General features: G+C 38.1%; 2 protein-coding genes across 3 annotated transcripts in view; one reads left to right on the top strand and one right to left on the bottom strand.

The window, feature by feature from the left end:
- LOC124875476 (G-protein coupled receptor 26-like) overlaps positions 1 to 346 on the bottom strand; it is an 11,409-nt gene extending 11,063 nt beyond the window's left edge. The window contains exon 1 of the mRNA XM_047377673.1: positions 1 to 346. This exon is cut by the window's left edge and continues 461 nt beyond it. Within this exon, the coding sequence (XP_047233629.1) occupies positions 1 to 207 (207 nt within the window). The 5' untranslated portion in view covers positions 208 to 346.
- Positions 347 to 32,006: 31,660 nt separating this feature from the next.
- On the top strand, positions 32,007 to 60,015 carry si:zfos-911d5.4. Of its 2 annotated transcripts, XM_047376449.1 has the most exons (7): positions 32,007 to 32,219; positions 33,782 to 33,912; positions 34,468 to 34,568; positions 36,609 to 36,757; positions 39,185 to 39,413; positions 39,602 to 39,822; positions 57,438 to 60,015. In XM_047376449.1, exons 2-7 carry the CDS (start codon positions 33,794 to 33,796, stop codon positions 57,603 to 57,605), a joined length of 987 nt encoding a protein of 328 aa, XP_047232405.1. In that variant the 5' UTR covers positions 32,007 to 32,219; positions 33,782 to 33,793; the 3' UTR covers positions 57,606 to 60,015. The 2 variants fall into 2 exon arrangements, with proteins under 2 accessions (XP_047232405.1, XP_047232406.1); XM_047376450.1 differs by lacking the exon at positions 33,782 to 33,912 and having other exon boundaries at positions 32,008 to 32,219.
- Positions 60,016 to 63,101: the final 3,086 nt, after the last annotated feature.

Consider the following 63,101-nt stretch of genomic DNA (forward strand, 5'->3'; position numbering starts at 1 on the left):
GCTGAGGAGTCCCACAAGAGTGAGCGGCATGTTGGCCACGGTCAGCAACAAGTTGCAGAAGGTTAAGTTGAGGTTGAAAAGACCGGGCACCTGTCTGCGGATCTCCGGATTGTAAAGAAAGCAGATCAGCACCAGGACGTTGGACAGCAGCGACACTATAATGATAACAACTACCAACACGGAGAGAATTACCTCCGCAGTGTCCATCCTGTGAACCCCCAAAACTCAGTTCTCCACACTTTTAGCGCACATATCCAAATCCTGTTCGCAGCCGAAGAACTGTATTAAAAAATATGTTTAAGAAAATCCTTGTGTCCATGCATTCTCAGATCTCTCCAGCCTTGGAGATGCCTCTTTTTTTCCTCTCTACTAGCCTACATTGTATTGGAGTCGCAGATGATTAAAGTAAATCGCAGGATTAGAAAGTACAGGTACCCCTTTATACATCTGAGCTGCAGGAAACGTCTCATGCCAGAGCTGCTCTGTTCTAGTAGCTGCTGTGCCCTGCAGTGGGGGGTTTGTTATCCTGTGATGCCTCGCTCAGTGCCCTTCGTGCACACAGCACACAGCACCGTGTGTGGACCGCTTTATTTCTCTATATCTGATCTCCGACGAAAAATAGAAAATGTACAAAACCACCTTACATTACGATTAAACACATTTTGTAAGAAATAAAAGAAAAGAAGCAAAATTCAATAAACAACTTGTTAATTAAATATAAATGCAAACATTTGATAAATAAATAATTAAATAAATCTGTAATTATTTAATTTCTAATCATTTCTAAAACACACAATCAACTAAATATGGAAATCGCTAAGGCTTGGATTAATTTTATTTAAAAGCATATCAAATCTTTCTAGTATTTGCAGTAAAAAGCAGATATTTACATCGTCTAAAAGACACATCTTTGTTTCTCACTGATATGAAATCAGACTAAACCTGTTTTATGTAAGCTGCAACTCGCAAGATTATTTATTTCTGCCAAATAACACAATAATGAAAGAAATTTGTTTTATGTTTATGTTTTATTTTATGTTTTTGGAGGCATGCCCTGTGGTCTGATGAAACTCAAATTGAACTATTTGACCATAGTGACCATTGTTGCATTTGGTGGGTAAAGGTGGAAGCTAGAATTTAAAAACCATGCCAACTGTGAAGTAGGGGGTGGTGAATCATTTTGTTGTGTTTTCTTGTTGCAGGAGGGAGTGGTGCACTTCACAACATAGATGGCATCATAAGGCAAGAACAGAAGAAGAAATAATCAAGCAACTCAAGAAATCAGCCAGGATGTTAATTGGACAACATTACATCATGAGTCATTTGATTGGATTAAGACTGTAAAATCACATTTAAGTCCCAGTCTCTGAGCCAAATGTGTGGGTGCTCCAAGGGGACTACAAACCTGACTCAGTTACACCAGTTCTGTAAGCAGTAATGGGGAAAAATTACAGCAAATTATTGATAGAAGCCTGGGCAAGAATACACAAAATGTTTGACCCAAGTCACAAAGTTTAAAAAGCAGTATACATCATGTATGCATCATACAAGAAGAATTTTAGTCTGGTTTAATTAAGACTGTGAAAATGTTTATGCGTCTTTTTGTACAGTGTATATAAAAATCGAGTTCAACTGTTTATGTATTTATAGTGTTGTATTGTAATTCAGTGTACGGTAAGTGTGTTTGATCTGCCGATAATTATTTACACAGGAAGTTGAAAGCATTGGGCCACCAAGAATCCTGTGCCAAACAAATGCAGAGAACAGAATATGTAAAGTTTGCGCTTTCAGAGTAACTTTGCAAAGACCTCAAATATATCAGAGGTTTAATTGATTTTATTGACTTTTACAGTGCCTTATATTTCTATTGAATAGAAACTCCTAGATAGTTAGGATGTTCCATTTTTTTTACACAGTAAGATCATTGTTGGGGGACTGGCTTCAACATGTAAATTTACATGCAAATAATCTGTGTTAATAACCGTCTCATTCATGTATGATGACAGTTTAAAGGTTCATAAAATTGTTCTCACATAAACCTCTATGATGTTTTGAGACTGGAGTTGTTTTTGGATGGTAGAAGAGTGCTTTTATTTATACTAAATAAAGATGGCGAGTGAGTTACAGTGCCCTGCCACAGTATACATGCCCCTTGTTTTGTCAAGTTGCAAACACAAATATCAATCTTCAGTGTAGTTTAAATGGATTTTATGCAACATACTAATTCAAAGTAGTCCATAATTCTGAAGTGAAAAGGAACACCATCTAAAATGAAAAAAAATGTACAAATTCAAATCTGAAAAGTGTCCCATGTGTTTTGTTCAGCCCCACTAAATCAATAATTTGTTGAACAACATTTTGCTACAATTAAAGCTGCAATTCTTTATGGTTTGTCTCTACCACCTGTTCACATCCAGAGAGTGAAATTATTGTCCCCATTCTTTTTAGAATGGGGAATAGAAAGGTCTTGATGGGTTTGAAGTTGTATTAAACTTCTTCCATTTTCAGATGATGATTCAAGTTTTAGATATTGTTTTATGACCTAACTCTGCTTTAAACATCTCCACAGTTTTATCCCTGACCTGTTTGTATGTTCTTTGGTCTTCGTTAAATTTTGTTCACTAAAGTTCCTTATCAACATTGTTTATTGTAAAGGGTTTTCAAAATCATGCATCCATTTTCTTCCATTTCACAATTATGTGTAACACTGTATTGGTCAGTCACATAAGTTATGTTCAAGAGGTATGAATACTAGTGCTAAGAACACTAGTGCAAATTTACTGAAGGTAAGATCTTAATAGTTCATAACATTGTAATACGACCTCACCTCAGAAATTCTGAACTCTACCTTTGATAGTCACAGTGTCTGTGCATTTTCCCATTTGACCATATTCTCAGAGAATATTATAAAGCAATTACAATCAGCTCGTGTAAACTGTACAATGGCATTGTATAAGAAAATGTGTCTGAATTGTCTCAAATCCATTTAGAGAAAATCTTTTAAAAGCTACTGTCCTTTCACTCATTTAATTAGAACTCATACTGAATCAAACTGACTGTAAGACTCATGTATTTATGTTCAAGTGGCTTATACTGGTCTTATTCCTTTCCACTTGCACATCATCATCGTCACCTCTTTTCTCTTTAAATCCGCCTCATCAGGCTGATAGGAAGCAGCATCTTCCTTTTTCCTCAGAAGCTGGATGACGCTCCCACACTCTGCTGCCGCTCTGGACTCGAAACGTGGTGAATCGGTCCTCTGAAGCATAGGACTCATCAGAGTGTGATGCTGCTGCTGCTGAGGCACGTGAGCTATAAGGCGCTGGAGCTGGATGAGTCGCTGTGTGAGGCTGGGATAAGAGGCGCAGTGATGTGGGTGAAACAGAGTTATTGATACTGCAACACAAACACGTAGCATTTCATTAATGAGGATGTGACACCATAAAGTTTACTGTGTTTCCCTTCTGTTTTCTGCTGAGTGGTGAAAGGTGAAATGTCAAAAGAAATATCAGGAGATTTGTCTTGAATTGATGATTAATCTTCTTTTCCTTAAGGTCATCTGCGCATAATACAGGTTTCTGTTTGCTCTTATTGCAAACAGAGCAAAGCTGCAAGTTGTAGATAAAGTTGACTGCTTGGTTTTGAAATGCTTTTTCTTTTTTTAACTGTGTTGTGTCTGGCAAGTAGCGCTCAGAATTGTTGTCTGAGTGCCAAGAAAAAGCCCAATAGATTTACTTTCACAAGTGGAACATTACAACTAATGCTTTAAAGCTCCGCTTGATTTTTATAAAATAACCTTTATTAGAAACTGCTTTGAGATTATTTCAATTGTTATGAAGACAGAAATGAAAAGGAAAAATATAAGAAGCATGAAGGAGAGAGAGGTGGGGCAAAACAAAAAAGGGGAGAGAAGGATAAAAGAATGGAAGAAGTAAAGAAGAATGAAGAGTAAACAAGATAACACCCTGCTTGCTTCTACACCTGCAGAAATGTTCATATTAACTGCTTTTTTACCAAAGAGTGCACGGTACTCAAATGTGGCTCAATATACATTTGTATATCTGAAACACCTGAATCTAAATACCTGTGGGTCTGAGTGTGAGCGCGCTTGTGTATACAAGGTTTCTCCATAAAAATATGCAATAGCGAATGTGAGGAGCCACAGACCTGCCCCCCTGGACCTGGGACAGATACGGAGGAGATCCAAGCCACCAACATCCAAAGGCCCTCCAGAGCACAGGAACCCCAGGAGAACCACTGCCGGTACTACCGCAACCCCCCCAGAGAAGAACAGGGGAGAGTCCCAGGGGAACCACCCAGCAGCCACAGTGCAGAAGCCCCAGGGAGCTGCTGCAATGAGCCCACAGCCCCCGCCAGCAGCTGTCTACGCCTAAGCAGATCCAGCCATGGACCCAGAGACCCAAGACCCCGGGACATATCACTCCCCAAGCAGAGGCCAAACAGAGCCCAGAGGTCCAGCCCCAGCAAGCAGCCACCAAGAGTGAGCCAGCACATACCAAAGCACCCAGCCCCAGACACCGAGAACTACAAGTACACCAGTAGGCAGAGACACCGACCACCGGCAGGTAGTGTGGCGGGGAGGAAATAGGCCCCACATTTGATGGGGACCTAAACTGATCCAGGAGAGGGAGCAGTCCAAGACCCAACCTGACACAAAAAACAGGCACACACAGTCACAATCACACATTCCCACCCTCATGTGTACACATAAAAACACTCACACCCACGCACCCAACGTACAGACAAACAACAATGGATGTCGTACACTCACACTCCCCATACATACTCTATACCACCAGGTCCAGGTGCCCATACCCCATAGGGGCAACCAGCCCTTGGACCCAGGAGGTGGTCCCCTTCCCTCCGGGTGTGGAGACAGGCAGTCCACCAAAGCACCTAGCCCGGGCTGGGGTAGCCTGGGCTGGTGTCCAAACCTGAGCGACCCCGGCCCAGACCCCAAGGCCCCGCCATGACCACAGTCCCCAACGACCCCCATCCTTATCCGGAAAGGGGGCCATGTACAAAAGAGGGGTCTACCTGGTCCAAATTAGCCCACCCACCAGAGCCGCCACAGGATGAAATAGTCCCAACCCCCCAATGAATTCTGATCCTAACCCCATGCGCCCCCCACCCTCAATGAACCCCAACATGAATTCACAGGGCCACCCCCAACCAGGACACAGATATCAAACACATGCCCCCAAACCCAAAAGTCATAAATCCCCTGCCCACAGCACAGGGGCACACCCCCACAGGTGAGCTTCATCCCCAAAAAGCCGACGGGAGCCACACCCACACAGCGCAAGCTCCACACACAGCCCCGCCTCAAGAACCCCCGCTGCAACCAGCTCCCACCACACAGCGCGCCGCAATGGCATGGCAAGGGCCCCACACAATGCCACCCCAGCCCCCGCCCACAGGCGCAACAGGGCACACACCATCAAGCTCTGTGCCCACAACGCAACTCCCGACCCCAGACCAAGATGGGACAAACTCACCCAGCAAGAGGTCGCCGGCCAGCGGCAAGCACTCAGGGCCAGCGTCCCCCACCACGCCCCCGCAACCACGTAAACACACCACGTCACTGCCACTGCAACGATAGTCCAGGGAGAAACATTATCCAGCTCAGCTCTACCACCGCCGCTCGGCTGATCCAAATGCCGGTGACCCCACATCCAAGACGAGAACACAACCCACCCCACATGCTGCAACCTCTCCACGCCACCCTCTAGCCCGCCGCCTCGATCCCCCCCGGACACAACAGCCAACAGAGTAGCACACTGCCAAGCCTGCTCAACTATCCGGCCAGCACCAGCAGCCCCAGCCCATCAGGTCATGATAGGGGAACATGCACCAGGTGGGTAACTGGGCCGGGCAGGCCAACCGCTCCAGGGCAAGTACAATCCGCCAGCCGCCCCAGTGCAGGCACAAGACATGCTCCACAGCCCCACTCACCAGACCGCCAACCGCAGCCCGCCGTGGTTGGCCAGGGGCCAGAGCCACAGAAGGAGGCATTGGAAGCATATATATATATATATATATTTATATATATATATATGTATATATATATATATATAAAGTTTCAGAATCTTTCTCATTTAATGGTTTTCTTTACGTAAATTCTCACTGAAGGCTTTAAAACTGCGAATGAACACATTATGAATATGTGTTTTTTATTTCAGATTCCTTAAAGTAATTGTGCTTTGCTGGGATGACTGAAATGTTACCCTTTTACCATCTTTCAATGAGCCTCTGGGAAGTTCTTTCAAGACTCTTTGGAAAACCATTTCAAGTGACCACCTCATGAAGCTCATGGAGAGAATGCTAAGAGAGCAAAGCAGTAAACAAAACAAAGGGGGCTATTTTGAAGAATCCAAAATCTAAAAATGCTTAGACTTTTTTCACATTTTTTGTTTACTATATACAGGGGTTGGACAATGAAACTGAAACACCTGGTTTTAGACCACAATAATTTATTAGTATGGTGTAGGGCCTCCTTTTGCGGCCAATACAGCGTCAATTCGTCTTGGGAATGACATATACAAGTCCTGCACAGTGGTCAGAGGGATTTTAAGCCATTCTTCTTGCAGGATAGTGGCCTGGTCACTACGTGATACTGGTGGAGGAAAACGTTTCCTGACTCGCTCCTCCAAAACACCCCAAAGTGGCTCAATAATATTTAGATCTGGTGACTGTGCAGGCCATGGGAGATGTTCAACTTCACTTTCATGTTCATCAAACCAATCTTTCACCAGTCTTGCTGTGTGTATTGGTGCATTGTCATCCTGATACACGGCACCGCCTTCAGGATACAATGTTTGAACCATTGGATGCACATAGTCCTCAAGAATGGTTCGGTAGTCCTTGGCACAAGTATTGGGCCAAGGGAATGCCATGATATGGCAGCCCAAACCATCACTGATCCACCCCCATGCTTCACTCTGGGCATGCAACAGTCTGGGTGGTACGCTTCTTTGGGGCTTCTCCACACCGTAACTCTCCCGGATGTGGAGAAAACAGTAAAGGTGGACTCATCAGAGAACAATACATGTTTCACATTGTCCACAGCCCAAGATTTGCGCTCCTTGCACCACTGAAACCAATGTTTGGCATTGGCATGAGTGACCAAAGGTTTGGCTATAGCAGCCCGGCCGTGTATATTGACCCTGTGGAGCTCCTGACGGACAGTTCTGGTGGAAACAGGAGAATTGAGGTGCACATTTAATTCTGCTGTTATTTGGGCAGCTGTGGTTTTATTTTTTTTGGATACAATCCGGGTCAGCACCCTTTCAGACAGCTTCCTCTTGCGTCCACAGTTAAACCTGTTGGATGTGGTTCGTCCTTCTTGGTGGTATGCTGACATTACCCTGGATACCGTGGCTCTTGATACATCACAAAGACTTGCTGTCTTGGTCACAGATGCGCCAGCAAGACGTGCACCAATAATTTGTCCTCTTTTGAACTCTGGTATGTCACCCATAATGTTGTGTGCATTTCAATATTTTGAGCAAAACTGTGCTCTTTACCCTGCTAATTGAACCTTCACTCTCTGCTCTTACTGGTGCAATGTGCAATCAATGAAGACTGGCTACCAGGCTGGTCCAATTTAGCCATGAAACCTCCCACACTAAAATGACAGGTGTTTCAGTTTCATTGTCCAACCCCTGTAATTCCATGTGTGTTCCTTGATAGTTTTGTTGCCTGTGGTGAGAATCTACAATGTAAATTGTCATGAAAAAAATAAAAAAACAAAATATATATATATATATATTCTTGCTCGTTACCTCATAGCATAGACAATATATACCTGTTAGGTTTTTGAACACATTTTGATGAAATGAGACATCAGTGTTTTTCATCCGGGCAACAATGCTAATCATAAGCATTAAAATGTGATTTTCCATAGATGTTAACATAAAGCTTTTAGATCTGATGCTATGATGATATTGCTTTGACAATGACATCTTAGAATAAAACTGAAAGTACCTTTATTGTCCCTAAGAGGTAAGAGGTAATTGCAGCTTTATATCAGTATTAGCCAATGTTGTTATACACTGCTCAAAAAAATTAAGGGAACACTTAAACAACACAATATAACTCCAAGTAAATCAAACTTCTGTGAAATCAAATGTCCACTTAGGAAGCAACACTGATTGACAATCAATTTCACATGCTGCTGTGCAAATGGAATAGACAACAGGGGGAAATCTTTGACGATTAGCAAGACACACTCAATAAAGGAGTGGTTCTGCAGGTGGGGACCACAGACCACTTCTCAGTACCTATTCTTTCTGGTTGATGTTTTGGTCACTTTTGAATGTAGGTGGTACTTTCACACTCGTGGTAGCATGAGACGGACTCTACAACCCACACAAGTGGCTCAAGTAGTGGAGCTCATCCAGGATGGCACATCAATGCGAGCTGTGGCAAGAAGGTTTGCTGTGTCTGTCAGCGTAGTGTCCAGAGCCTGGAGGCGCTACCCGGAGACAGGCCAGTACACCAGGAGACGTGGAGGAGGGCGTAGGAGGGCAACAACCCAGCAGCAGGACCGCTACCTCCGCCTTTGTGCAAGGAGGAACAGGAGGAGCATTGCCAGAGCCCTGCAAAATTACCTCCAGCAGGCCACAAATGTGCATGTGTCTGCACAAACTGTTAAAAACAGACTCCATGAGTATGGTATGACGGCCCGACGTCCACAAATGGGGGTTGTGCTCACAGCCCAACACCATGCAGATCGCTTGGCATTTGCCTGAGAACACCAGGATTGGCAAATTTGCCATTGGTGCCCTGTGGTCTTCACAGATGAAAGCAGGTTCACACTGAGCACATGTGACAGACGTGACAGAGTCTGGAGACACCGTGGAGAGCCATGGTCCGTGGTCCTTCAGCATGACCGGTTTGGCAGTGGGTCAGTAATGGTGTGGGGTGGCATTTCTTGGGAGGGCCGCATCGCCCTCCATGTGCTCGCCAGAAGTAGTCTGACTGCCATTAGGTACCGTGATGAGATCCTCAGACCCCTTGTGAGACCATATGCTGGTGCGGTTGGCCCTGGGTTCCTCCTAATGCAGGACAATGCTAGACCTCATGTGGCTGGAGTGTGTCAGCAGTTCCTGCAAGATGAAGACATTGAAGCTATGGACTGGCCCGCCCGTTCCTCAGACCTGAATCCGATTGAGCACATCTGGGACATCATGTCTCGCTCCATCCACCAACATCACGTTGCACCACAGACTGTCCAGGAGTTGGCGGATGTTTTAATCCAGGTCTGGGAGGAGATCCCTCAGGAGACCATCTGCCGTCTCATCAGGAGCATGCCCAGGCGTTGTAGGAAGGTCATACAGGCACGTGGAGGCCACACACAATACTGAGCCTCATTTTGACTTGTTTTAAGGACATTACATCAAAGTTGGATCAGCCTGTAGTGTGTTTTTCCACTTTAATTTTGTGTGTGACTCCAAATCCAGGCCTCCATTGGTTAATAAATTTGATTTCCATTGATGATTTTTGTGTGATTTTGTTGTCAGGACATTCAACTTTGTACAGAACAAAGTATTCAATGAGAATATTTCATTCATTCAGATCTAGGATGTGTTACTTGAGTGTTCCCTTTATTTTTTTTAGCAGTGTAGAAAGCAGTAGAAATAAATTGTGTTTTAAATAAAAGCAGTTAGATCATAGTATGCATTTTCTTTTAAATCTTAGTGTAAATACAATGTACTGTGGGATTTTTATTCAAAGTTATCACAGTGTGAGTATCTCACAGCAGCCAAAGCCTTGTCTAGACGTTGGTTGTGAAGCTATTTGCTGTATAAATACAATCAACAAGCAATGGGTACATCAGTCTCTGAGGAAAGGCACAGTCAGGCACTATCATGATTGTCAAGCCTTATCAAAAACAGAGCCACCAGTTAATCTCAGGCACAAGTGCACCTATTTGTAGGTGTTTCATTAATTATTCTTTTCTTGATGAAATGTCAGCACCACAGACACTACCACCAGTGATCATTCTCTATAGCCTGAAGGATAATGAGTGATGGATTATGCAACCTGCATGGGTGAGAAAACACGGCTTGTGATGGATTGATTTGAGATTGTTTTTCAAAGATTTTTGCAAAACATTTTTTTTTTTTTTTTTTAACCATGTGAAATGTTAGTCTAAAAGCCACACAAACACTTATATCAGATCTTTACGAAATTGAATAGAAATGCATGCAAATACCATTTCATAGATAAGGATTTAGGTTTTTTTTCAAATACAAAATGTTGTCTCTGATGTCAGCTGAAAGGAACTTTATGTTATGTCTCCTCAGATGGTATTGACACATTGACTTCATGTAACCTGATTATGACTAGATGCAGTAATAGCTTTCTTAATCTGCAAATTGATGCCACAAAGACAATGATATAATGATGTTGAATATTTGTAAACTAAACACTATGATGTTCTCAGTTTGGCATTTTGGACCCAGTAGCATCATTTGGTTGATATGCAAACTCACATTAAAAAATGGCTCGCATGTATTGTTAGTTGGAGACAAAGAAAATTTAATTATGAAATTCAGGGGGAAAATTGAGTAATAATGGTATTATTGTAATAATGTACAATTAAATCATAATGTAAGACAATGATTTCTTTGCTCACCTTTTTATAACCTACAGTGATTTATAATACAACTAGAAATCTATGACAAAGACTGCAAACCAGTGTGGTCTTTTGGTATATTTACACACACTGCTAAAAAAGACTTGTGTTTAAATAATGTTATGAGGGTATTTAGCAAAAAAGAAGGGATGATCTGTCGTCTCACATGGTTTTTAGATTTTGTGATCAAGATTGTAATTCTGCTGAGGGGTCCAAACATTGGAAAGCATTGTGTGAGTCATCCACTTGACAGATGCAGACAAATACCAGAGCAGCAATTATATAACAAATACCAGAGCAGCAATTATAAAACTATGCAGTATTTTCCTTGACGTGTACTGCTGTTAAAGACTTAACATGACTGGACATGTTTTCAGTAATGGATATGGTTTTGATTATCTCTTTTTATTTTCTTTTTCATATATTTTTTATGTCTCTTATGTCACTTCAGGTTTGCTTTGTCCATTTTCAGTTATTTTGTGTTTCAGTATTATTTGTATTTCCAGTTACTTTGTGAGTAGTCAATTTCTGTTAAGTTACTGCTTCTCAGATGTCCCTGTTACCCTGTTTTTACCATTCTTGTTCATGAAGTCTCTTCTCTCATGCTCCATGTTTTCACCAAGTGTTTTCAGTTTCGATTCCTTTCAACACAGTGTTCGTGTTCCTGGGCATGGCACCTGGCAACCCGGCTGTCTGCATAATCCAGCAGTATTTCATTCTTCTCATTTGGGCTCAACTTCTCCTATCAGGTAGCATCACATTCCAACACTTCTAGATGCAGTGCTGGCAGCTTCCACAGCCTCAGTAGCCACATTCACCTACTTGCCTCCAGCTCCAATCATCTGTGCAGCAGTCCCCAGTTTGGCACCCTAGACATTTCCATCACATCTCTTTGCCAACCTTGAGCCAACATGTTGTAAGTCTGGCTGGAGCCACCCTATCACACCAGTAGGCTAAGCTGTGACTCCAGTCATCCTCTTTAAACATGTAGCAGCAACCATCATTCCCAGGGCTTCCATCATCTGGAAACCTGAAGAGTTCTTTAGAGCTGCAGCAATCTCTAGAGCGTCATTCTACATCTTCATTCACTGCAGAGCTACCCTCATCAGACTATCCATTTTTAGAGCATCCCTATTCACCATTCTTCACATATATTCATTGCTGATATCCCCTGTGCATTCCCCAGCATCAGCCTCATAGTTTCCAGTCCCATCAATACTTCCACGGCTTCCGGTGCCATCACCAGCACCAGAGCAACCTGTTGTCTTTTACCCTCTCAACCATTATTATTGTTTCCAGAGCATGTACCTATCTCAAATCCAGAGTCTGAAACTCTGTCAACTCCAGAGCCTGCACCTCCATTGTCTCCAAAGTCTGCACCTCTCAACTCCTCAGATCTTCATCACTGAGATGTGGTGACACCAAGCCATTCATTTGAATATCTTCATGTCCCATGGCTGTCCTCAAGAGCCTCTTGGCCAACTAAATTAGCTTCCACAACAGCTTGCCAGGACTCTATCTGGTCCCCCTCCATAATCCTCATTGGTTCCTGTGCCCTTCAGGTCTTATGTAAGACAAGTAAATATGTTATCTTAGCATACAGTATTACAATATCCACATTAGCTGCACTTACATCTTAACACACAACATCTTCATTAATTCTATATAGATATGGTAAAAGCATTGTTCTTGAAATCCTCACTTGTAAAGATGTTTGTTAAAATGTTTGTCTTTCCCACTAAAAACTTGCACATGGAAGAGGTGAAAATGCAGCGAACATTTTTGCACAAAATGCGTAATGTAATTACATTCAGTTGAGTAAATTATTTGTTTAAAATATTTTCTCTCACATCACCTTCATTTTTCCCAGTATACAAGCATTGTCAACTTTAATTTGATTTATACTAATTTATGACTTTATTTTATATGAACAACATGAAATGTGAACATTTAGAATGAATTATCCACCTAACTAACATTCTGTGCTAAATTTACTTCAGAAGTCAACAAATTAATACACAGAACACACTTGTGTGTAAATGAATCCCAGAATAAATGCAACTGTTGAAGGTCTCTAAGGTTTGTTAGAGAACATCTGTGAGCAAATAACATCATTAAGAGCAAGGAACACTGCAGAAAGGTCAAGTAGAAAGTTGTGAAGAGGTTTAAAATGCTTAGGATGTAAAACAATATACCAACAAATGACTGTTCAAACCACTATCTAAAATGTTAAATAGTATAGCAGACTTCAAGCCTAATCAAACATGACTGTCAACCTAAATTCACAGGTTGGGCAAAGTTTCTTTATCAGAGAGGCAGCCAAGAAACTCGTGTTAACTCTGGAGGACCTGCAGACTACTATGTTGCAAAAACAACTATTAGTCTTGCAATTTACAAATGTAGGCTTTATACAAGAGTGGAAACAAGGAAACTATTGCCGAGAGAAAGGCCATAATAAGTCCTGTACAAAGTTTTCAACAAGCCATGTATGAGAAACAGCAAAAGTGTAAAAAAGTGGACTTGCCAGATGAGACCTATATAGCACTTTTTGATCTACATGCAAAATTATGTGTGTGGAAGAAAACATATAACATACAACCAGAGCATTAATGGAATGATTTAGATCAAAGCATATTTATGTGTTAGAAAGGTCCACTCAAAGGTCATCCCTTAATTTCAATTAGGAATTGCAAGACTTGAAAAATGTTGGTCACAACAATTTAGAACAGCATTTTCCTACAGTTTTGAGTGTTGAACTGATATGCTAAGAAACATTGACAGATATTTCAGTATCTGGGTGTGAAAAGATAGTAGAGATATACCCCAAAAGACTCAAAGCTCATTCAAAAAAAGAAAACTGGGACTCTGTTACCTTATGTCTAACATGTAGCATCTACTTAATAAAATCGTGTTTTGTGTTTGAACATATTTGAAACATATAGTTTTAACGTACAATACAACAATGTAAAATGTACTAGAATAACGTATGTTAAAACATCTTCATTTTATTGGGTTAGATTGCAAATCATTTCTGCTTACACCTCCAAAACAGTAGGTGGGAGTAATGTGTAATGTATATTGTAGACTGATTTCTCAATAGCCACTTGAACTTTTATGGCTACCTGATCAGATTCCAAGAATCCAGTCTTAAGAAATGTTCACAGGTGTTTTCTTTAAATAGACATAATGCACAGACTGTTGGACACTGAAGTTTTAGCCTGTATGCTGTATTGTAGCATGCCGCTGCAGGGTAACAGTCTGTCACATGACTTGGGAAAGGGATTGTGGGTGGAGTTCAAGTTCATTGTTTTTTTTGTTTTTTTTTCCTTAACCATGTCCTGTCCGGCGAGTAGCGCTCAGAATTGTTGTCTGAGTGCCAAGAAAAAGCCCAACAGATTTACTTTCACAAGTGGAGCATTACAGCTAACACTTTAAAGCTCTGCTTGATATTTATAACAGAAACTTTATTAGAAACTGCTTTGGGATTATTTCAATTGTTACGGAGACAGAAATGAAAAGAAAAATAATAAGAAGCACGAAAGAGAGAGAGGTGGGGCAAAAAGGAAAAGGGAAGAGAAAGAGAAAAGACTGGAGGAAAGAAAGAAGGATGTAGAGAATACAAGATAACACCCTGCTTGCTACACCTGCAGTTCAAGTTCATTGTTAATCACTTGTTAGCTTGTTTAGCATTATTCTTTTAGTGTGTTAGTCTTTTGTTGTTTCCTATGTTTAGTTGGAGTGAACCTTGGAAATTATGTTAGAGTAACGAAAATACATCGTGTTCGCCCAAAATTATTACATTTAAGTCACTCGACAAAATTGTTTCTTGCTAAAATAATGCATTTTATTTACGTGGAAATTCTTTCCATAATTTTATTACGTTCTGTGAACAAGATATTTTTTGAGTGCTGTAATTCCTGCTTAAGGTAGCTCTATACACTGTCAATTCAGGAGTCTCATTAAAAATGCTTGTTGCAGTTTTCAGATTTTTATTTGTAAAAGAAAAATTAAAAACCGTGTATCAAGTTTCTGCCATGTCACTATTGTGTGCTTCCTTTTGACTGGGATTTACAGAGATACTTGGTATATCATGTTAAATCGAGCATAACATTGAAAGTTGTTTGTAAAGTGACAAAATGTGAAAAAGTTCAAGAAATAAGAATACTTTTGCAAGGCACAAGAAGAGGAACATCTTTCAATTAAATCTTTCTGAAATGTGCTTCAGGTTTTTCTCAAGCACAAACTGTTATATAGTCCAGAAAGCATGCATTGCAAACCGTATGCACTGATAGCATAGCAGTCATGCAGCTTGTAAAGATCTCAGTGGTGAAGACAGGAGAGACACTTGCTTAGACAAGAAGCCTTATATAAAACAAGTGAAATGTCAACCTGTAAGCAGGAGAAATAAAGGTGTTGACACTGCTAACAATAATGCTGAGAGGCCAGCTTCCTGCTCTCCCTGGCTTAGTCATCATAACTACAATCATGCTGAGCCTCTGTAGCTTGAATGTACCTGATCCTAAATATCTCATAGCATTGCGAAACAGCGCAGCTTTCCAAAGCAGCAGCAGATCATGGTGTTTGACCGGTCGTACAGTTGTATTTCACTAACTGGCAGTTGAATGGCCTAATTCCCCAATATCTAAAAACACAACGATTAATGTCAAAACAGTTGAGATTGGAAGGACTCTTGATGGACTTTTTTGTCCCACTTCCTGTTACCTGCTCTCATCAGACAGGCCTTAATTAGAGTATGGCTGAGTCAATGAAAGATCAGGACAGCTTCTGGCTTGATGAGGCTGTTAGAATCCATTTGAAGATGAAAGGCTCAAAACACCACCTTCAGATGTGTCTTTGTGTGTGATTACATCCTGTGATCGACCCTGTCTGCTTATTTGAACAAAACACGGTTGCTTTTCCACAACAGCGTTTTGCTTTGAAGATCAACCCTATTATCACTGGTATAATGCGGCTTTCTTCCTGTTGATAAATATGTTATCTCAGACACACAGAGTGGTGTTTGCTATGACTGAATGTCCGCACATAAGCTGTCCTTCTGTAGTTGTTTTCCCTTTAATTTTGCTTTAATACTGCTACTCCGCACAATATCAGCTTACTTCCAGCATGCAGCCGATTTGACAGTCTAGATTTTTGCGGATAGTTTTGTATAATAAATCACAAAGAAATGCTATCATGTAGAAAATAATTAGGTCTGTTTCTGTTATTGCAGTGGTATATTTACCAGTAACAATCCCTATAAAATAAACCTAACTAAAGCCATTTTTACATTTCCATACTTTCAAGCTGCTGTCACACACTTTCCCATCTTTTTATGTACAGTCATGTTCAATAAATTAGAATATAACTGATAGGTTAAATTATTTCAGTAACCCAATTCAATAAGCGAAACCAATTATACACACAAACCAATGTTTTCAAACCTTTACCTATGATGATTTTTTTCCACTTACAACTAATGAAAGCGTTTAAGATTAGAATATTACATCAGACCAATTAATAAACATTTTTAAAATAGAAATGTGGGGTTGATGAAAAAGATGTTTAGTAACTACTTAGAGGTTGGTATTTTCAAAAGGTACTTTTAATCTGACAAATGAGCCTCATCAGAACGCATATTGAAATATTGAATATGACTGTATATTGAACAAGATAGCACTTGGTTCTGAACATGAGGAGCTAAGGCACAGTTTGTGGGACATGACATCGCTTCTTTTTTATTTATATTTTGATCCATGGCACAAGTGGCCTATATTTATTTTATTTTATTTTTTTCAAAAAGTAAGCAGACAGGAAATGGGGTGGAGAGAGGGGGAAGACATGTGACAAACGTCACTGGAACTGAGACTCGAATCCAGAACAGCTGCGTCAAGGAAAAAGGCTTACATACATGGGTCGTACGCTCTATCGCTGCACCCATCGCATCACGTTTGATATGAATATGTTTATTTGAATGAAGGGTGTGATACATAGTGCTCTACAGCATCAGCACAGAGTACATAACTTTTGCAGTGACATCACATTCTCATAGTTTTTTTAAGATCTAAAGATCAACTGACCGTCAGACCACCCAGTGGTCCAATAATTACCTGGATTAATCAGAAGGTAGGTCAGGTTGTCAAAGATTTGAGCCCATCCAAGCCCTCAGCATGCAAAGCTAAGGGGACTCAAAGCACCTGCATAATTCAACATGAGACAAAGTAATATTATTAGCTAATTGTGGCAACATTTTTGTAGCATTTGTGAAAATCTTTATTAGCAGTGGCTCACTTGTGCTGTATATATGATGGCTCAGAGTTGTGATGCTCAAGCTGCAGATTTTTCTGGGGGTTTCCAAATTGTTGTGGAAACCTCACAGTTCAAAACTCTTTTTGCTTATGCTACAGTATAATATGTGTAAAAAGGTGATGCTGGGGCTTTATTTAAATAAAGCCGTATATTTTGCCATTGAAAGGATGGCATACATGCAATAGTTTGATAGGAGTATTGCCGTTTTAGGCTGATCAAAGTTTCTAGGAGCTGTTAGTTAGTACATTATGACTTCCTGTCTCTCGGGGTTATAAAAGTTGAACCCAGAGGCTCTTTTCTTTTGGCCCCTGTTCAAATTGGGAAGGTGATACGAGAGAAATCTTTAAAGCTCGTTGGAGAACTGCAGCAAACAGTGGCATTTTCTGGTCACCAAGTCTCCATCACAGCCATTAGATGCAATTTATATACCAACCAGTTGTTTAAGAGTGATGCCAAGAAAGAAAAATCATTACCTGTACCCTCATCTTAAATGTAATAATGTGGAATGTAGTGAACACTGCTTTGGCTTTACCTGGAACCATATGCTTTGTTTTAGTGAGAGGGTTTGAGCTGCTTCGCAACAAACATAAAAAAACAAATGTGTGGAAATTAACCTCATGTCCACTTAAAAGTACAATGGAGGTGCTGTGATACTTTAGGCCTGTTTCTCTTTTAAAGGCCCCTGTTTATTTAACTTGCACAAATTACAGAAAGCATACTACAGTTCTATTGTTTTTATGTGCATATAATTAAAAGCAATAATCTCATAAATTTGAGGTTTTAAAACCATACACAGCAAAGGATGGATTGCAACAGATATAACAACAATGTAAAGTAATTTAAAGAACAGTAGCTGTCAGACATTATGATCAATATTATACTGTATGTTCCAGTAAATACCAAACATACTTTGGTACATTTATAATTAGCCTTTATTCAACAAGGTTTTTGCTTCTGCTCCTGTTCCATTTGCAACATTACAAGCTGACCATCAAATAAAACTTGAATAAAGAACTGCATTAAAAAAAGCATCTCCGATAAGAGGCTTTACCCTCGTTCTCCATCTGTATGCCGAGGCTTAGCAGTGCACCATCCAAACGCAATCTGAGGCTCGTCTTGTTGCATTAGCTGGGGTAATGTTGAAGAACCCCAGCACCAAATCTGAGCTCGTCATCAGCAGTTTGTAATCATCACTGAACAGACTACACGTTTATTTTCAGCTGCAGAGTGCTGGCAGTGCGTGCTGGAGGGCTACAAATGGGCGATTTTTACAAGAACTTTGCATTTGCAAGATATTTTATTGTGGGTGCTGACATATCACTGACATATCAAGTTGCTTTGTTTGTGTTTGGAAAGTGTTTCATTGAACTGTTATCATGGCATTTAGATGAAAACCTTTCCACAGCATTTGCTATGCAGATTTTGAAGGATTTTGTCCGATTTATAGCCACATGTATAATTGTTGGACTAAACAGAAAGAGGTGAAATGGGTTGTAGTTCTGGCAAACACTAAGAGTGGAAAAAGTGTTGTTTTATTTAAGTTGGAATTTTGCTCTAATACAAGACACAACACACATTCAACTCTTTTAGCAACTCAAATATGAGGTTCTTCAGCTTAATTTCACAGATGAGTTGACAGTGACACCCTTAGTTGCTCTACAAAGCCTGCACTTCACTAATTTACAGGAAACAAGCATCATTTACAATTTATTGATCCTGTAATCCTGAAATAAGCTTTATCTATAAGATGGCTGGGCTCAGCCTTAGAGATGAGGAGATCCATCATTCAGGGGCACCTCGGAGTAGCAGTTCCTCTGCTTCGGGCATTTTATCAGGATGCTTCCTAGTTGCCTCCCTTTTGAGGCTTTCCAGAACATTCCACTGGAAGGGGACCTCTAAGCAGTCTCAAAATATACTGGAGGGACTTTCTATCCCTTCTGGCCTTGGAATGCCTTGGGATCTTTAAGAATGAGCTGGAAAATGTTTTCCTGGGTCTGGGTTTTCTTTTTACCACTGTTATCCTTGCAACCTTATAAATCATGACTCTTATTATTCAGGCTTTTAGCAAATAGGAATAATTTAGGTAATCCTAACTGATCAAATACAGGAAACGTTTAGTCAGGCTTACTGTCAAACAGTTAGAAATAACTGTTTATTAGCCCTGCTGTATTCTGTGAGAATTTTTCCATTTTGTATCGCTTCTCTGCAGCTGTAGTTTTTCAATGTCTCATTGGAAACAAAATAGATGCAGCTTGAGAGATTCAGAGAGAAGATAAAATAAAGTAAAATTCTAGCTTAAATAATCAATGAAATCAAACATGCTACATATGTTATAAAACTGGTTGAAATAAGACATGAACTGGACCTTATATTTAAATCTTATTTAAACAAATAGTTAAAGACTAACCTGCTTTATCATTGCTAACTTGTGCCACATTCTGTAACACTTGTCCAGGGCCAACATATAAAAAAAATGGCATTTTTGGAGTTCACTTTACTGGTTTATTAATGTATACTATCCCTGTTAAATAAACAAAAACAAAGAGGTAAACAAGTTTGCAAGATTGTACAATCCCTTCATATTTATTTTGTTTTATTTCTCCTACATTTAGCTATTTCCTCCTAGACGTAAAGCTTATGCATTTTGACAAGAGCTGATCTAAACTCATAACTCTAAAATTGTCATTTGAAGTCCTCAAACAACTTCTTTGGTTTAAAAAAGACACATTTTCTCATTCACTGGTCTAATTTATTAAAAGGATTGACCTGCCAGTTTAATTTGATTTCACAGTAATTTAATAAATCCTTGAAAATTTTGACTACTGCTTTATTCACCTCTGAGAGAAAAACCTCTAATTAGAAACCTTAAAGCTTAATTATTCCTTTATTACCAGCCTGACTCAACCAGCACAGATAGATTCCCACAGAATATGAGAGCAGATTTTAGTGTCAGAAAAATTTATTTATTAGGAGAATAATTAGATGTAAAAGAGAGGGTAATTAGGGTTCGTTAAAGTTGTACCATTCTAGGTAGCTCCTCTGAAGCTGCCGCTCTCTGATTCTGATGTGATGGTTGGTGACACATGTGACAGCTTACAGATGGAAACCTGATCTGTTCCCCGAAGGATAAGATCTTCTGGGCGTCGGTAGGAATGTGAAAGAAGCTGGTCATAGTTACTTAGACACACGATGAACCAAAGTTTTATATAGCAAACTCTTTTGAATCTTTGTGATACTCCTGAGCAAGACCAAAAAAAAAATAAATATGTGATCCTCCCTTTTATTCAGGTGGGCGCCTTATATAAAAATGAACATCTTTTAAAGTTCATTTGAGTTCAGTCCTAAACTCAGGCACTCCTGCCTTCTAGTAAAATACTACAAAAACTCAAGGCTTTTAACTACTGAATTCAATAAAATGTAATCTGGGGCTCCCCCTTGTGGAAAAGCGAAATCAGTGCTGGGTTTTTGTCAGTTTCATATAACTCTGCTTTTCTGATAGATTCCCATTATAAATTGACTGTCCATCTTGTCATAAATGTATGAATTTTTTGACAGCTTTAAAAATAAGCAAAAGGTGACCTTAGAGACTGCTCCATAAGCCAAGAGGTGGTTTGATGAGTTGAAATTTTATATTGTAGCAAGTTCTACTTTTTTTCATTAGGGCAAGTTGATATGACACAAAAACATCAAAACATCTAATTTTAAAGAGTGTGTAAAGCTGCTGTAAAATAAATATCAATGTGCGACAGGAAGCTGAATGAATGTCAGAGCTCAGAATAAAGGACCTGGGACTAAACGTTTATCTTTCGCAGCGCTTTGGGAACACCGCCTCTCTCCTGCAGCTGTGATGAAGCCACTTTATCGCCTGTTGAGAATAATAGCCAGCACACATGGGCGGGCCATTAATGTTGAAAAGTCACTGCCCCACCTCTTCCTCAGTGCCACCCTGGGAGCCTCAACCTCCATAATAGCTCGATTCTCTTAATTTATGATGCTCATGTGTTGCCTGGAAAAGAAGTGAGTTTAATTATAAGGGACAAGCAGAGAAGGAGAGGAGCAGGGAAACATTGAGTGTCATCATGGGCAGCTTATCAGAGCTAATTCCTGCTTCTGGACCTCACCCCAGGGACTGAGTAGTTTAAAAGCAAGTGAATACATGTAGATACAGCTCCATCTAAATATATTTTTATGATTTGGGGGTGTTTGGTTTTTGGTTTGGGTTTTTTTCTCTTATTATGATTATGTTTTCCAAGTTGTTGTGTTTTGGATCTTGTTTCTGTTTATTGCTTTAGATGTGGTGCTGTAGTTTAGGTTTGTTTTCATGTGTTTTTTTTTCAGTTCATAGTGCTTTCTGGTTTATGTTCTGTTACAGTTATGTTTATTAGGTTTTATTAGATCCTTATATTTCTGGTTTGTTCCAGCTGTGTTTCGTTTTCACTCCCTGCCTCTGTCACCCAGTAATCAGCTTCATTCGGTCCACCTGCATATGTGTGTGTGTGTATATATATATATATATATATATATATACATATAATATGTTCAACATTGCCTTGTATAAGTATTCATATTGCTTGAGATTGTTCATGTTGTGTCACATTACAACCACAAAGTTTGATGTATTTTATTAGCATTTTATTTAGTCACCTGAACAGGCTAAATAGAGTCCACTTGTGTGTAACTTAATCTCAGCATAATAATCTCACAGCTGTTCTTTGATGGCCCAAGAAGTTTTTACAAAACATTTATAAACTGTGTCATAATAAATAAGGAACAATCCAGACAAGTTTTGCTGTGAAAGAGAGAATTAAACAGAGAAGCAGCCAAGAGGCCCATGGTAGCTCTGAAGGCGCTGCAGAGATCCACAGCTCAGGGGTTAAAATATGTCAAGACAGCAAGTATTATTTTTGTGCTCCACTAATCCAGTTTTCAATCAAACACTGGAAAGCCATAGTTTAAAGAGAACCATAAGGAGTCCAATGAAAATCAATGTTCGCAGATGCTCTCCATCCTGTCTGGTTAAGCCTGAGTTGTTTTGAAAAGAACAATGAACAAAAACTTTAGATGTGCAAACTGATAGACATACCCCAAAAAGCAGCTGTAACTGTAGCTTGAGTGAATTGAAATGCATGCCGCACTTTTTAGATTTTTTACTGTAGAAATTACATGTCGTTTTTATTGACAATAATGCACAATTTTGTGTTGGTCTTTAAAAAGGATAAAAAACTTCAATGCAAGATGTATCAAAGCTTGTGGTTGTACCTCGACAAATATTTGCAAAAAGTTCAAGGGGAAGGAATACTTTTGCAAGGCATGGTAAACAGTGCCTGATATTTTTTTTTTTTTCCTTTGCTTTGAGTCCAACAGAGGGCGAGTGGAGACAGCTAGACCACTGTACATCCCCTTTGCCTGAAACAGGAGAAGTACCTCTTAAAGGGACTCACTTGCAATCAGAAAGCCTCCATTTAATTACAACACACAGGAAATTACCGAGTGAATGGGTCAGGTGCTGATAAGGGGCTGAGCCCCGGCAATGATAGCTCCTGAAACCTGAGGAGACCTCGATCTCAAAGCTGAATTATCACAAAAGGCCATGTCTGGAAGCCTGACAATCTGATTGTACTGTCATCCAGATTCATAATTAATATATTTATCGAATTAATCGCTGAAAAGAGCCCCGGCCTCCTGAACAGAAGGCAGATTCATTCCCCGCTGGCTCGACTTACCTCTAATAACTGTGTTGTCAGTAAAACAGGCCCATAGTTGACCGATCCTCCAAGACGTCATGACAGACAAATTGCTCATCTGTGTGGAGATGATATGAGGAATTTTAGGAGTAAAGAGAAAAATAAAGAGAAAGAAGAAAAACGTCATTGTTTGGTGACATCCACAGTTGTAGTTTTGTTTCAGACAGCGAGACCAGGTTGGAGAAACATGAAAGAGACATTTGCTGCTTGTAGAAATGAAAGTAGATGTTGTTATAGCTCTGGTTTAACAAATCACTCAGCAAAGAGGTGCTTTGTTTCTGCTACAAGGAAATGATGTTATAAAAGGTAATGCTTTGACCCTAAAACAGATGAATAGTAGTATAATGTATTTAATTCCTTTAGGTTGCAAAATTAACAAAAGTTTATTACTGTTCTTTTGGGGTATGTTTTTCACCAGCTTTCTTTTTAACAAACTAACTCAAGCTAAGTCAGATTGGATGAAGAGGATCTATAAACATTACATTTATGAGTCTTACCACATGTTCTCAACTGGATTTAAAGCTGGACTTTGACTGGCCCTTCTTACTATATGAAAATACTTTGGTCTAAACCATTCTATTGGAGCTCTGATTATTGTCTGTTTTCATCCAGGATTGACCTGTAAAGAGCTCCATCCATTTCTCATTAGCTTTGACCATGTGCATATGTTCATCTCCCACAACAGAGCCATCAAAAGGCATAAGCAAACTATGCTGCTGCTTAGAGCCCCCAAACCATCATGGGCTTTTTTTTAAGTTTGAGCTTGATTCATAAATACATCTCAGCAAATAATAATCAGTTATCTGTTGTTGCTTTTAAGCTCAGCTAATTAAACTTGGCCCTCTCTCCCAGGTTCCAGCAAATCTATATTGAAACAATGTTAGTGGTTTTATGTTCTTAAGAGGAAGAGGTCCCCCAATTCAAATTCAGTTTAAGGCCTTGTACAACCTCGGGCTAGCTGTGCCTCACAGCATAATTCTGCTATCACCATGTTTCACTCTGGGAATAGTGTGTTTTGTGTTATTTACAGTATTAGTTTTTGTCCACATTTAGGAATGTATATGTAGGTCCAAATGTCCAAGTTTTGCCAACATTCTAAGGTTGAACATTCAGTTTTGGTTTAATCTGAACCACAGTACCTGCTTCCACATGTTTTAGTGTCCCCTACCTGGCCTTTGACAAACTACACATACCACACTACATACCACTTATGGTTTTTTTCAACCATAGTTTTCTTCTTGCCACTCTCCCAATAAAAGCCAGATTGTGGAGTACACAACTAATAGCTGTTGTGTCAACAAATTCTGCCACCTCAGATGTGCATCTCTGCATATCCTCCCAAATCACCATAGACTTTTAGGTTGCTTCTCCTACTAACACCTTCCTTGTCTAGCCTGTCACTCAAAGTGGGCGGCCATGTTTTGTTTGGTTTGCAGCTGTGACATAATCTAACCATTTTTAGATGAACCTGTGCTTTTAACCTCTTCATCCTTATCTCTATTCTTGGTCTTTATGATACTGTTTATTCTCTAATTTTCTCTAACCAACTTCTGCGGCCCTCACATAACAAATAAGATTACATGCAGGTGTCTATTTACTAATCAGATGACTTTTAAAGACAGTTGGTTGCACTGGATTTTGTTTAGGGGCATTAGAGTAAAGGGGGAGGCACATTTTTCAGTTTCTTTCATCTAAATTATTTATTATTTTCTCATTTTAGTTTGTGGTTTAAACGTGGCAAAATACATAAATGAGTGTGACCAAATGTACAAAGCTACTTTGAAAAGTTATACATGGTCATTTTGGTAACCATCAACCATCATTTAACTTTAGCTGTATCCTAAATTGTTAAACATTTAAGCAATACATTTGATGATTTAATCTCTGAACACTGACATATCCAAATGGTTTTGTATTCTTGTGTCAATATCCCTGCTGCTGAGAACAAGGTTTTTTTTTTCTTTATCATCTTCATAGTTCAGGCCTTTGTTCTGTTGTAACTAATCACAAACTGGACACATATGGTATTCAGGACACCCATCAGATGGCTAAAAGGTACTGGATGAGTATAAAGAGGTCCTTCATTTGTCTCCAGGTTTCCCATCTGGACCCCTGAAAAGCTTTTAATGAACAGTAATCACTGATCAACTGCACAATAATTTAAACTGACGACTGTACATCTTTTATTGCATTATAGATTACAACAATGGAAGCTTAAGGACTATGCATATTTCCCATTAGTTGAAGATGGTGTGGTAAGGATTTTAGTAAGGATTTTAGTAAAAAATCAAATTGCTCATTTGTAGCTTGAAGTTAAAGTGCATTCAGTTTCCCAGTCACTGCTTTCTTGTTTACTCTGATAATATTGTTTTAACACATTGTACTCTGAAGTACTTACACTGCTTGTTTTCATGCTGTTGATCATCAGCTAGTTGCACTCCTTTTTTCAACTGAGAGCCTGGTCGCTATTTCAGACTGATTGGAGCCTCTCCTTGGTGCACACAGCTGCACAAAGCAGGTGGGAAAGGCTTTTCAGCAAGACCTTGCTTACATCGAGGGCTCTCTGTGTAATTTCTGGAAATTACAGTACGTGGCACGTGAGGCTCTGCACTGTTTTCAAACATGATGAAAGGGCAACAAGGTCTCCCCTCACATCCAGCTGTAATTGAACAATTAAACTTTAGCATACTAATAAGCTCTTCATTTGGCTGAACTCAATATGGAGGCAAGCTAGAAACAAAAAATGACTTTCTGGGGTCAAACTCATAATAGTTTGTCTGGATGTAATAGTATCTCAGATTTATTGTATGACAGGAAAAAACGCTTATCTGTTCTATAAATCTGCATGTGAAGCACACTTTACTGCATGTATTTTTTGTAGCTCCAATGTTCCCAAATCATGCTGTACTATGTACTGCATCCTGCTGCAAACCAAGTTTACAAATATGATCAGACAAGTTTGAAATCATCATGTTTGATTGAGGCAGTTAGACTCTTGAAATCCTTCAGTGTAAATGTGCTAATTTACTTGAAAATAAATAGACTTATGAGGGAGCATATGGAGAATGTCTCATATTAATAATTCAGTGGAAATGAGCAGAAATAAGTGAGGCGAGCATTAGTGATGTCATGCAGACATTACTTCTGCAAATGAGCTGTGTAAAATGAAATATCCTCTTTGGGAGACAGAAAATCTTTCTTTTCTTCTATACTGTGTCATTAATTCACATCACCCCCCACAATCGTTGTTGCCCCTGGCAAAAGGAAGGTTTGAATTGGTTGAAATAGTTGAAATCTTTCAACATTATGTCAGTCATATCAGTTTAAAATAGTCCTACTCTTCAGTGAAGATTTTCAGTTAACTTTAACTGCGTTGAACTGTGATAGATTTTTAAATAATCTGCATCTGTTTACATCTGCCTGTGGAAACAAATGGAGTAAATCCTACATTCAAAGTAATATTTTAGGGTCTTACACTTTATGCTGCAAAGTACAAATAAAACAACTAAAAGCCCCATAAATTCTTAAAAATATTTTTGAGAAATTAAGTGCTGCTGCAGTGAGGGTGTGGTTAATCCTCCTTTGGGACTATAGTTTTAGGCTTCTCTGACTTTGAAGGGGTTGTAATATAGTTTTACAGTTTAAACGCTGTAAATGATTACAAGCTACGATTAGAACACAGGGTTTTAATCCCAATTTAAGCTGTCTCTACTTTGCTCTTCTCTTGTCTTAAAAACGACACAACACAGAAGTCTGTTACACCTTTACACCTTTCAGTGGCTTGTAATTTCACTATGGGAGTCTCTCTCATGCCCTTAGCAACTGAGCCAGATCTTGGTAGACTTGACGTGGCTGCAGAGGGAGGAGTTATCCCAATTATCCTGATCAACAGAAGAAATGTTCACGAAAAACTGTTAGGGTCAATGAAGGTTGCAGAAAATCAAGTTCTGGAAAAACCGGTTAAGAGTTTAATAGTCAAAACGTGTTTAAAGATGAATATTTAAGGGCTGGAGCCTAGGGGGGGAGAAGCAGATGTCTTATTACATTTTCCTGAATTATAAGGATCAGTGCACATCTGACTTACTTGACTGGCATGTTTTCTTGTCTTTCCCATTTTGTTGAGTGTCTACGAGAAATTGGCCTCTATGTCCCTTTAATATTCATAGAAGGAAATATAAAGTCCTGGATTACTAATTAAACATTTCTATAAACTCTGGTCCAAGTTAAAATAACTATACACAAAAAAATGCTTCAGTTACATTGATGTCATAGGAATTGTGCCACCAGTATTTTGTTCATGGTTGTATGCCTATAATTGAGGAAGCTTTTGCTGATATAAATATATAAGATTTGTACCATTGTTCTGTCTCCAACTTATTCAACTTTTTTGTACTTGGGCTTTAAATCCCCCATATAATACTCCCATAAGTTCAAACTCTGTCGAATTGCACCTGATAATGTCCTTCAGGCACTCTGTAAGCTCTTCAGGTGCATTAGGTGACAATTGCATTAACTCAGGCAATGGACAAAATGGTTCAGGGCCTGCTATTTAATCAGACTGAATTTAGAAATTCTTGCTTGTACTTTGCAAAGATCTGCATAAAAAAATGAAATTTCTATGCAAATAAATTTGGTGAACCTGTTTAGGAGAACATGAAAATATAAAACAAAGTGCAAGACAGACAGTCAGGCAGTCAGTGATAAGAGAGATGATGAATTTGATATTGGTGCCAACAGAAAAGCCAAACCATTGGAGCACGGCCCACATCTCATATATGTGTCATTTGCAAGTTCAAACACAAGATGATTATATGTGTTGATGCATCAAGGCAAGAGATGAAAATGATTGGAACTATATCATGAGGTGGTGATTCTACAAAGTATTAAACATCACAAAGGGGCTTTTGTCCTTGAATTCCCACAGTAGTTCAGCCGCTATCGCCTCTGCTTTAATTTAATATCTATTTATTTCACTCCATTGTATGGGTTTTATTGAGGTTGTGCCTGTTTTATCGGCTCAATCTAAACCAGAAGTGAAGGTCAGGAGAAGCAGAGTGCCTCTATTTATTGGCTTCCATTGAGTCAATATGAGCTGATTTGGCTATCTGGTTTTGATATTAAGCTCTTTCACAGCATTTTCTGCTCTCCGGATATTGTTTATCATTACATTGGGATTTTCGCAGTGTATTTACTACTGAATTAAATTTTATTCATCATTTTTGTAATATCCTCTTTGCAGGCTCATGCAGGATGTGCCAGTGTGTGTTGTTACTGACTATCTACGACAATGAGATTAAAAAACAAACGAGAAGCTACATTTCTTCTCTGTCTACACACAAGTTAAAGCAAGGAAAATATTTGCATTTGTGGTCAACTTCTTCACATTTCTCAACTCTAAGTTTTATATTTTTTCCCCTGAGCGGCTCACCTTTATGTTATTGTGAATAATATCATTCATCTCTTCTTTGTTACTTTTCTTGTCTTTCATTCTTGCTCTCATTAGTGCAAGAATATTTTTTTCACACTAGAAGGTCTTCCTTTCAGGGTTTATTAAAATTCGAATCCATTTTCTTTTAGTTCAAGATTTCTGCTTGTTTAATCACAATTTTGAGTGGTGCAAATGTTTGGTCTTAGGCTGTTGCAAAGACCAAAGAATTTCTGTCTCGGGTTACTTTATTTCACATTAAATGTCAAGGTAATCTTCTGTCATGGTAATTCTATCTATTGATGTTAGATTACAGCAACACAGAAAGTAAACTAGTCCCAATTGCATGTTAAAAGCTACACGGCCTTTTATTTACCTCTATGGGGTTGAAGAAAAATGTGTTTTTCAAGACAGACCAGAGGGAAATATGATTTTCTTTTTGTCTCTCATAAAGAAGCTACACTTATTTTTGTCAGTAAAACTTTCCCATACAAACAGTGTTTAGAACTGTAACAGTACTATTTCTCATTTACAAAAAGTCTCAAATGTGAGGTGTGCCTTTGTGTTAATGTTTTTAGAGGTATAGCTGCAGTTGGTCTCTACCAGCTTTACATACAGTATAAGCTTTACCCATAACTCTGAACAGCTTCCCTAGCTGCTAAATAAAAGCCTCCCACATGCCACCACCATGTTTCATGTTCATGTTGTGTTTGGGGTAATGTTCTTTACAGAACAACTGTATTTACACTTATATTAAATTACACTCGTGGACTCTATTTACTAATTAGGTGGACTGAATTTTACCCAGGAGTATCAAAGAGGGCTAAAAATCGATGTGCAGCATACTAAAGATTTTTATTAGAAAATATAGGAAACCTTGTCCATGTATAATTTTCCTTCCACTTTTCATTTATGTGCTTCTTTAAGTTGGTGTACCACATTATTAAACACATTCAAATCTGCATATCTGACAATATGCAAAAAAGTTCAAGGGGTTCAACACTTTTGCAACGCACTCTAGGTCTTGGCCCTTTTGTGCCTTTCCATGAAACATAGTACTGTCATTAGCCTTCTGTTCAGTGTGTTATTTATGGCAAAGGCTGAACACACCATGGCGGATTACTCTTGTTCAGTGTAAATTTTAGTAGATCTTGTGCTTTTTTTCCCACAGTGCACCAACACTCTCAAGTCTTTATCACATAGTTTCTTTTAAACGTCATTACATGACAGCATGTTATCAGTTTATCAGTTTTCTTGAATTGAATGCTTCTTAATAACAGCATGCAGTGTTAAATCAGAGATTCCATTATCTATAGCAATTGGTTTCTTGTCTTTCAAACTGTTGTTCTTGTTGTATTTTAGTTGATTTTTGGACTGTAGAATTTTTTGATGGTCAAAGACAGGATCTGTCTATTGCTTCTGCTTCTTCTACTAATTCAGGTCAGGTGACCTTAATACATTTAGAACATTTTTTCCGCAATTTATTTGAAGAAAGAAATTGAGGGTTGACATTTGTTTTGTCCACCGTTTATATTTTATTTTGTGGCATTAGTGGCCTTTATTTTGTAAGTAAATGGGGTGGAGAGAGAGAGAGAATGGAAGACATGCAGCAAAGATCAACAACCGGGACTCAAATCCATGATGGCTGCATCGAGGACTGTTGCGTCCATACATGGGTCACGCGCTGCATGCTTTCACCACCACCACACTGTTTTCTTCAGCATTTTTTATTTGTAAAGAACTTTGTAAAGAATTCTATCTTTGTTCAACTAGTAGTGCAACAATTTTTATTGAAATAGAGCATGGTGCTGGATCCAAGATCATCATAGAGGCCATAGGGAAACCCATAATGTAAAACAGTGTTATCAACTGCACTGTAGCTATCTAAAATACAAACTAAAACTACTTGCAACTAATTGCATACATTTTTAAGGTGACGTAATTTTTCTAGGAAGTAATCTCTAAAATGCACAACATGAACAAGAAGAATGATCTTCTGGGTAACTGAAATGATTTATTGTTGTTTATTTTGTTTTTCAATATTCTATTTCTTTGTATTTCTCTTGTCGGGGCAGAACGTAAATCATGTTTTATTTATCTGAAGGTTGGTGGAATGTTTCAAAATAGACCTAATAATCTGCTAGTTAATGTTTTTAGTACCTAAATACCCTAAAAATCATCTGCTTTTATGCATAACAAATTCCTTTCAAACCTGAATCAGTGCAGTTGTTGAAAGTGCCAAAAGTAGTAGTATGACTGGTGTTGCTGGTAGCAAAATTTGTTTTGAGGGTCATTTTCAAAAACATTGACACCAACTGTTAAGATAAATAATAGAAAACAAGACAGTATTTTTAAATGTTTCACACCACAATGTCCTCTGTTGCTGTTTTTAAATGGTGAAAATACATAATTTTCGACTGTAATGACCAGGACATTGTGACTAAGGCATCATTTATGGTTATTATTTACTCCAACCACTAAAAAAGGGAAAACATTCACTAAAGAACATTTGGCAGAGGTTTTATGGCAACCTTTACCAAATGTTCTTAAGCGAATGTATGGAACTTTCACTAGTTTTTCTGATAAATATAAAGTTTTGAGTCACAATAATTCAGTTTCAGTTTTTTTTATTTATATAGCACCAATTCACAACACATGTTGTCTTAAGGCACTTCACAACAGTCAGGTACATACATTCCAATTAATCCTAACCATTGAACAGTGCAGTCAAAGTTAGCTATTTATTCAAATTGGATAAAAAGTTTTTCTATCTAAGGAAACTCAGCAGATTGCATCCAGTCAGTGACTTGCAGCATTCCCTCCTCCTGAATGAGCATGTAGAGACAGTGGACAGTCACTGGCATTGACTTTGTAGCAATCCCTCATACTGAGCATGCATGTAGCGACAGTGGAGAGGAAAAACTCCCTTTTAACAGGAAGAAACCTCCAGCAGAACCAGGCTCAGTGTGAGCGGCCATCTGCCACGACAGACTAGGGGTTTGAGAGAACAGAGCAGACACAAAGAGAACAAAGAAGCACTGATCCAGGAGTCCTTTCTATGGGAAGGAAAAGTAAATGTTAATGGATGTAGCTCCTTTAGTCGTTTCACCTAGAAAGAAAGAACAGATAAACTCTGAGCCAGTTTTCAAGGTTAGAGTCTGAAAGAGAGCACATAGAGTTAGTTACAGTTAAGCTCAGTCAATCGCCATGTCTAGGAGAAAGAAAGGGTTAAACACTAAAAGACAGGGCTATGTGGATCATTGGTAGAGGGTGAGCGTTAAGTCGTTGCCAGCAGAAGCTCAGACGATTCCCCTCTCCAGAAAGGTGTCACAGGTAGACACAGAGCCAGGCCAGGTGTAGCTTCTAGTAAGAGAAAAGAGAGAACAAAGTTAAAAGCTGAAATAACAGCAAATAATGCAAACTTGGAGAGTAGTGTGAGAATGTAGCGAAGAGGGTGAAATTCATATGTTTTAATGTATATAGGAATAATAAATTACTCATATTCTCTAACTGTCTTACTTTTTAACCTACATGCAGGAGTTTGTATAATATGAAAGGTCTTAGTGGATGTGACATACAACTCTTCTGAATTTTATATACCCAGTAACAGTGCACAAAAGTATTGGTAGACTACTTTCTATGCCAATGAGATTATTTCTTCTAAATAAGATTGCCATTTTTATAAGAATAAAATCTTTTTTTTTGTGTGTCTAGAAAAGAAACAACCATCAGATTGGATTGTGTTTTGATTAAATGACACCATAATCTGCCAAACTTTCATAAATCCATTAGTAGTTTGCTGGAAATTACCGCTGGACTGGCTGACGTCCTCTCTGACGTCAGATCCCCGTGTAAGAAATCTGATTCTGCAGGTGGCGCACGTGGTCTGTTGTTTACTTCTTCCAGGAACGTTTCGCTCCAGCTGGAGAGGAGCAGGGGCGCTGAAATTGTGAAACAGGTTTCCCGAGTAGGGCTACTCCACATTTAGGAGAAAATAGACTGAGCATAGAGGCCGGAAGGAAATCAGATTGAAACCTTTTCCTCCTCCGAAGCAGTTTAAACCCCTAAAGAGAGCAGGAAAGTAAGTACAGCCTTTTTCCTAGAGAGCTTGTGTGAATCACGCATGCGTTTTTTGTTCTGTTCCTTTCCGTTTTCAATTTCAACCAACCAAGAGCGGTCAACAACACAGAAAACTTTGAATGTCATGACCTCACTTTTCCGCTGAGCTTTTTCTTTAGCTGTAAACGTTATATTTATGCCAAATGAGAGTTTAATAGAAAGGTTGAATTATGCAAAAAAAAGGGTATTCACATAGTTTTAAAAGATTTTTTCACAAACAAAAAAGTCTAAATAAACCCCCCAAATAAAATTCTGTGAAAATAACTCTTGAGAATGAAACCTAATGTAAAATCTTTGAATTCAGCTGCTCCGTGAAGACCTTGGGGCTTGCTAGAAAACATCCAGGAACAAACAAAAAAAAAAAAAAAACATAATGAAAACAACGGAACATAGCAGACATGTCAGGGATAAGATGGTTGGGAAGAAAAAAGCAGGGTTAGTTTATAAAATAATATCCAGAACATCTCACAGAAGATTGTTCAGTCCATCCTCTGAAAATGTAAACACTATGTCACAGCTGCAAACCCCGCCAAGTCATGGCAGTCCGCCTAAAGTGTCAGGAGGGGCAAGGACAGGAATAATCACAGAAGCAGCCAGGAGGTTATTGGTGATACTGGAGAAGCTGCAAAGTGCTCAGCTGGGAAGATCTGTAAAAAAGGGCAACTCCTCAATTCTGGCCTTTGTGGAAGAGTTGCAAGGAGAAAGCCATCATTGAAACAAAGTCATTAGAAGTCCTGTTTGCAGTTTGTCACAAGCCATGTAGAGGAAAAAGCAAATGCATGTAAGAATGTGAAAGTTGGAGTCAGTTGAGACTAAATGTGACAATTTTGCCATACATACAGAATGATAGAAGGAAAGTAGTGTCAGCATCATTATATGGGAATGCTTTTCTATGGCAGGGATAGGGATGCTAGGCAGAGTTTATAGGAAGATTGATGGAGCTAAAAACAGGGTAATCCTAAAAGAAAACCGGTTAGCAGCTTCAAAAGGCTCTAGACTGGGATGGAGGATTACCTTCATACAGGCAAATCTACAGGGGAAAGGTTCAGAAAGAGCTATTTTAGAGTGTTAGAATGGGCCAGTCAAACCCCAACCAAATGAAAATCTGTGGCAAGATTTGGAAATAAAAATTCACAGATGCTGTCTATTCAATCTGACTGAACTAGAGCTAGCTTAAAAGGAAGAATGGGCAAACATTTCTATCTCTATATGTGCACAGCTCCTAGATATACCCCAAAAGACGTATAGCTTTAACTGCACTTAAAGGCAGTTCTACAAAGCAAAGTATTTTAAAAAAGACCAAAATCCTTCAACTTCTCCTTCACAGTTAAGCGTTATTTAACCATGATGTTTGTAGTTATAATGTGGCAAAATGTTAATGAAAGTTGAAGGGGTATGAACACTATTGCAAGACTCTCTAAATAATCACATTTTAGCTTGTATAACAACACAAAATAATAAGGTTCTAAGATGTTTTTTGACAGTATGTGCTCTAGCGTAATCATGTTTTTGCTCTTTTTCTAGTTATAAACTAGAATGCTTCAGTTTGGAAACCTCCTCGCCCATTTTCATCTTCCCCACAAAGCTTACGAAAGGGCTCAAAAACAAAGTTTAAAGCAGCTTCCAACCCTGCCTGACTTTTTACAACATGTCGTGTAAGTATGACGTGGCACTAAGAGTTGACTTTACAAAATAAGATGAAAGTATTGCTAAGATATGTTGTAAAGTTATAGTTCACAGTTCTCACACATTGAATGTGTCTTAGACTAAATGTAACTAACTCTCATCCATCCACATTTCTTACCAACCAAAAAGTAACACAACTCCCATCATCAATAAAATAACTCCTAATAACCAATCCTTTTCTAGAAACAATCCTCAATATTTGTTGGAATATGATTAAAGTCCCTGGCTTACCTTAAATCATGCTGCACATTGCTGCTATAGTTATGCGAACCAGTCAGATCTTTCATCTCGTTAGGGACTATTGGACATGTTTCATATTAGGTTTTAACTGCATAAATCGACTGCATCATTCATGTTATTAAAGCTTTATTGCATCAAATGATCACAGCAGTAAATTGCAGTGTAAGGGACACTCCAGTGTCTGAATTAAAAACCACAGCCACATCGCTTCAACAAGCTCATAATGTAATGGGACAAGTATGTGTTTTGTCACCTTTAAGTTCTTCTGTGCTCTTCTTGTGCAGGAAACTCACCGGGCTGAAGAAGGAAGATGTTTACTGCAATCTTCGTGTCCCTGACCAGCTTCAAACAGCCAAAGATGACATCAACATGGTTGTCCTGACAGGTTTGAAAGCATATTAAATAAAGGTGCATCGCTGAGAATTTTGTGGCCAATTTCTTATCTCCAGTTTTTCTAAAGCCTTGACCAGCCAATACAGACTTTAGCCTATTATGAGATAATATCTGTAGATTTAAAAACAGCATTGGAAAATATTTTTCTAGCCTTCCTGGTGGTTATTAATTATTTATACAGTCCTGTGAAAATGTGTTTGCGCCCTTACAGATTACCTTGTTTTTGCTTTTTTGCCACAGTTATCTATTTCAGATCGCCAAACAAAGGTTGAGATTGAGTAAAGATGATCTGAGTAAATACAAAAAGCAGTTTTTAAAAGCAGAAATGTTTTTATTCTAACACGTTGGAGGGTTTGCGAGTTTGAACAGTGTGTTTAAGGTCACGCTGCAGTATCTGAGTTGGATTTAAGTCCAGTCTAGACTACTCGAAAACTTGAGTGTTCAGAAGTGACCTTTCTACTGTGTTTTGGGTCATTGTCATGCTGTAAAACCAAAGTGTGACCAGGCTTAGAGTCCTGAACTGATGGCTGGACATTCTCCTGCAGGTTGTTCTGGTAGAGAGCAGGATTCATGATTCAATCAATTATGGCAAGTCGTCCTGGTCATTAGGAAGCATTGCAGCCCCAAACGCTCACACTCCCACCACCATGTTTGACTGTCAGTATGATCTGTTTCTGAAATGCTGTGTTAGTTTTAGTCAGATGTAACATGACACACACCTTCCAAAAGGAGCCAGTTATGACTTGTCAGTCAGCTGAATATTTTTCCAAAAGTCTTGGGGATCATCAAGATGTTTTTTGGCAAATGTGATATGTGTGAGAGGTGGTTTTGGCCTTCTCCCATAAAAGGAAACCAAATAGAAATTCTCCCATAGACACCATTTTGTCTCTTTCTTACGGTTGAATCAAGAACACTGACCTTAACTGAGATAAGGAGGTTTGCGGTGCTTTAGATGTTGTTCTGGGTTGTTTTGTGACCTCCTGGTACAATCATCAATATACTCTTGGAAGCAATTTTGGTTGACCAGCGTCTCCTGGTGAGGTTCACCACTGCTGAATGCTTTTGGATCTCACTTTGTTTTGAATTGTTTTTAAATGATGTGTTGCTTTTAGAGATCTTTAAGTTGTCAGAGAGGTTCTTTTTAAATAATTTATTCTATCTGAGGGTTAGATAATAATCAGGTCTGTGTTTGGCTTGGGAAATTGAACACAGCTTTCTAAACAAATTAGTTTAATGACTTAATTACTGATTCAAAGGGGCAATTACTTTTTCCCAGAGGGCCAGGTTGGTTTGGATAGCTTTCTTTCCTTAATGAATGAATTCATCATTTGAAAATCTATCCATCCATCCATCCATCCATCCATCCATCCATCCATCCATCCATCCATCCATCCATCGCTCCTTACCCTATCTCCAAGTCTGAGTCTAGCTGCCCTCCTGAGGAATCTAATTTCAGCCACTTGTATTCCTGATCTTGTTTTTTTTATCTGATGACATAGGTGGGTGTTGGATCATAGATAGACCAGTAAATTGTGAGCCTTGATTTTGGCTCAGCTCTGTCTTCACCACAGCAGACCAAACCAGCACCCACATTACTGCAGAATAAATGTAATGTGTGCAACCCAAATTTTCTGTGTGTGCTCCCAATAATGAAGGTCACTATTATGGTCAATTGAAATTATAAAAAAAAGAATTATTAGCAAATTTTATTTTGTTTTGTGCTGTGAGTAAACTTTTCTTTTAAAAACCATTAATGTAGGATGGTGCATGGTTTGTAGGTAGAGCAGGTGTCGCTTTTACAGAGGATGTTAGTCCTCAGCACAGCCGTCCGGGGTTTGATTCCTGACCTTGGGACCTTTAGCTGCATGTCTTCCCCCGTTCTCTCTTCCCATTTCCTGTCTGATCACTGTGAAAAAATGCCATTAGTGCAACAAAAAATCTTAAGAGAAAACAAAAACAAAAACATTGATTGAGAAAACAACTTTTTGGAGATGTATAGTCATTCACTTATGTGTAACTTCTTATTTTTAAGGTCATGGGATCTACTGCATGGATGTAAAGCCCTGGAGTGGGACAGTGTGTGCTCACAACCAAAACTGGCATGTGGAAGTGAAAGAAGAAGACCAGAACTTTACCAATACTCGCATTGAGCAGGTTGAAGATCCCCTCAAAGCTGTCATGGTAAACAAGACTATCAGCCGAATGTTGCTTCAGAAAAAAAGAAAGAGTTAAACTGGCTGGCACACTTAAGCTCAAGGTCCAATTAATTATCTAAATCACTGAATTCATACAAACTGCTGCTGGGTTAAGAGACTCTGTGTCACTGTAACAATTTATATGGAAATTTCAAACACAGCAGCAGGGCTACCTAAACTTCACAAGTGGGTACTCCTATAATTGCGTTCACAGAGTGAGGGGGCGGGACAGGGGAGTTGAAAACTGGCAGGTGCCTAAACACAGCTGTGACCCGACGTGGCATAGTCTGTTAGGAGTCACTCATTTCCATTTGTATAGATGCTTCAGTATGACAGGAAGCGTGATTAGAAGACTGTTCTGGCAAACACAAGCTGCACTGTTGAAAATGTTCAGTCTGCAGATACACTTGAGGTTACATCACTTCCTTTGTCTTTAGGCTTACTGGTTCCCAGCCTTTTCTTCAGCTGAAAACCTCCAACTTGTAATTACAACATAGGTCGTATATACGTGCCCAAAACATTTACACCCTTAAATTTATCTTATACCCTTTTTGGGTTATTTTTTTTTTTGTTTAATGTTATGAAGTATTCAACAAGTATAAAGAATGGCAGAAAAACTTGAAACTATGTATAACAAGGTGTTGTATGATGATCCAAAACTGTCCACTGTTTCCTGGCAATGTGTTTCTGATTCTTTTCAATATTGATAAAATGTTCAGTGGTTCTGTGAGATATTGCTGCCATTGACTTACTGTGGCTTTTGTTTTTCTTTCCCATAGAAAGTACTCCTGGCTCAGTGCTTTTGTGTTTAACTGTGTCTTCATCCATACCTAAACCATTGTTGGTGCTACCATCAACTTTGTGGGCTCTTTTTTTTTCATCCCATAGACAGCACCTATTGCCAGTGCTTCTGTGTTTAGCTGTATTTCTTTCCAGGATAGAGCCATTGACAGCTGCCATTAACTTTGGATGCTTTCTTTCCTGTAGAAGAAAGGACTCCGAAAAACAGAAGCTTGGAGCTTCTATTTTTTTTATCTGTGTCTGTTCTGTGTACCCCCAGCCAGGTGCAGCAGATGGCTGTTAATCCTGAAACTGGCTTTGCTGGAGGTTTCTGCCTATTAAGTGTGGGTCATTCCTGTCCGCTATCGCCACATGCTTGCTTCATTGTTGCCTAACCAATGTCATGGTGTAATCACATGGGCTTCTTCAAATAGTTAGGTTTTTACCAAATTAGTAGTAAATGATCAACTTAATTTGACTGTATGGTATTATAAGATTAAACTGGACCATAGACAATTGAATCAGAATACAAAATTATGATTGGATTGCATCTGAATTAAATTTTAGGGCTGCACGGTGGTGCAGTTGGTAGCACTGTTGCCTTGCAGCAAGAAGGTCCTGGGTTCAATTTCCGACCAGGGGTCTTTCTGCATGGAGTTTGCATGTTCTCCCTGTGCAAGCGTGGGTTCTCACCGGGTACTCCGGCTTCCTCCCACAGTCCAAAGACATGCCTGTTAGGTTAATTGGTCACTATAAATTGCCCTTAGGGGTATGAATGAGTGTGTGTGGTTGTTTGTGTGTTGCCCTGTGATGGACTGGCGACCTGTCCAGGGTGTACCCCGCCTCTCGCCCATAGACTGCTGGAGATAAGCACCAGCTCCCCCGTGACCCACTATGGAATAAGCGGTAGAAAATGACTGACTGAATTAAATTTGGACCTGATAGGATTTTCTATGACTAGATATGAATTGGACATGTTTGACTTGAAAAATCTGTTCAAATTGCATGACATTTAATTTATTGTTAGATTTGATATTAACTGCGGTGCTATATCTTCATTTGTAAGTCACTTTGGATAAAAGTGTCTGCCAAATGCATAAACTTTAACAACACATCTAGGATCCATATGAGTCCCCACTTTACCTAGATCTTCCTGTATCAAACCTATATAAGCATCTGGAATGGGGCCTTTATTTAACCCATGGATCATTTTTAATCCCATTTTCTTACCCATGCAGTATGTATTACGAACATTTGAGTACCAGAAGCTACAGGGCATCTTCAGATGTTCTTTGTCAATAACTGTGTTTGTTAGAGATCACTCGGTAGTAAATGAATGACATAAATTTAATGTGGTGGTCTTTATGAGATGTCTGAAGTTTATATATTATTAGTTATTTCAGTAATACAGTTTAGATATACCTAAAGTAACAAGAAAACATTTTTAAAACTAACAAAGGCATTTACCCTTCCAGATGTGCATCTAAAAAAAATTTTACTTCAGTAAGAGGATTGTGTGATAAACAGGAAGCATATCGTTCAGATCGTCATGGTGATAATGATAAATGAACATCAGAATGAGAAAAGAACGCATTAATTTTATTTCTCTCTGATGTTTAACTTTGTCTTCTAGCGCAAAACAGCTCAATTATGCAGCCATTTGAAGAGGAGCGGAGTGCCTATACGCAGCAGTCTCTTCTTCCCCAGGGTCATGTTTCTCTCCCCCGACTGCAAGCTGGATGAGGAGCTGATGAAGAGAAGGGAGCTGGTGCCTTACGCCCAGACAGATGAGTTCCTCAAATCTTTCAGAGAAGGTTATATGGGCTGGATTTCCGATGCTTTGACTCCCTCCTGGATCTCAGGTGAGGGGGTAGGCCTTAAGAGTTTACATTAAGGCTCAAGTGGCTTAATGGGCTGTAGAGAGCTTGTAGAACCCGATTTTCAAAGAAACATCTATTTTACAGTTTTCTGTCTTCAATTTAAGTCATTAAATCAATTTTTGAAATACAACCAGTTTGCCTTGTTTTTTTTTTTTGTTGTTGTTCTGCAGGTCATCTGTCATACAGGCAAATGGAGTCAGTGCGAGGCATCCTCAGGAAGATGGGAACATGGGATGTGGTGCTTCTGCATGGTGGTGAGCAGCTGAAAGGAGACTATCGGGGCTGCCAGTACATCGCGCTCAACCGCCAGGATACTGAAATGTTAGAGTTTTCAAGAGTCAATATCCTGTCTGCTGAGTCATTGTGGGCTCTGCTCGGTCACGTTCCTCAGGTAAGTCCATTAACCTGACTGACGAGTATGCATGCAACAATGTAAAATGTAAGGCTCCCCATGAACCAGCAGGGGGCGATAGTACCTTGTTGCTGTCTAACGCAACTCTGTAGTTATTCCTGCCTCGTGGTGTGAAAGAAAACAATGTCTGATAATGCATTCCTAGCAGTGAACATGACCAGTTTAAAAGGTTATCTAAACACATTATAGTTAAGGTCAATATTTATTTCAAAATTGAAAAATAAAATCAATATATTATTATGAAACATTAAAATGGTGAGTTTATAGTATTTTTTTGCAATGAAGAAAACAATAAAAACAAGCTATTCCCCTTGAAGTAAAATATTAAGTATGTAAAAATGTAAATTTTAGTAAAAGAAAAGATAATTTCTAATAACAGAAAAGCTACATCTGGAACAGCATACTACTTCTTATTAGATGAAGATAGCAATAATGCCTGATTCTAGGTTTCATGTTAGTATAGTAGCCAGACTAAAACAGAGTCCCAACTTTGCTAAGCCATGCATTCACTTTTCTTTCAGGAGTGATGACCTTATGAGGTTCTTTTTTAAATACAAATGATCCTAATAGAAACAAATTTCTTTACATCCTTCCCAATATTGTAACATGATTATTTATAAGGTAGGCAATAACCTTAGAAATAACTGGAGAAGCCAATCAGTCTGTTTTTATGTAGTTCAACTGAGTTAAATTTTAACGTTTGTTTCATCTACGTCCTCAGCATTGATCTTAGACCTAATCCCAAATCGATTGTTGTTGCATATTAGTAGCAATATACCAGCTGTTATTATATGATCAACTGAATTAGATTTTTATCATAAATAGACTTTATGTAACTGAATCTGAATGTGACTGCTTGGCTGGATTTTTATGAATTACCCTGGGTGGATTTTAATTGAACAGTGACTGAATTCATTAAAGAATCTGGAAACAAATTAACGAATTGGAAAGATTATCACTATAACAGTGAATGTTAGTTTGTAAATCAGACTGGAAAAAAAATAGTAAAACTATTAAAAAGATCCAAAGATTCAAAATGTTTATCACAAGTCAAGTACACATTAGAAAAGGCAAAACAAACAAAACTATATCCACAAAATGGTTACACATGAGACAAAAGTTCTGACTTTCTTTTGTTTTATCTTTAAAATATTTCCTTCACTGCGCTCATATTACTTATCACTTTGTCAATAATTAACATTATCTCAGTTTGTTAATGAAACTGTTTCAGAGCTTCACTACTCAAACTAATCCAGTCCTGCTTTGCATTAGCACTTACTGAAGGCTTTTTCAACATAAAATTATTCATAAACATCCTTAGAGGTTATAAATACTCTTAACAGGTAATAAATAATATTTGCGCTGCAACTACTTTGATACATTTGAAAGTTTACCAATATCTGCAAATTAGGGTAGCCTGTTAATTTGTCAAAAAGTGCATTTGGTGGCTCTTTATTATTAGCTTTATTTACAACTTGTATTGCTCTTCTTTAAATAATAAGTAAATGTAATTGGTATTGGTTAATATAATAAAATATGAAATTGACCAACTGGTTAGCTCTTCTCCCATTGTTTCAACACAGTCCAGTGTCCTTTCCATAACAATATATAAATATATCTGCAAACAGTAAAGATTGAAGCGGTTTAGAAACTTCACAAATATAATTTATAAGACAAAACAACACTGGTCCAAGCACTGAACCCTGAGGAACACCATATGAAACCCCAAACAGCTGTTCATCTGTATACAAAAAAGTAGTTACATTTTATTTAAACACAAAAAAAGATTTTCAAATATTTTTATCTGGATCCTCTTATAAAAAAGTGTATGTGTTTATCATACATCACTTTAACTTGTCAGGTAATTTGCTGATAAGTGTGACATTAGTTCTTCAACACCAAGGAGTGTGACCTGTGCTCCGCATCCATCACTGATTCACAACCCTCTTCACCCAAACACTAAGGCTAGGCCTCCAATACAAGTCTGGGCTTCAGCTTGCATGCAGCCCCCACCCCCAAAACCCAAACCCAGAGTATGCACTCTCCCTGTTCGCCTCCAGCTGCTGTGTATTTGATACACGACCCGGCAGTCATTAGACAGTCTCCAGCAGACGCCTTTCTAGCCTACGGGGACACACACAAGGAAAGAAAATATATTGTTTTCAAAGACATATTTTCAAATTGCAAACATGTCACAAAGCCTGACCCATGCTGCAGATATGTTTTTATTTGCTGCACCAGGCTACATGTGTTTCAATATAGAAGTCAGAAAAATTAAAACATGGTTTTGTGCATCGGACGATTTCGGCTCAAATCCAGTGTTATCCACTGTCTGCAGGAAGACATCCACTTTATCATGTGAAGCAGCTGCAAAGGGGAAGCTTGAGGGGTTGCAGGGAAACTTAATATCTCCCCTGGGCATATTTTCAAGGCTCAGAAATAATGCATGCTTTTGATTTGTTACTTGTAAATACACAGGCTGAAAAACCTGTGGTATGACCTTACGGTTTCGCTCGGGCATCTGTTTGTTCTGTTAAAGGTGGCATCAGATCGCGCGTGTTTTACCCATGAGCTCGGATAATTGCTCTGCGGTGAATGGGAGGTCTACATGCTCCAAAGTGGAGAATGATAGAGTAGAGTGGTTGTAATTTATTTATTACAGTCTATATTCTTAGACCACGGTTCTGACTTCATTCAATTTGAATAGATTGAGGCGTAATTACAGTATGTGTGACTCTGTGTTAAGGGAAAGAAAAAGGCGAAAGATTGTTCATGTCACAATCCAAAGTTCAGGTTTATTTTTGTTCTTCATCTTTGTGTTACCCCGTTTGGTTGTTTTGCTGTTTTATGAACCCTGGTTTGTATGACAGTTTTCAGAAGGACCTCCTCAAAGTTTTAAATTGCATGCGGCCAGGTTTTAAAAATCACTGTTAACATCTCCACTAATATAAAGACTGTACAAATAAACAATTCTTGGTTGCTGGAGCTACGTCTCGTCTCCCTGACGGGCCACAGATTCCACACAATTGCAGCTTGTTAATTTAACTCCGCCCTGACATTCCTGTCAGTTTGGCCGTCTCCCGGACTGCACGTGTCTCAGGCTTGTAATGGACAGCCTGGTGCGTGTCGAGCTTAGCGCAAATGAAAAGGCTGAGAGGAGGGGGACATCAACTGCTTTGTGTTGGTAATGAACGATGGCAAACAGTAAAAAGGCCCGGAGCAGGTCATTTACAAAGCCTGACAATTCTGCTGCCTAAATAGATCTTATCAGCTACAACAGTGGCCCTTCAGTCTCCTTTTATGTTGAGTTCAAATTATTTATAAAGACGTTTAAAACATACATGCATTGTTATTTTTTATTGTATTTTAATTATTATATCACAATATTAGGCTCACAAAAATAAGATGAGATTTGAGCAATATTTTGTCTTTGAAAACTAAAAAAAACTTTTTATTTGTTTTGTTTTCACAAATAAAGGTTTTACAGATCACAAACTCTGTTTTAAATAATCTTATCTGAATATTTCAGTCCATGGTTGACTAGTCTATATATTTTGGTATGCTAAAAAGAAACATTGAAATTCTCATTTTTTGTGTTTTCACAAATAGAATAGAGCTTTGCTTCTGAAACACTGATGGCTCATGGGCTGCCTTTAGTGGGAGTCAAAGAAAACCTTTACTAGCAAGGTTTCTAAGTAAAAGCCCAAAGAACCCATAAAATAGATGACTACACTGATGTTTGCTTCAGACAGATACAATAAGATATGGTGTGTTCTATTGACCTCCAAGGTTGAAGCTTTCGAAATAATTTCAGCTTAGCATGATCATGGTGCTGCTAAAAGTCAAATCAGTATAAGATTTGCAAGTTGTTATACTCAATGACCAGAAGGGACATGTTAATAATCAAGGTTGCACATGTATAAATGTGTGTAAATATTTAACAAGATACAAGTTGCCAGAAGTGCAAACAAACAACTTATTACCACAGCTATCATTAGATTTCTATCATACGGTGGCCATATTAAGTTGTAACATCAGGGTTGGTCCAAAATCTCTGTCTTTCCCTCCTGGACTTCAGATTTCAGGGATTTTTTTCAGGGATTTTCTTTTTCCAACTAGGAACTTGGAAATTTCTATTTAAACCATGCAGGGAAAAGGGATGTTTTGTCCTTTCTTTTGTGACAAAACAAATCTGAAAAATTACAAGTTCAGTTTAAAATTGCTTTAAAACATCTTGGCAGTATAGTAATATTGAATAATTAGGTGGTACTGGTTTTAAAAAGGTTTTAAAACCAATGGAATAAACGTTTCATAAGTTTCAAACTGTATTTTCACAAAATCTCTGTTCAATGCCATAAAGGTTCAGGCTTCACCAGTCCAGGCATTTTTGATTTCAAGATGGAGATGGTCAAACACAGACACTTCAAAAAAACAGAGACCTTTAGCTTTGCACCAATATGAAACTCTAAAGCAGATGGCATCACTCAAAACAACAGACAAGTACAAGTACTACTTCCTTTCTTACTTCAAAATAAAATTCTCAAACATAGAAAGGGTGTCAACATTGCCACTCTGTACTTCACATAATAAAAGATTACATTTATTTTGCCAGACACGGTCACACAATAATGGGAACTGGATAGCGTTTCTTAAAACAGACTCAGTGGTACCGCCAAGTGTGTGCCAGTCTTGTATGCATAATATATCTTATGAATATGAATTTAAGAGAGAAGAAGCCAAGTTCTAGCATCTTTTATTTTCTCCTTTTATAGCACACCTTTTTTGAATGCTCATTGTCCACCTCCCTGTACACAGGTTGAACATATTAAAACTCCTGAAATTCTAATATGGCTCTCAGTTTTGGTGTGCCACCCCCAAGAACACGATAGGCCCACATCTTGCCACTCTTTTCAAAAGATTCTGGTAGCACCTCTTGACAGAATCCAATTTGACAATACAAATCATGATGCATAGATATCACAAGATCTCATGCCAAAAGAAATAATTACACGCCTACTTAGAAATATAACAAAGTCTCAATAAATAGTTTGTTTTTTTTAAAGTAAGGATGCTGCTATAAATAAGCATCTTTTTTGCAATTTGAATGTACATTCAGTTAATCCGTTCTGTGATTTATTCACTAAAGTTTCTCTTAAAAGTTTTATGATAGATTCTCTCTCAAAAACTGATCTGTAATTTGCTCAACAGCTTTTACAACTCAAATGAAAATAGTTTCAAGAATAAAGCATCAGGACATTCACATTTCTGTAATTTCAGGATTGCTCTCGAAAGGAAACTGGAATTGGAAATAATTACCTCAGTAGTGTGTGTGTGTGTGGGGGGGTGGGGTGGGGGGTGGTAGTGTGCTGCAGTATCCGAAGTGTCTGTGATTAACTAGTAACGACACAGAGCACTTACATACTGGAAGGCAATGATAAAAGCTGCGATGTGATTAAACTTAGTAAAAATCTTTTTTTTTTCACTCGAGTACTTTACAGTACTCGAGTAGTGAAAAGTCCCATGTAGAGAATCTGCTTCTGTCGATTTAAAGATGGCTCTATGCGTTTCCTCTAAATTTTTCCGCCTGTGTGATAGCAGTCATGTTGGAGGGCTCTTCAAGCACTCTTTTGTTAATTTAAACATCAGGTGCCAAGGTTCATGTTTTGCACATTCCTACTTTCCAGTAAATTTGAATATATATATATATATATATATATATATATATATATATATATATATATATATATATATATATATATATATATATATATATATATATATATAAATAAAGCTTAAAGGCCTCAATATTCACTCGAACGTTGCACTGAAGCTAGAATTGACTAGATAGATAGATAAATTAAAATTTTTATTACAGAACAAATAGAAATAACCAAACTTTGAGATTTAAACTTTAAGATTTTAGCTTAAGCTAGTGTTAGCAAAGAAACCTGTTACACAGAGCTAGAATAGTAAGTTTAAACGTCAGTCATGTTTCAAATGAGCAAAATCCTATTGTAACAGTTTCAAAAGGTTCTAGTTGATTTAGCTAAACTAAATAGCAAATTCAAAATTGTGTTAAATTTCGCTCAAAATTATTCATACCATTGGTAGATTTAGATTTGAAATTATTTTTATATCTGGTTAAGCAGCAGAGGGGGTTGTTAACCAGCGTCAGCTGACTTGGTGGTATCGAAATTAACAGCAGGTGCACTAAAGAGGCTACAGTGAGACTACTCCAAAAAACAGGAATGGTTTTGAAGGTGGAGGCTACCGACATATTTCCTTGCTGATTTTTGAATGCTTTTCAGTAGTTTTGCATTTGACCAGGTTCAGCATCACTACTTGTAGCATGAGGTGATGGCTGGACCTTACAGAGGTTGCACAGGCAGTCCAACTGCATGGCACATCAATAAGTGCCAATGCACAGTCTCAAGAGCATGGAGGAGATACTGATTCATACTGAGTCATATCCATGGAGGGACGCACAGACAGGATTAACTATGGCACCCTGACTGCCATTAGGTATCAGGATGAAATTCATTGACCCATTGTTAGACCCTTTGCTGGTGCAGTGGGTCATAGGTATGCAGGCAGTTTCTGGAGGATGAAGAAATTGATTCTGCTGACTGACCGCCATCCTCCCATGACATAGATCCAATACAACATCTCTGGGACATCAAGTATAGGTCCATCCGATGCCACCTGGTTGCACTTTAGGCGGTCCAGTCAAGTCAGCATTAGCACAGATAGCTACTGCAGGAAATTAGAAAAGCAGCAGTTAAAAACTCAGTTCAGTCATGTTTTTTAACGTTGTGATCACTAGTAAATGTAACAAAGTCTTAAAACAATCCAAAATAAATCTAGTTAATTTCATATTGAAAATAAACAGTAAATTTTAAAACTGTATATTTTAAATGTACTTTGCTAAATATACATTTATACTGCAATCTGAATTCATATTCAGTTCAGTTTATTTATCAAGTCCCCAGCAAGATCTGATGGAAGCATGATTTCTCCATTAAAGATTCTTCCAGATAGATTTCACAAATAATTTCCCTTAAATTGACTTAAATAAAGATTTCTTTTTTTTTTTATGAAGAAATACAAAAGTAAGAAGGCATATGCACAGAATGTGGCAGCTGGTTTGTTGTAAGGGTAAATTTCATTTGGTTAAGTTATAGTTTACAACCAAATAGTAAAACAAATTAAAAACTGACTGTCAATATTTTAGGGTGAACTGTATGTTACATGACTTTGATTGATCTTTCTCTGGCCGGCTTCTTTAAGGAATATTAACTGCATGCCTCAGAAGCAACAAAATCCTATCTACCTCTCCATAGAGACCTTCTTCAGCTTGAAAAACATCCATACTCATCTTTCACTTTGCCTTTTTAACAGGTAACAGCAGTTTAAACTATTACTGCTTCTTAGATTAAACTTTTTTATCAAGTTTCTTGTACAGTTTTATCTTTTTGATGTTGGTTATAATTTTCCCAATTAAACTATATAAGCACCGCTTCAGGTTTTTTTTTTAAATTAGAGCTTACCTAGTGTTTGTGATGCCAAGATTATGGGTTCATATTCACCACCATGCTCAAATAATTTACAGCATAGGAAGCCTTTGAAAAGCTAAAACAATACTATCCATCTAAAAAGAAGTAAATGCTGTTAGAAATATTAAGTTAATGTTAATTTTGAGCCCTGTGACTGTTATATTTCCATGCACATTAAAAACTACATTGTTAAATAGTCAAACAAATAGTAATTTAAAATTGTAATTAAAAATTACCTTTTTCTAGTTTTATTCTACGGTTTCATTCAGGATATTTTCCAATTAACAATTTTCTATTATATTAAAATTTGATACTAAATGTGGGGGTTCTGTTGCTGAATCTTTTTTTTTTTGGTCGTCATCAAAGATCTTAATTTTATCTCCCTGGGCTCAGTTATTTGTTTTGTGGATTCCGGATATTACAGTGATCTCCCACAGAACAGGGCTCTTAGATATGATCAATAGGGATTCATGAATAATGAAGAGGACTGAGTGAAGCAGAGACACTTAATTACAGTTTCAAAAGCCATTCTCGTTAATTGAGGTGAATAAAGGTGGTGAAGTGGACTGCGTAGAGCCATTAGTGGTTGTTTTTTTTTTTATTCTTTCTTTTTGTAATTACAGCAAAAGAAAAAACCTTACTAACACCAAGAAAAGACCAGCTGAGGTGATGATTTTCTCAGACTGATGCATTTCTGAATTTGCCATTAAATAAAAAAGTTTAATTTGGGTGCTAATTCATTTCTCCTGACCACCTGTGAGTTGTCTGTTGTACTTTTAATGTAAATGGCAGTACAGTGCATGTTCAAACAGCCGTTGTGGGCTATAGATAAAATACTTAATAGACAGCCCTGCCATCTGTTACGGTTATGTGAAATTATAGATAAACTAGTTAACAGACACTTTGGCCCATTGTCTGTTGTTTTGATAATCACCCTTAATAACAGTCAGCATCAATATGCTCTTTAAACCTGATTTGAGAGTTAATGGAGTCAGATGGGGACAGTCGGTGTGTGCTCTGGGGCTAATTTTGTTAGAGATGTTCGTAAAGACGAAATTAAATCAGTCATAGATTGGACCCTCTCAAGTCAACCAGACAACCAGGCCCATTGAGGAGAAAAGGAGGGGATTCATATTTTAACCTCTCAGAAAATGCACTTATGTGGATGGAAATAAAGTCATAGCAGGGTGACTGGATGCAAATGGTTATTGGAGAGAGTCTAATGGCTTCCTGTTAGCTGAGGCAGTCTGTTTGAAAACAGCCATTTAGAATTTATTGTGCAATTTTTTTCTTTTATTTTTGTTTTCACATTATGGCTTTAGATAAACATTATTATCAACGTAAATATTCGTGTCACCAAATCAAAGTTTAATAATTTTATTGGATGAACTACATCTGGACCACTAGTTTAGTTATGGCATTTTGATATTTTAAACCAGATGTAGGGCAGGGACACTGCAATAGTGGTCACTGAATTTACATGCAGCTTTATTTCAGTTAAAAAATATATACTCGTACATCTAGTAAATATTATTTATTTTGATCAGAATTAAATTTAAATTCAAATCTCTCATATAACATTGATCCTTTTAACACCCCTCTCGGTAGATATATATTGTTATCCCTTTCCCTCAATTCCAAAATATGTAGAGTACTGTGAAAAAGCTCCCTGGAACATTTCTTCAGTTTTAAATTTTTTGTCACCCTTTAATATCTCATAGTCAAAAATTTACAAACAGCAGTTTAAAAAATATTATTTTATCTAATAGGAGAAAAAGCTATCTATACCAACGTGACCCTATTTGAAATAGAAACTTGTTAATTAACTGTGATTTGCCACATTTTTTTAAAAGCTGAGTTATGTTTATGCATAGACACCTTCATTCAAGCGACATACAAATGAGTATATAACAATTTAGTTAATATTAAAGTTAACAATAAGCTACTTAGAAGGTAAATTGCTCCAACAATGCATCAAAAACTATATCAGCAGGTCAAAAAAAAAACACAACAACTAAACCACTGCAGGCCTCAGTTGGCTTAGGGTTTGCGCTTCAACAATAATAAAAATAAAAAAAAAGAGTTCCAACGTGAAAACACTTTTTAGCAAAACGAACATGATGGTTTGTATCATATTTAAGAAAAAAAACAAAAAAATGTTCTTCGAATTATTGAGAAAGAGTGGAACGTTTTGGAACGTGTACCTTGTTCCATTTAGTGTAAAGCCAACTCAGCATTTCAGAAAAACCTTTTTGTGCTTAAAAACCCTGCAGTGTGGCTGAATTAAAACAATACAGCAAAAAAGTGGGCTAAAATTGGGAGATGTAACTCATTGCCAGTTATCAGAAACAGTCAAAACATGCACAACCAGTTATTAAACGGCTTTATTCCTTTCCAGCGTGACAGATGTCAGACATGTTCATGTTGTCAGACAGGTTCCATTTAAGAGAGTTCTTGATTCAACAGGTCTGCAATAATAAAGTCTGGGTCTGACTTCAGAAATGGAATCCGGCTCTTTAAATAATGTGGTTAATCAAAGTTAATCTATGAGTTATAGTTAATCTATGTTTGGATACCATATCTTTGCCTGATATTAAAGTTAATATTGGTGATCTGGAACATTTACAGTTTAACAACAAAACAAGAACAGAATTGTCTAAAGTGGGATCACGTTTTTACAGCATAGTATCTATCTACAAACCAGTTTTGGTCCCTTTACATGATATTTTGGGCCGTCAACAAAGACATTTGGTTTGTCAGAGGTGTGTCACTCTGTATTACCTCTCCGTTTGTGTCTGGTGAGACACGGCCCAGAACAAAGAGCCCGTCGTCTGCAGCCGGTGTGACGTTACGCTCACTGAGAGTTCACCTGAAACACTGCACCCATGGCTCCAGGTAACATGCCCTTCTGACTGATGCCCTGCTGGGATTCTTTGACTTTATCAGAGAAAGAATCTGAACTTTGTGAATGGCGATACACAAAGACGGTGACACATCCTTACCCAGTTACACAGTTCCTCTCATTAATCACATTCATCAAACTTGTCAGACTCCAATATTTTAACATAAATAAACAAGGTTTCCATTGTGTAGTCACAAAGAAAAATCTATTTTGTGTGTTTTATTTAATCAAATTTAAAACATGCTTTTATATTTCAAACATGCTTTAAATATGTGCAATACACCTGCTAAAAGGTAAAAGATAAGGAAACCAGTGGAGATCAGTATCAGCAGAGTGAACCTTCTTATTGCTTTGTGGAAACATTTGGCATATGGTAAATAAGGAGTCTGTCTGAAACACGAGGAGTGATGTCATTCAAATGACTTCCAACATCTCTGAAAAGGAGAGAGGCAGCTCAGAGTAGACACTGATAGGTGAGCTCTCAGCCCCTTCTGTTCCACCCAGCCTTTGCCCCAAGGGTACTGTCCTCAAGTGCTACAGATGCCCACAATCACACAAACACTCCGGGCTGTCAGTGCTTGAAATACACTGTCGCCACCAAAAAAAAAAAGCCTTCTCCAGCAGATCCCAAATATTCTCAATGGGGTTAAGGTCTGGACTCTGTGGTGGCCAATCCATGTGTGAGAATGATGTCTCATGCTCCCTGAACCACTCTTTCACAATTCGAGCCCGATGAATCCTGGCATTGCCATCAGGGAAGAAAAAAATCCATTGATGGAATAACCTGGTCATTCATTGTATTCAGGTTGTCAGCTGACCTCATTCTTTGAACACATACTATTGCTGAACCCAGATCTGACCAACTGCAGCAACCCCAGATCGTAGCACTGCCCCCACAGGCTTGTACAGTAGGCACTAGTCATGATGGGTGCATCACTTCACCTGCCTCTCTTCTTACCGTGATGCACCTATCACTCTGGAACAGGGTAAATCTGGACTCATCAGACCATATGACCTTCTTCCATTGCTCCAGAGTTCAATCTTTATGCTCCCTAGCAAATTGAAGCCTTTTTTTCCAGTTAGCCGCACTGATTGGTGGTTTTCTTAAGGCTGCACAGCTGTTCAGTCCCAATCCCTTGAGTTCCCTTCGCATTGTACGTGTGGAAATGCTCTTATTTTCACTATTAAACATAGCCCAGAGTTCTTCTGTTCTTTTTGTTTGATTTGATTTCACCAAATGTTTAAGTGATCACCGATCACAATCATCACAGATGATGTGTCCCCACTATCTTCCAGTTTTTAATAAAGCGTTGGACAGTTCCTAACCTAATTTTGGTAGTTTCTTCAATCTCCTTCGATGTTTTCTCTGCTTGATGCATGCCAATGATTTGACCCTTCTGAAACAGACTGACTTCTTTTCCTCGACCACGGGATGTGTCTTTTGATATGGTTGTTTAAGAATGAGAAGAAACTCATTGCACCAGCTGGGGTCAAATAACTTGTTGCCAGCTGAAACATAATCGCCCATGTAGTAATTATCCAATGGGAGGCTTGTACCTATTTGCTTAGTTAAATCCAGGTTGCGACTTTTGTTTCGGCCAGGCAGTGTAATACTTATGGTGTACTTGTGAACAATTTACAAAGAAAGGTGAGATATAATTTTATTTGCTATTGGTCTGTTCATCCTGGATTGCCGAAGATTGTAAAGCTGTGACAAACTGTAATTCCATCTCTGAGCAGCTTTGTCATGGTAGAAATGCAGTCATTTGGTGACTGGAACAGGACAGTTTTTATTGATTTTAATGATCGCCTGCCCACCTTGGGCTGAAAGTTCATTTCTTTATTTACAGTCTATGAGTGTGGCCAAATTATTATTAACTGATTTAATAAAAATAAAAAAATCCTGCCATGTCAGCGACTTCAACCGTTCGGCATGCCGAGATGAGTGAATCTTCACTGGTGCAGACAGAGCATCTGTCTAATGTAGCATAACATTGAGTAACATTATTGGTTAATTAATGTGACATTTGTGTGGCATTTATGTAAACTTTGTAGCAGTGTGATGGTATATAATTTGTGACCAAGTTGTGACACCAGTGCCACAGAATCTGTTGTTATGTCAACAGTTCTAATTATGGTCAGCTACTACATATGTTTTATACCCAAAGAAAATTAACTAAATTGTGATCCCAGGTCAAGGAGAAAAATGTTTTTTTTTTTTTCTGTTAATTCAAATTCCTTGCTTCCATACATCTATATGCTTACTGGTACTTTATTGTTGTCTATTTCCTTGTAGGGGTAGCTGTTGATTGTGTTTGCCATATTTAAAATAAAATATTAGTATCCTGAAGAGAAATAACATTTATCAGACTAAGATTATTGTGAGAAACCTGGAAGGAAACAGAAACATGGTAAAAATCGGGAAAGGTTACTGTGCATTTCTTTTACCCCTCTTTATTCTGATGCCCTTGAACAAAATCCAGATGCAAATGAGTTATAAAGTCAGTAAACTGTGTCCCAGTGTGTGTAAATTTATCTCAGAATATATTCAGTGTTAAAGTCACAGATGTTATTTAGAGAACATTAATGTACAAACATTATCATCAAACCAAGAAACAAAGCAGGTCAGGGGTAAAGTTGTTAAGACGTTTAAAAGCAGGGTAAGTTAATCAGAGAAGCAGTCAAGACAGCCATGATAACTCTGGAGGAGCTGCAGAAATCCAAAACTCAGATTGAATAATATTTTGAAGTACTAGCTTTGTTTTTCACCAGTCTGGCCATTATCGAAGAGTGTCAAGAAGCAAACCATGGTTCAAAGACAACTTATTTCAAAGTTTAGTGTTTTTGCCACAAGCCATGTAGCTTAAAAAGGTGTTCTGGCCAGATGAAACATCTGGTGGTGATACTGTCATGTGTGATGATTTTTTTCAACTGGGACAATAAAGCTGGTCAGTTGATGGGAAGATGGGTGAAGTTAAATATAATGAGTGAGAAAACCTGTTGGAGACAGCAAAAGACATGGGCAGAGGATCACTTTACACCAGAACAACGGTCATAAAAAAACAGCCAGAACTACATAGGACTGGTTTACATATATTGATTTGTCATTTTCAATAAATATGAATATTTATGAAAAGTTAATTTATTATATAGATTAATTACACACAGGCTGATGTATTTGGACCCTTTAGTCTCTGACTGTCTTTTCTATATGGGGTTGTTGATCATCTAAAGACCTCAGGTTCCCTTGCTGATGTTGTCCTACCTCGACTGTTTAAAAAGTATATTTCTGTTCTCAGCCCGTCTGTTCTGGCTGGTATTTACATAGTCTGGCCTTAAGTGTGGTTCCTAAAATGTTTAAACAGACAACAGTGCAACCACTGATCAAAAAATATAGCCTTGATCCTATTTTGCCATCAAACATTAGGCCTATTTCAAAGCTTTCCTTTTCTATATAATTTTAGAGAAAATTGTTTACAACCAGTTGGAAGCCTTTCTAGAGGAAGATCAGGTGCAGTTTTTCAATCTGGCTTTACAATCTGCATTATTGAGGGTTTTTGGCTACAGATTCAGGGAACCAGTCCTAGTCCTCCGGCAGCCTTTGACACAGCGGACCATACCATTCTGATATCCTACTTGTAGTACTGTGTAGGCTCTGGGGTACTGCACTAGAGTGGTTCACATCATACCTGGCTGAGAGAACCTTTTGTTGGCCTAAATGATTGCAGATCCTCCTCTGTTCCGTTTCATATGGGGTCACACAGGGCGTAATTCGTGGACCTCTGTTACTTTCCCTATATCTCCCTCCCCTTGGCTCCATTTTCAGAAAGCATAAGAATGCTTTTCATTGTTATGCGGATGATACTTTTAATCCGAATGTCACTGATAGGTCTTTTTCTCGTGTAGATGTTAGCTGTCTGGCGGATTACAGAAGGCCTGTTGTCACAAACCTTGGTTTTAAAAATATTGCACCTTCAGCTGGTGCAAAACCCTGTTGCACAGCTTTTAACTGGAACATGGAGGAGAGAGCATATTACTCCTGTTTAATCCTCTCTGCACTGGTTGTCTGTCCATTTAGAGTTCGTTTTAAGGGCCTTTTTTGTTTTAAGTCTTTAAATGGTGTTGCCCCTCTATACCTCACTGAGCTACTGCACCTGCTTGCCACTTCTTGGTCCCTCAGATCAGCTGACCAGTTGTTACTGAAGGTGCCAGGGACACGGCGAAGCTCAGGGGAGATCCGGCTTTTGCTGTTGCAGCTCCCAAATTAGAGAATGCTTTACTGCTTCAAATTGGAAAAGCTGCTTCCCTAGCCATTTTTAAATCTGCTCTTAAGACCCACCTCTTATCTTCAACCTTTGACACGGTATAAGTTGTTAATTTTATTTTTATTTTCTTCATGTCTAAATTTTATTTACTCGTTGCTACATTTATTTGGATTTTATTTTTACTTTTAATGATTTCATTTGTTTTATAGTCTAATCTTTTGTTAATTTAATTTAATTGTTCTTTTTGTTCAGCACTTTGGTCAGTGCCTGCTGTTTTTAAAGTGCTTTATTAATAAAGTTGGCTTGGCTTTGCTTGGCATGTTTAATACCTGCTTTAAGGTTGTTATTTTTAAAAGAGACTTTTAATTTGACAAACGAGCCTTATCAGAATGCATATTCTAATTTATTGAATATGACTGTATATTGAAATAGCCATGTATAATTTCCTCCCACCTCACAATAATGTCCAACTTTGTGTTGGATTATTACATAAAAATTCAATACAAACTATACATTTTTTTATTGTAATGCAACAAAACATGAAAGGTTTAAAGGCTGTAAAAACGTCTGCAAGGCACTGTAGATTAGTTGTGCCTTTATGGTTTGTTTGTAAATCTGAAACAGTATTGCTTTTTGGTTCAGACTTTTGCTTTAAGTGACTTTAAGAGTAACATGCAGTACCAGTTTCTGAATCTGTTCAACTATTTTAAATAGAAAAACATCTAGCGCACATTTTTTCTGGGCCAAACAGGAACTCTACCTTTGATTTTATGGCAAATTCGGCATTCCCTCCTGTTTTAGCAACTTAGAGCTCATTCTCTGCTTGATTCTAGTATTAGCTGATGCAATAATTGAACATACACTTTGTCAGAATGCTTCTGGGTAATTTTGTTCCTCTGCAGTACAACCTCTAATATATGTTCATTTTGTTCAGGTTGAAAGATGCAGAAGCTGCATTGTCGCACCCTCTGCAGCGTCACAATGGATAGAAGCATCTATCTCTCTTTGCCTTAAATTAGTTAATTGCTGATTAGGTGTGATTGCACTTGGCTGTAATTTGTTGGAATAATTCCACTCTGATGTTCTTGCCTTGGTTTGTAAACTGTTGAGCCACCAGCTGTCACAATGCTACTTTTTCATGCATCCCAAATTAATAGACACTCACTGACTCTGTAGTGGCCTGATGCTATTGTAACACAAGCCATGTGGCATCCAGCCAAGGCTGCAATATAAGACACAATTGTTTAGTATTTTTTTCTTTTTTTCTCCATCTTTCTACCGCTTTTTTAATGCACACTAATAAGCAAGTAAATGGTGGAAAGATGTGTGTGTGAAATCATGGCGGCCTTTGTTGCAGATAATTAGGTTAGCAGCAAGAGCGTGCAGGTGCTGAGGGTGTGCTGTGTGCTTGTGGTGTGTTATCGACTTGCTCATAGGCTGTCAGGGGTGTTGCACTTCCCATCAGACCCGAAGCTCAGCAACCTCTTCACTATTAAAATGATCACTTTCAATAGCAGACAAAGGAAAGAGGGAACATATCTAGTGCAGGGTATTTTCCCCACCTCTAATGCTTATCTGCCTTTTGATGTTACCGTAATAAAAGGCCCATTGGGCTTCCACAATGACCTGCAAAATGGACAAGGGGCCGATATACTAGGCTCTGACTGTCGCTAGCATTAACTAAAAGGCCTAGACATTATGGAAAGCCGGGGATGAAAGTACATAGAAAAAAAAATAATTGAAAGATTGCCTAATGCTAAAGTGAAAGAAAATGGAACTGTGAAAAGGCACTGTAATATTCTGTTATCCCCAGTAAATGCAGCCAAACAAGAGATGCGGCATGGCATTCTTTTTGAAATGGATGTGGTTCAATTACCTGCATGTCTAAATCTAGTTAAGGCCTCCATTGTCAGGCTTGAAACATAACAGGCAGTTTTGATGTAGTGTTAAAGCGTATTATGCCCTACAACCTACAGAAAATCACAGGAGCGATGACTCCATTCAAGATGCGGAGGGGAATTAAAGCTCATACCGAGAACAGGGTTAATTTAATATTTATTCTGTTCTCTTGGGCTCTCTGTTCAGACTGAGAAGCTCAATGTTTAAACCAGCTGATGGGAAGGGTTACAATTTAATAGTTACACAGCAGTATTAATGTGTGCAAAGACATGATTCTTTACACATGTAAAACATGAGCTATAAATTGTCAAATTTATTGGCCTTTGTAATAAAGATGTGGAAAATGACTTAGTGCAGCAGCATAATCTAAGTCTAGTTTAAGGATATGTATTTAGTAGAGGCTGTTGGGAAGTAATTGTTTTAATACAATCACCAGTGGCACAACTGTTGCCACTCCTGTTAATGCTTTGTACAAACCCCCTTTTGCTAGTAGAACAGCACTTAGTTTATCTTTTGATAAGATTGGAGCATACAGAGAGAAGGATCTTTGACCATTTCTCATTGTACAATCTTGCAAGACAGTCCATAGTTTTCTTGTCCTCTGTTATGCTTTCATTTCTTCAGCTCGCTCCACAGTTTTTGATAGTATTTAGGCTGAGAAGGCTGTGTAAGAGGGCCATATATTTGCCTATTTGATGATGGAAAAGTTTATTTTTAGAAAATATTTTTGAGGCTCTGACTGTATGCAGTTATAGATACATTTTCACTTTTATCGTTATCACAACAAATACCAGAAATTATAAAATAGAATTTTAAATTCATATTGCCCATCTCTTCTGTAGTGTTAGCTGCCAAAAATCGCAATGTTGGTTTTATCTGCCTAAAGCACATGGGTCCAATTAAAGTCCCAGTTTAGTAATTGCTAATCTTTGTTTTCTGAATGAAATGTTTGGTTTTCTGCTTTCTACTCTTCAGGTAAAAGTTAAAATGTACAAACGAGGCCCTCACGGCTGGCTGGGTACATCCCTAAACGCCACCGCCACCATCCCTTCCAACACCTTTGTGATCTTCAGAGTCAGTGGCGAGGAAGCTGATGCCAAAATCCCAGCCAACATTATTCACAGCATCACACTTAGCATATGACAGTGGAGACGATTAAAGGATTAATGGAAGTATTCTGAATGAATAATGTGCATATGCAAAAAATAACAGGTTTTTATGAATGACTGTTTATACAGATGTGACACTTTGTTGTGTGTAACTAACATATTCCAAGTGTCTTTGTGTGAATGTGCTTTGAAAAAGATCCAATTTTCTATTTTTTCTGCTTAATTCTGACAGTGAGCATGATGTTAATGAGATTTTTGACAATTAGTCTGATTAACTTTGTCATGATTTGAATTTCCAGTGCCGGCCCCCACTTTGCGGGAGCTGTTAATTAATCATTATGCCTGCTGACTGGGTCACATCAGTCTAAACCACGAGTGTTTAATGTGCTAATCGTGGCAGGTAGAATGGGTGGCCTCTTGCTCGATGAGGACCGAGGTTGTGAATGCTTTCAGTGGGCTTTACAGAAGGTTATTTACAGACTGTTAAGAGAAAGTAAATGTTTTTATATTTGTTAATGTGCTTCACTGCTCAGTGATTTTGAGATATTCAGAGGTGCATGGGCTAAGTCCCCAACACCGCAGTTTTATATTGCAGGCATGGGAGTGGGCAAAATGATGTTATGTCATCAAGATATGGGGGCCTTTAGCTAGTACAGTTAAATGTGCTCTCTGTGGTGATGTGATCCCCTTGCATTTTTGCCTGAACCATCATTATACTTGTGCAGATTTTTGAATGTTTTATCTGAAGGACAGTTTGGAAAGCTACGTCACTGGTTTGCATTGTTTCAGACTAGGCATTGGCTAGATGCAAGTATTAAGGTATATCAAAATTTTAAATAGTTACAGTTTCTAAAATATTTCCTCATATCGTTCCTGTGGTTTAAAGTCCTTTTAATGAGATGACAGAGAAAGTAATGAAGTGACCGAAGTTTTGAGTACTGCATAGGATGTTGCAGTGCAGTCCCTCCCTCAGGTTGCTGCATCCTGCCAGTCAGCTGGCTGAAACATGCAACGCTTAACCATAGCTTTCAAGAATTACAATTTAATTTCAATATTTAAAGGAGTGCCAACCACAAATCTTATTAAGCTCATTTTGTTTATATATTTATACAGTTAAGAACAAAATATGCTTTTATTATGTTTCTTTTGACTGGAATTAATGTTCTGGAGTGACCCATCCAGCCAAGCTCCCAACCTGAATCCCATAGAGAACCTGTGGGGGGAGCTAAAACTTAGAATGATTGCTGGGAAGCTCTGGAACCTCTTGGCATAAGATGAATGGTCAAACATACCAGTAAAAACATGCAAAAATCTTGTCGGCAAGGACTAAATAAAACGTGTTGAACTTGTAACAAAATATTTTGCCAAATGCACGAAATGCTAATGCTATGCCAAATGCAAAGCAACTAAATCATGTTTTGTTTTGTTGACTTATTTATTTATTTTAGTTTAGTTTAGAGTTTTCTGTCATAAAAGTCAGAAAACCTTTAAAGATTAATATACTGCCAGAATCTCACACCGGTTCATGCCCAACTCAGGCACAATTTTAAGAGATGTCGGTGTGACTTGACCTCAAAAGCAGTTTGATCAATTTCTTGTATACCAAAAGTTAAAACCATGTAGGATCCAAGAGTTGTTTTATACACACTATTTCCTGAAACATGTTTACAGAGATGGGTAAAATAATAGAAAATAAAGAAGTCTAAAAACACATGACATATTTTAATTTAATTATGCCTTTTATATGAATTCTTTTCAGTTGTTTTTTCAGACTTCAAGCACTTTCAGGATAAAGTTATCAGAGGAAGCATGTATTGTTACCATGTTCTTCATTTGATTGGTTTAAGCTGTATTATTTGTATCATTCATGTTTTCAGTTTGTGGTGTAATAAAGCCTTTTGAATGTTTAGCAGTGCTGGATTACGCTTTTTTTTTTGAGTCCATGTGGCTGCCACAAAGCTTATTTCTGGTGCACTGATGTTTGAAAATGTTTCACTCAGTTTAGAGCTCTATATGTCGCACAAAAATTTAACATTTCGCCAGTCGAACTTCAGATATGTTGCCCTTAGGCCTTTCTTCAGGGAATTAAAGTGAAATACAATACTTTTGAAAGACATTAGTAAGTAAAAATGAGAAGTTATCTAACTCCTGCTTCCTGAAGTTATAACTACCTAAATCTTTAGGTAATGACTGCATGAAGTCTGAAACTCAAAATATTAAAAAAGGGATGCAGTAAAGCAGCTCTTTTGGCTTTACAGTCAGATTTGTATAAATAAAACAGTGCAATAGATTTTGAGGTTTTTCAACAATGCCTGTTTTTAATTTTTGCAAAACAAATGAAAATACTTACATTAATTTGCTTTGTAATTCAGTGCAAATAATAGTTTTTTTTTGTAAGATGTGACTTGTCTGTCATCTTTGTTTAATAAATAGTGGCAAAGTGATATCTGTGGTGTGGGGTTTTGAGTTTATATTTAAATTATTATACAACCTGACCAAAGGTTATTTAAAAGCACAGAGTGTACTGTCTCTTTACATTCACATTTGGTATGCAGCCTTCCAAAGACATTCATACGTTTTCTTAGAGTTTTTTGTGATAGACCAACATAAACGAGTCCTTATTTGTAAAGTAAAATAAAAATGCTAAATGGTTTTCAGATGTTTTACAAAACTGAACTGAAAGGTGTTGTGTGAATTTGTTTTCAGCCCCGTTTTCCTCTTATACTCGTAAATCCAGCAAAATCAATTGCCTCTAAAATTCACCTAATTGGTAAACAGAGTCCAGCTGAAAGTGATTTAATCTCATTGTGAATCCAGCTGTTCTGTAAAGGCCACAGAGGTTTGTTAGAGAACTTTAGCAAACAAACCACATCATGAAGACAAAGGAACACAGCATATGGGTCAGGAATACAGTCATGGAGAAGCTTAAAGCAGGGTTAGCTTATAAAACAATATCCCAACCTCTGAAAATATCAGCACTATTCAATTTATCATCCCTATAAGAGCGGGACACATCTTTAAACCTATCAAAATCAAGGGGCCATTGATCACTGCAGCTGCAGAGATCCACAGCTAATTTGATAGAATTTGTCAACAGGAAAACCTTTAATCATGTGCTCCACAAATCTGGCCTTTATTCAAGGGTGGCAAGAGAAAAGCCAAAAGAAGTCATTTTTAAAGTTTGCCACAAGCTATGTAAAGGACACAGCAAACATTTGAAAGAAGGAACTTAGGTCAAATGGGGCCAAAATTAAACTTCCATCTCCACAGTGTAACATGGTGGTGACCACATCATGCTTTGGGGATGGTTTTATTCAGTGGAGATAAGGAAGTTTGTCACAGTTCACTGGAAGATGAATGGAGCTAAATGCAGAAAAGACCTGGAATAAAACCTATAAGAAGCTGCGAAAAAATTGAGACTGGGGTGGAGGTTCACCTCTTAGCAACACGACATCCTTAAACATAAAGCCAGAGCTGCAATGAAATTATTTAGATTCAGTCTGATTAGGTAGTAGCGGTTTTGCAAAGTAAATTTCCATTTAGGTACAACAATATATTCAATAAGACCTATGACAGATATGTATTAGTGAAATTACCTGCATATACATGGATTTGTCACAACAATGCCATAATGTTTCTTCAAAACCTTATTAGGGAAAGCAAGGGTATCAATCAACAGCTCACTCTTTGAAAGCATGCAGCATGTCTCCAATGTGGTTAAAAAACTGGGGATTAAGGATGGATGACTGGCCATGAGGACAAAGAAAACCCTGTTGGGCTACTCTGCGTTGACTGGGAAGGGAAGCTGAGCGGAAATGGACATGGAGAGCAGACTAGAACAGAGTGTGACAAGGTAACAAGGTAAACCGATCCAGCCCTACAGAAACCGAATCAATGAGGGTCTCTATTAACACAGAAACTCTCTTTGGATACAAGGTTTGAGTAAAATTTCTGTTTAAAGAAAATAAACAGTAAATATGTTGCAGTATTTTCCACTAAACTGGAGTTACATTGCTTAGATGTCCTCTGACCACCTTCAAGGTGAGCAACACACTATTGAATTGAGGTAAAACCCAATTACCCAATCCCAACCAAATTATTTAAGTAAGTGTTTCCTCTGATAACCAGCCCCATTTTAGATATGATTAATTTATCCTTAGTAAATGGATATGTACCACAAGCTTTTAAGGTAGCTGTAATTAAACCTTCGCTTAAGAAACCTTCGCTTGATCGAGATGACTTGAAAAATTACAGACCTATATCCAATCTTCCGTTCTTATCTAAACTTCTTGAGAAAATAGTTGCTAATCGAATGTGTGAGCATTTACACAGCAATGACCTGTTTGAAGAGTTTCAGTCAGGCTTCAGAGCTCATCATAGCACTGAAACAGCTATGCTGAAAGTCACTAATGATATTCTTATGGCCTCAGATAATGGACTTGTGTCTATGCTTGTCCTGTTAGATCTCAGTGCTGCATTTGATACAGTTGACCATAATATTCTCTTAAAAAGACTGGAATATGCTGTAGGGATCAGGGGAACAGCGCTAGGCTGGTTTAAATCTTATTTGTCTGACAGATTCCAGTTTGTTCATGTAAATGATAAATCATTAAACTCCAGGGTTCAGTACTTGGGCCAATTCTCTTTACTATATATATGCTTCCAATAGGTAAAATTATCAGGCAGCATAGAATAAATTTTCACTGTTACGCTGATGATACTCAGCTTTACTTTTCCATGAATCCTGATGAGCCCAACCAGTTAGATACACTACAAGCATGTCTTGAAGACATAAAAACTTGGATGACTTTAAATTTTCTGCTTCTAAATTCAGACAAGACAGAAGTTGTCGTCTTTGGACCGGAGTCCTTAAAAAAGAAACTGCTTAGTCAATCACTTAACCTGGATGGCATTAAATTGACCTCCGATAATAAAGTAAAAAACCTTGGTGTTATCTTTGACCAGGACATGTCATTTAAATCCCATATTAAACAGGTTTCTAGGATTTCCTTCTTTCATCTCCAGAACATTGCCAAAAGTAGAAATATCCTGTCCAGGAGTGACGCTGAAAAACTAGTCCATGCATTTGTTACTTCAAGGCTGGACCATTGTAATTTTTTACTATCAAGATGTCCACAAAATGCAGTTAAAAGCCTTCAGCTGATTCAAAATGCTGCAGCAAGAGTTCTGATGAAAATTAAAAAGAGAGATTATATTTCTCCTATTTTAGCTTCCCTTCATTGGCTCCCTGTTAAATCCGGAATAGAATTTAAAATTCTCCTCCTCACATATAAAGCCCTTAATGATCTAGCTCCATCATACATCAGAGATCTGATTGTTCCATATGTTCCTAACAGAACACTTTGTTCTCAGACTGCAGGTTTACTGGTGGTTCCTAGAGTCTCTAGAAGTAGAATGGGAGGCAGATCCTTTAGTTATCAGGCTCCTCTCCTGTGGAACCAGCTCCTGGTTTTAGTCCGTGAGGCAGACACTCTGTCTACTTTTAAGGCTAGGCTTAAAACTTTCCTTT

This window comes from Girardinichthys multiradiatus, chromosome 10 (assembly GCF_021462225.1).
Source record: "Girardinichthys multiradiatus isolate DD_20200921_A chromosome 10, DD_fGirMul_XY1, whole genome shotgun sequence".
In the NCBI taxonomy this organism is placed as follows: Eukaryota; Metazoa; Chordata; class Actinopteri; order Cyprinodontiformes; family Goodeidae; genus Girardinichthys; species Girardinichthys multiradiatus.

Bases quoted from the DNA above. Each gene is read 5' to 3' on its own strand.
- si:zfos-911d5.4 (XM_047376449.1), top strand. From the start codon at position 33,794: ATGCTTCAGTTTGGAAACCTCCTCGCCCATTTTCATCTTCCCCACAAA. The intron at 39,414-39,601 runs GTGAGGGGGTAG...GTTGTTCTGCAG, and splicing joins GACTCCCTCCTGGATCTCAG to GTCATCTGTCATACAGGCAA. The intron at 39,823-57,437 runs GTAAGTCCATTA...TCTACTCTTCAG, and splicing joins TGCTCGGTCACGTTCCTCAG to GTAAAAGTTAAAATGTACAA.